This window comes from Hippopotamus amphibius, chromosome 6, assembly GCF_030028045.1.
Source record: "Hippopotamus amphibius kiboko isolate mHipAmp2 chromosome 6, mHipAmp2.hap2, whole genome shotgun sequence".
NCBI classification, from domain to species: domain Eukaryota; kingdom Metazoa; phylum Chordata; class Mammalia; order Artiodactyla; family Hippopotamidae; genus Hippopotamus; species Hippopotamus amphibius.
Window position 1 is genome coordinate 68,138,048 of NC_080191.1, and position 51,789 is coordinate 68,189,836.

At 39.2% G+C, this 51,789-nt stretch overlaps 1 protein-coding gene across 1 annotated transcript; it reads right to left on the reverse strand.

The window, feature by feature from the left end:
• Nucleotides 1–17,710: 17,710 nt before the first annotated feature.
• On the reverse strand, nucleotides 17,711–49,401 carry ELOVL4 (ELOVL fatty acid elongase 4). Its single transcript, XM_057738676.1, has 6 exons — nucleotides 48,975–49,401; nucleotides 28,564–28,751; nucleotides 27,411–27,491; nucleotides 24,379–24,550; nucleotides 22,836–22,963; nucleotides 17,711–19,873 (listed from the first exon to the last, which is right to left on the reverse strand). Exons 1-6 carry the CDS (start codon nucleotides 49,072–49,074, stop codon nucleotides 19,598–19,600), a joined length of 945 nt encoding a protein of 314 aa, XP_057594659.1. The 5' UTR covers nucleotides 49,075–49,401; the 3' UTR covers nucleotides 17,711–19,597.
• Nucleotides 49,402–51,789: the final 2,388 nt, after the last annotated feature.

Consider the following 51,789-nt stretch of genomic DNA (forward strand, 5'->3'; position numbering starts at 1 on the left):
ACTTGTGATGACATGTCACAATATATGCAAGTATCCAATCACTAGGCTGTACACATACTAACATAATATTGTATGTCAAATATAGTTCAATAAAAAAAGTTTCTAGTATAGTGTCACATCTAAGACCACGTTGGCCACCATAAATGTTAAATGCAAATCTATGCATGTCTAGGCATGAAAATATGAGTTCAAAAAGCTCTTTATAAATTAGAAGCAAGCTTTTATGAAGTGGTTCTAACTCTCTCTCCCTCGTCTGGACCTCGATTTTAGCACCTTTTATAATATAATTCTTTGTTTTCTTTGCCCATCTTCCCCACAAGTCTTTGGTTTCTTCAAAAGCTTAGGATGCATTTTGAAAAAAATAAAAACTTGGGACATTAAAAAAAAGAGCTTAGGATGTATATTATTATCTTCCTCAGGCTAACACAATAATTGGTACACAGAAAGAATTGACCAGGGACTTCCATGGTGGCACAGTGGTTAAAAATCCGCCTGCCAATGCAGGGGATGCGGGTTCAATCCCTGGGCCAGGAAGATCCTACATGCCACCAAGCAACTAAGCCCATGCGCCACAACTACTGAGCCTGTACTCCAGAGCCTGCCAGCTGCAACTATTGAGACCGTGTGCCACAACTACTGAAGCCTGCGCGCCTACGGCCCGTGCTTCACAACAAGAGAAGTCACGCAATGAGAAGCCTGCGCACCACAACGAAGAGTAGCCCCCACTCACTGCAACTAGAGAAAGCCCGCATGCAGCAACAAAGACCCAACACAGCCAATAAATAAATTTATTTAAAAAAAGAGGAAAGAATTGACCAAATATTTGTCAAATGTGTATATTCAACAGTAATCTGAGTATAAAGTATGATTACCATGAAATGATAAGCAAATCTTTCTTTATATTATCTAAATTTTGACATAAGCACACTACTGCTTGACAAGGAATTGTCTTTCTCCCTAAATTACATTACTGTTTCCCAAATGTTTATGTAAATTGTGGTTACAATTAGGAAACCTCTGACTTAAAATCTGAATACAAAAGGGTAAAGGTTGCATAAATTGTTGAAATTTTAACCTTTATCTCAACCTTTGCAACCTTTATAAATTATTGTAATTTAAATCATCAATGAAGATGTGCAAAATTAAGTCTTTGAAAGACAGTTAATTTCAGGTGGTACAATTCCATAGCCACATCCAGGTACCTTAAGAGAAACTTACACCACAATGATACATATATGTGTATATGTTTCATATCAAGATTTATTTATATTTAAATAAAATTTTCTGACCAAGATTAAAGCAATATATTAATTTATAGTAAATGTTTAGTAAGTCTATAAGAAAAATATTAAATAATCGTCATATCTTTTTTTTTAAAACTCTTCTCCATATTCTATACCATTAGGTCATGGTGACCTATTTCTCATTCCATGAATAGGAGAATCAGACCTTTTTTCTAGTTGCATATGATATGTTTATTAATTGTCCCTCACGCTACTGCCTGAAATAGGCTCCCAGCCTAATGTACAATGAAGGCAATCCCTTTATTAAACTCAGCTGGCCACGTGGTGCTGTGAGGACTTGCTTTGCAAGATTGTTAATAAGTATAAATCAAAATGAGACAAGTTATTAGTCAAGAAAGTTATTATGTAATATTACAACTATATGACAATAAGATGCTATCATTACTGGCAATAACATCACGGAAACTCTGTGACAATATTGACTGTTTATTGATCATTTAGTATGTGCCAGGCCCCAGGCTAAATGCTTTTCAAGCAGTATCTCATTGAAGTCTCACTAAAACCTGACTACTCAATTGTGATAGACAAGTGGGCAAACTGACATGAATTTTAAGCACAGAAATAAAATATAGGATGAACTAAGCCACCTCAAATTCTTATTGGAAAAAATAATTTCTTCTTCCCTTTTCCCTGCCCAGTCTACAGCACAAAGATGAAAAAAAATGATTCATTCAACAATATCTAGATGAAACTACTTGTATTCATGAGAAATATAAGTGATTAAATATCTGTTACTGATATTCCAAGAAGCAAGTGGTGTTGCCGTCGTAATAGTCTATGATTGTTATGACAATATATTTATAAAATCACAATTTATGTCTAACAAGCAAGAATGAAACAAACCTGGAATATGTTTGCTCAAATTTGTATGCCCTAAAGAATAAGTTAATTAAAAATATGATTTATCAAGATAGCAGAAGACAAGCCATGGACTAAGAGAAAATATTTGCAAAGGATATATCTGACAAAGGATTGCTATCTAAAATATACAAAGCACTCTTAAAATGCAACAGTAAGAAAAATGAACAATCCAAATTTAAAATGGGCAAAAGACTTGAATAGACACTTCAGAGAAGATAGGCAAGTAGCAAATAAGGATATGAAAAGATGCTCCACATCACATGTCATTAGGAAGTTGCAAATGAAAACAACAATGGAATAATACCACACACCTAGTAGAATGGCCAGACTCTGAAACACTAACACCACCAAATGCTGACAAGGATGTGGAGCAGCAGGAACTCTCATTCATTGCAGGTAGGAGTGCAAAATGGTACCACTACTTTGGAAGGCAGTTTGGTAGTTTCTTACAAAAGCAAATATACTCCTACCATATGAACCAGCAATTTGTTCATTGGTATTTCCCCAAAGGAGTTGTAACCTTATGTCTACACGAAAACCTGCACATGGATATTTAGACCAGCTTTATTCAAAATCATATTTGTGTTCAAACTGCAGGAGGTTTATAGATGTATACAGGGATTGGCACGGTATTAGTAATATTTCTTAATCCAGGAATCCATGGCAGGGCCCTTTGGATTTAAAGTCATTAATTTCTATTATTGTCACACTGCCTGACCAGGAGCCCTTAATCTGATTATCTCTCCTGCTATTCTAACTAGAGCTATTCCAGCACTGCCTAATAACAAGTGCAGATTAATTCCTAATATAAAACAATAAAAGCTAATATAGAAAGTTCTTTGAATTTATTGTGCTATTAAATAAATTTTGAAGTGCTTCAGTACTTGGTTAAAAAATCGCACTCTTTCCTTTCAGGATTTTCTTTGCTTGAATTCAAATCATAGTGTATTAGTGCACAATCAATAATATCAGGACAGCAGAGGTACAATTAACACCACAACAATGCTTTAATTTGAAGGTTTCCCTCTGCACTGGGGATTTTATTTCCATCTCCTTATAAACACTTTCTAAGGAGGTCCCAAATTCAGAACATCATTATAAGTGATTTGCATTAAATCATAATACACTACCTAAGTGTCAATGCACTGAATCCTTTACTAAGCAGTTAATATACACAGAGTATTATTTAAATTTAAAGATAGCATGATACAATCAATTCACAAGAAAAGTCCTACTATTTTCTAATGATAGCAAAACCATTTCAGAAGTGGGTTTTAAGCTATGAATAGAAAACAAGATGAAAATCATGAATTGTCAAATAAATAATGAATAGTTTGTTTCTTTGGGAGGGAAAAATAATCTTTTTTGGAGAGGAACATAAAAACAGATTGTGGATCACTTGAATTAGAAAAAAGGCCGAGGGCAGTGATTCTCTTTCTTTTTATGACTGTGGAAAGAATAACAACCCTGCAAAACACCTAAATCCTCCCCATTACTACCATAAGATACATTAAGAAATAAAAATAAAACAATTCTATCAGTTCTGAGGAAGAATGAACTTTTAAGGAGATGCCAAGAAAAGTGTAAGGAATTCACACTAAGCAATTTCTATGAGCTAGACACTATACTAAATATTTCGCATACATTTTTCTATTTAATTCTTATATATTAACTCTGACTTAGATATTATTATCTCCATCTTATAGATGAATAAACAGACTCAGAAAGATTAAGTTGTTGAAGGTCATATCAGTAACACAGCTCAGATTTGAAATCCTTATTTGTTTCAAGAATGTTTTCTTGGGACTTCCCTGGTTGCCCAGAGGTTGAGAATCCACCTGCCAATGCAGGGGACACAGGTTTGATCCCTGGTCTGGGAAGATCCCACATGCCGCAGAGCAATTAAGCCTGTGCACCACAACTATTGAACCTGTGCTCTAGAGCCCGCAGCCACAACTACTGAGTCCGTGTGCCACAACTACTGAAGCCCATGCTCCACAACAAGAGAAGCCACTGCGATGAGAGGCCAGTGCACTGCAACGAAGAGTAGCCCCTGTTCGCTGCAACTAGAGAAAGACTTTTTGTAGCAACAAAGACCCAATGCAGCCAATAAAAAAGAAGAATGTTTTCTTTTCTGGAAATATTAAAAAGCCTCTGATTCAAGATGGTAGAGCAAGGTCATCTGTTTACATTCATTCCCTCTCAAGGTTCTATTTCAAAGACAGTAAAAGATTGGTAACATGTCCCACAACAATGGGGAGAATAGGAAGGGGCCACAGCAGGTGAGAGATTGCAACAATTTTCTGGAAAATGGAAATCGGGTAGTTAAATTATGGAAGTATGGGGCAGAGTGAAGGAAGCAATCACCAGGTCATAGGCAGAGGTGGCCCTAGTGAAGGAGGGAGCTGGCTTTCCCTCCATAACTTTCAGAAAACGCCACACTGATGGAGGTTGGGTATGAAAAGTTGAGCTGAAAAAAGAGGTTTGGGAAGATTGTATATGAAACAGTCAAAACCCCTATTCCTTTCTAACCACTCTCATGCATAAAAGTCATAGTATTACAGCACCAATGTTCACCTCATACCCTCATTGAAAAAAGGATAAGTTTATCTCTTGAAAAAAAATATGGCGAGAAGTAATGCAAATAAGGTAGGTGTTGGCGCCTCAAAATACAGTCCTCCTCATTCTGTTGATGGGAGGTCCCCAACGTAAGAGCCAGCTCCTGTTCCAAGCATGGGTCCATGTCATGAGGTCAGCGCTGGCCTCTGCTGACAGCAGTTTGGGCACTCAGCAGTGGTCCAGCCAGACCAGCCTTGCTGAGAAGTCCGTACTGTTTAAGCCCCTGTATAACCTCCCTTTTTGTAGGTATTGGTTTCCTGTGGCTGCTGTAACAAATGACCACAATACTGTTGACTTAAAACAACAGAAATTTATTTTCTCACAGTTCTGGAGGACAGAAGTCTGAAATCAAGGCGTCAACAAGGCTATAATCCCTCTGGAGGTGCTAGAGGAGAATCTGTTCCTTGCCTCTTCCAACTTCTAGTGGCTGCCAGCATTCCTGACCAGCGTCACTCCAATCTCTGCCTGCATCTTCACATCACCTTCTCCTCTTTGTGTGTCACATCTCCCTGTTATCACAACACTTTGGCATTTAAGGCCCACCTAGATAATACAGGGTTATCTCCTCATCTTCAAATCCTCAACTGAACCTCATCTACATGGACACTTTTATTAAACAGGGTAATATTTATATGTTCCAGGGATTAGGCCCTGATATCTTTGGGGCCACAGTTTAGCCCATTATATTCCACCTTGCTCATTTTGTTTACAAACTCAGTGAGCAAATATGGGGTGGCCAGGAACAGAGGCTAAAATCCATAGAACATCCAGGTCACCCTGTCCCTCCATTTATTGAGAGGCTCTTCCACAGTGGGTGCCTTTGGTAAGCATGTATGTGGAACACAAATAATGTCACACTCAGAGGTTCTCAGAACTTCTTGTCATCCATCTTCAATTCTACTTCTTACAAGTTCTTGAACATCTGGCCAAACCCTCATCAACTACCCAAAAGCCAACGTAAAGTCATACCTCTGGTAATTTTTTCTTCTGGGAACAGGGGACAACCAGATGGACTGTGCAGAGTCCTTTTATTGGGAGGATTTTCCTTCCGCATATCTTTCAGGACTGCTCCTAAGTAAAGATATAACACTGCCACAGTCCATTTCTAGGTTGTGTTTGCATATTATGTGGAATAGTTTGTGACTAGGCTCAATTATTTTCTATTTCAGTTTCTCAATCAGGGTTCCAGCATAAATTAAACTTTATCCCAGATGGTTTAAATGAAGAGCTTTTAATAAAGAGATTGTTTATAGAGGTGTAGGCAAGGTTAAAGGAACAAAAAAAAGGATGGCAAGACACCCAGACACTAGCAAGAGTGTGGTTACTATCACTCCTAGAAGTGAAGAAACAAGAGAAGAAAACAGTGCTCCTAGAGCTCAATAAAAACTACCCAGTAGTTTTAATTCTCATTAGGTAAGAGACTTCCCAGCAGGCACTGTGGTTGTGGAAAGAGGTAGCTAGGGTCAGAGATGCAACACTGAAGTAGGGAGAGAGCATGCAACAGATGTTCTACCCACTCTATCCATCCACCTGTTGACCTCTTATTGTTTGAACCCAACTGGAAGCCAACTGACAAGGGAGCCAAAGTGATGCAATGTCCATATGGGTCACTATCCTAGGACATAAAACAAGGCAGAATGGTGTGCAAACACAATCAACCTACATTTTATTGGAAATTTCAAGAGGTCAAACATGTGGGTTGAGGGAAAAGTGCCAATGCAGCAGGAGTGATACATTGGTAGTCTGAGGCCCTGCCCACGCCACTTACCTGTGCCTTCATAACTTCCCACTTGATGAAAGGATGCTGCTGTGCATGCCTTAGTGTATAACACCCAGTCCATGACAGGCAGGTCAGCTTACATGATCATGTGAGTCTGTGGTCAGATACATAAATTTCAGATACATGGTCCAGAAGCAGTTCAGGATCTGTTTCTTAAAAGAAAGGTTATTTGGAAACTAGGTCATGGCTTTGCTCTAAAACCCTAGAGGACTGCATCATAATTCTAAATCAAGGCTGGCCAGAGGCCCCTATAGGACTGCTTCCTGTCAGATTCTTCAAGAACTATTCGATCGGTTGGATCTTTTGTTTGTTTATTTGTTTTTTAAGAGCTTTTATTGAGAACAGTTAACATACAATAAACTGCATATATTTAGAGTGTACAATTTGGTATTTTTTTCTTATTAGTAATGTATATATGGCAATCCCAACATCCCAATTCATTCCCCCCCAACCCTCCCCGCTTTCTCCATTTGGTGTCCGTATGTTTGTTCCCTACATCTGCGTCTCTATTTCTGCTCTGCAAACTGGTTGATTTGTACCATTTTTCTATATTCCTCATATATGTGTTAATGTATATTTGCTTTTCTCTTTTTTTTTTAAGAACTTTTATTGAGATACAGTTAACAGACAATAAACAGCATATATTTAGAGTGTACAATTTGGTATCCCAATCTCCCAATTCATTCCCCCCCCAACCCTCCCCGCATTCCCCACTTGGTGCCCATATGTTTGTTCTCTACATCTGTGTCTCTATTTCTGCCTTGCAAACTGGGTGATTTGTACCATTTTTCTAAAGTCCACATATATGTATTAATATACAATATTTGTTTTTCTCTTTCTGACTCATTTCACTCTGTATGACAGTCTCTAGGTCCACCCATGTCTCTACAAATGCCCCAGTTTGTCTACTAACTTTGGGTTTTGTTTGTTCTTCTTTCTCTAGTTTCTTTAGATGTAAGGTTAGATTGTTTACTTGGGATTTTTCTTGTTTCTTGAGGTAGGATTGTATTGCTATAAACTTCCCTCTTAGAACTGCCTTTGTTGCATCCCATAGGTTTTGGATCGCTGTGTTTTCATTGTCATTTGTCTCTAGGTATTTTTTGATTTCCTCTTTGATTTTTTCAGTGATCTCTTGGTTATTTAGTGGCATATTGTTTAGCCTCCATGTGTTTGTGTTTTTTACAGTTTTTTTCCTGTAATTGATTTCTAATCTCATAGTGTTGTGGTCAGAAAAGATGCTTGATACAATTTCAATTATCGTGAATTTACCAATGCTTGATTTATCACCCAAAATGTGATCTATCCTGGAGAATGTTCCATGTGCACTTGAGAACCTGTAATCTGCTGTTTTTGGATGTAACATCCTATAGATATCTACTAAATCAAGCTGATTTATTGTGTCATTTAAAGCTTGTGTTTGCTTATTGATTTTCTGTCTGGATGATCTGTCCATTGGTGTAAGTGGGGTGTTAAAGTCCCCCTCTATGATTGTGTTACTGTCGATTTCCTCTTTCATAGTTGTTAGCATTTGCCTTATGTATGGAGGTGCCTCCTATATTGGGTGCATATATATTTATAATTGTTATCTCCTCTTTTTGGATTGATCCCTTGATCATTTTGTAATGTCCTTTCTTGTCTCTTGTAACATTTTTTATTTTAAAGTCTATTTTATCTGATATGAGTATTGCTACTCCAGCTTTCTTTTGATTTCCATTTGCATGGAATATCTTTTTCCATCCCCTCACTTTCAGTCTGTATGTGTCCCTAGGTCTGAAGTGGGTCTCTTGTAGACAGCATATATATGGGTCTTGTTTTTGTATCCATTAAGCCAGTCTGTGTCTTTTGGTTGGTGCATTTAGTCTATTTACATTCAAGGTAATTATCGATATGTATGTTCCTATTACCATTTTCTTAATTGTTTTGTTTTTGTTTTTGTAGGTCATTTTCTTCTCTTATGTTTTCTGCTTAGAGAAGTTCCTTTAGCATTTGTTGTAAGGCTGGTTTGGTGGTGCTGAATTCTTTTAGCTGTTGCTTGCCTGTAAAGCTTTTGATTTCTCCATTGAATGTGAATGAGATCCTTGCTGGGTAGAGTATTCTTGGTTGTAGATTCTTCCCTTTCATCACTTGAAGTATATCATGCCACTCCCTTTGGGCTTGCAGAGTTTCTGCTGAGAAATCAGCTGTTAACCTTATGGGAGTTCTCCTGTATGTTATTTGTCGTTTTTTCCTTGTTGCTTTTAATAACTTTTCTCTGTTTTTAATTTTTGTCAGTTTGACTACTATATGTCTTGGCATGTTTCTCGTTGGGTTTCTCCTGCCTGGGACTCTCTGAGCTTCCTGGACTTGGGTAGCTATTTCCTTTCCCATGTTAGGGAAGTTTTCAACTATAATCTCTTCCAATATTTTCTCAAGTCCTTTCTCTCTCTCATCTCCTTCTGGGACCCCTATAATGCGAATGTTGGTGCATTTAACATTGTCCTAGAGGTCTCTTAGGCTGTCTTCCGTTCTTTTCATTCTTTTTTCCTTATTCTTTTCTGCATCAGTGATGATCACCATTCTGTCTTCCAGGTCACTCATTCGCCCTTCTGCCTCAGTTAATCAGCTATTGGTTCCTTCTAGTGTATTTTTCATTTCTGTTATTGTGTTGCATATCTCTGTTTGTTTGCTCTTTAATTCTTCTAGGTCTTTGGTAAACTTTTCGATCTTTGCATCCAGTCTTTTTTCAAAGTCCTGGATCATCTTCACTATCATTATTCTGAATTCTTTTTCTGTAAGGGTGCCTATTTCCTCTTCATTCAGTTGTTTTTCTGGGGTTTTATCCTGTCCCTTCATCTGGTACAAAGTCCTCTGCTTTTTCATTTTCTCTATCTTTCTGTGGCTGTGGTTTTCAGTTCCACAAGACAAAATACTGCTGATACTGCTTGATACTGCTGTCTGCACTCTTGTAGAGGAAGCTTTCTAGGAGGCTCGTGGGCGCTTCCTGATGGGAGGGACTGATGGTGGGTTTGGCTGGGTGGGTAGAGCTCAGTAAGACTTTAATCTGATTTGGTGGGCAGAGCTCAGTAAAACTTTAATCTGCTTGTCTGCCAATGTGTGGGGCTGTGTTCCCACCCTGTTGGTCGTTTGGCCTGAGGCTACCTAGCACTGGAGCCCACAGGCTCTTTGGTGGGGCTAATGGTGGACTCTGGAAGGGCTCACACCAATGAGCACTTCCCAGAACCCCTGCCGCCAGTGTCCCCATCTCCTTGGTGAGCCACAGCTGCCCCCCACCTCTGCAGGCAATCCCCTAACACCAGCAGGTAGGTCTGGTTCAGTCTCCTATGGGATCACTGCTCCTTCCCCCTGGGTCCTGGTGAGCACATTTTTTGTGTGCCCTCCAAGAGTGGAGTCTCCGTTTCCCCCAGTCCTGTGGAAGTCCTGCAATCAAATCCCGCTGGCTTTCAAAGTCTGATTCTCTGGGGATTCCTCCTCCTGTTGCTGGACTCCCAGGTTAAGAAGCCTGACGTGGAGCTCAGAACCCTCACTTTAGTGGGTGGACTTCTGGGGTATAACTGTTCTCCAGCTTGTGAGTCGCCCACCCAGCATTTATGGGATTTGATTTTAATGCGATTGAGCCCCTCTTACCGTCTCATTGTGGCTTCTCCTTTGTCTCTGGATGTGGGGTGGATTTTTGGTGAGTTTCAGTGTGTTTCTGTTGATGATTGTTCAGCAGTTAGGTGTAATTTCGATGCTCTTGCAAGAGGGAGTGATCTGTTGGATGTTAATCAAATAGCAGAGTAACTTGAACTTCAGTCCATAGTAGGAACAAAGCCCTCTCTTACTCTGGCTCCATTCAGAACTGGCAGTCTGATGAGCTACTTGATAAGTAGGTCAAAGCAACATCCTCAAATGTATATATGTTGTTTCAAAGGTCCAGTGAAATTTACCAGTCTAAGAAATTCACCTCTTTAATAGTGATAGGTGGCAAAGGATAGCAATTGTCTTTCATTGAGGAGGAAACATCTCAACCTGCTGTAGACCACTGGCCTGCCCAAAACTATTGATGTCATGGCCCTTGAATTTACATTCTTCCCCCCGACACCACCACCCCTTGGGCACACGTGTTCCTTACCAGAGAGTCATGGTACTTTCCACCTCCTAACAGTATGCTGGACCAAAGCAATATCTTATGGCGTGATGAGACAGAGTTCCTAGATTATCACAGAATACTGGATAACTGACATTATCCTGCGGTAAGACCACAAAGGAATAAAAGTGAAAGGAACTGCTTCTGTCATCTCTTTATTGGAAAGGAGAAGAAAAACATTTAATAGATTGATAGCAAAATATCACATGCCAAAATTATACTGATTTGCTTCAATTAATTGACTATTCTAAAACAGCCATTGAACTTGGAGTTACATGATTAAGTGGATTAACGATAGTCCACTGTCATTCTCCAAGACTCTCCAATTTCTGGTCAGGTCAAATAGGAGAGTTAAATGAATATATGATAAAAATCACCACTCCTGAATCTTTCATGCCTATGGTGCTGGCATAAACCTCTAACATTCACCCGGCAACATGGCATTGCTTTTGCTCCACTGTTTCAAGAAGGAGGGGATATTTTAGGGGCTTTGACTTGGGCTTTTAATCATATTAGCCCTCATTCCATGTGACAGGGAACCAATGTCGAGATTCAGCCAAAGGCTGAGTACGTCTATACATTCAGGAACCAGAGAGGGTAGGTTTGGGGATCCACTGGGCCCACTGTGAGATGGACTCAGGCTAAAACTACATTCATCCCCTGGCCTCCATAAGCCCCTGTTTTGACTAATGGTCACAGTAGCACTCTGGGCACCGGAGGATCAGCATCGGCTCAGTGTCCCAGTGATCCCCTCAACGTCTGCTTACTTCCCTTCCCTTTAGGTGAAAGTTAGTAGAATTTATAGTGCATCCTTGTGACAATGTCACAGGAAATTTTCTCAAGGGAACCCGGCATTCCCTTCAGTTAGGAAGCTCTGGGTCTATGAACTGGCTCAGGCATGGGAACTGGCGAGGGGGCTCTATTGTGGTGACTCGAGCCACGCCTGCGTTCACTAACTTTAGAGTGAGGAGTAGAAATCACGTAGGTTGCCTATCTGTGTCAGTCCTAGGGACATCATAACACATTAGCTGCCCCCATGGATACTCATGGATGAAGCCATTTTAATACCACACAGGGGACTTCCCTGGCAGTCCAGTGGTTAGGACACTACGCTTCCACTGCAGGGGTCATCTGTTCCATCCCTGGTGGGAGAACTAAGATCTTGCAAGCCTCACGGGGCAGCCAACAACAATAATAATAATAATAATGATAATAATAACTCAGACTCAGCTGCCCATTACTCTAACCACGCCCACTTAGTCTCTGACGTTTAAGTACTGGCATTTGGCCTCTGGCAGTCTGCAATACTGTCATTCCTACTGAAGTTGGGGAATGCATTTCAGAGACAGCACCTACCCTCCCTCATCATCCTGAAGGGGGTGAGAATATGTCACTCCAAAATATGCCACTTCGACATAAAGATTATTTTGAGCTGAAGGCAACTGAGAAAAAGCAGACCCAGGAAGAGCTCTCTGCCCTCCCTTTGACAGCCTAACAGCAGGGCATAAATTTCCCCTCCTCTTGTGTATCAGGAAAAGGAAAACAACACTTAATCCCTGAAAAGAGAAAAGGCATGGAGGTGAATCTGCACAAAAAAACCCTATGAAATAATCCTTATCTGCCACGAGTTTCCCCCATATGTTTCATAGTTACTTTCCCACAAAGTATCAGTCCTAGAAACCCAGACTCCCTTTCCTTTGTCTAGTCACTTCTCCACAATTTATTGTCTTTTGTTAAAATGGTATATAACCCCCAAGTATAATCACTTCTTCTGGTTTTTCACTTCCTCACCTATGCATGTAAAAATTAAAATATTAGCCTCAATGAAACTTATAAACCTTTTCTCCTGTTAATCTGTCTTTTGTCAGTTTAATTCGTAGGTCTCAGTCACCAACGTAAGAGGGTAGAGGAAGTTTTCCTCCTTACAATCCACAGCCCACAGAAAACAGCCGCTACAGAAATTTTCAAGGACAGATCACCAATGTACATTTACCAATGTATTTCTCAAATATAGTGAGAGGGTGGTCAAGTGGGCTGCATGTGATAAATAATCTCCAACATTACTAACGCCCTAAGCCTTTGTATTCTCTCCTCTGTTATTGCAACGGATTTCTAACATTTGTCTCACTTTGATGTAGGCCATCAATGATTCCAGGTTTTCCTGATTCCAGGTTAAACAGTTGACAAATCATAAAAGCTACTCCTCATGGCTGAGCTATGTCCTTAAATTAAGAATTTCTGGTAAGAGAAACTAAATTAATAATTTTAGCCACTAAATTTTTTTTTTAATAATTTCAGTCCAACCCAAAGATATGTTTCTTTCTGCTTATTCATAGAATCAATTCTTATACATTTCTGCAGAGGAAAATTAGCCAAATCCTATAATTCTGGGCTATCTCTTCCCAGGATAGAGTCTGTATTTGTCCCCCTTGGGGTATGCTGTGATCTAATTCTCCTTACAGATCTGATGACCCTGAAAGAATAGAAAGCAGACACATGGAAGATCAGCATTGCTCTGGAAGGTAACTACCTTGCTTGAAGGTAGTTCAGCCTTACAGGATCTCAAGCAACAAAGGACTAATGTCTGACAAGGAAGAGAGTGCTGCTTTTCTTGGCTAGAAATATTCCATGGGATTTAGAGATTCACATTCTCAGATTCATCCAAATCCATCCAAATGTCCCCATTCCACTTCTTTGGATCCCACTCTTTCCCAGTTAATACCACAGCTTTCACTTATTGAGGCTGTGAACTTCAGTGGTAATTCTGCAACCCACTTTGGATCAAATTTTGGATCTCGTTTTAAGATGTTTCAGATCTGTTGCTACAAGATATGAGGTCCTCTTAGGGCAGCCAAGAATGAGCTAATTTTCTTTCTGTGAGCTTTGCAGGGCAATCAGAAACAGCCATTTCACTCAAGTCTTTGTATTCCTCACTCCCATCACAGCGCTTCCATGCTGCAGCCACTCGGTCTGTCAAAGACTTTGCTTTCAATAGTTATTTCATTCGAGGTGACCATAGGTGAAAAAGTCAGCTGTTTGCTACATGGAAAACAGTATCTCATTTCCCACTAGTCATGAAATTGTCACTGCCTGTAAACTCAACTAGGTCAGATAACCAATTCCATATTCTTATCTTAGGCAGTCCATTTCCTGATTACATTTCAGTGCTGAATACTTAATTAGGTAAGATTTACGGCATGAAACAGATACCACTCAAGGTATTTCAAGCAGAAAGAGCTTTCATTCACAGGATTAGATGCTTATATGATTACTGGTAACTTGGAGAAATAAAAGTCAGGAGGCCACCCCCTAAGTCTTTGGCTTCAAGTGCATATGACCACATCTGCCATGGCTGCTATTACCATTACCGCTGTCGGCCTTCACAAAATTGGTGCCAAGACAGTAGAACATGTGGTTCAGCTGTTGCCAACATGTATGTCTGTAAGGAGTCTATTTATATGATTGCATTACTACAGAAGGAGGGCATCCACCTTCCTGCTGCTTTCCAAAAATTTCACAAGTGCCTCACACTGACAAAACCTAAATTTGTGAGTGAGTCTGAGAAATGTAATTTTTAGTCCTACAGACTGTAACACCAGGAGAGGGAAGGAGAGAGAACATTTCAAAGGGTTAGGAATGGATTCTTAGAGCCAGTAAACATCTGGCACACTAACCTAAAGATGAGGCTGGATTTCTGAAGTAGTAAATATGCAGGGAAGACTCTAGGATGTAAACTCCAAATCTCAACTCTAAGGGATAAATTAGAAAATTGTTCCCTAAATTCATCTGGCTGCTCTTTGGCCTCACAAGCTCCCATACGCCTTTCCTTTCTGGCAAAAAGAACAGCTACCACTTTTACAAGGACTGGCAATAATAGTTCAAGCCCAATGAAAACACGTAAATGTTGTTGGATAAATATAGCTTTGATGTGACCACGTAACATTTTTATTAAATATTTGCTGTGAGAACTGAACTCGGAAAATATTTGAAATCCAACTGTATGTGTACAGTTGATAAACCCTAAATGTGTATGTGTGTATATGTATATATATGTATATATAATCTGCTTAGAAAACATTTTAAGTTGTATTTGATTCCCAGATTTATTAATAAAATTAGAACACAAGTCACAGTCAAAGGTGAGGTGTGAATGTCACTAACATAATACAGTGCAAGACTCATAAGCTACCCACCCTCTCATTACCAGTCTGATAATCATTATTCTTGAAAGACTGGTTCTTAGGATAGCTTTCTCACAGGGAGGAGAAACTCAGTTTAAATGATACAACAGGAATGAGAAAGAAGGAATCTCAACTGGATGCTTTCCTTTCTCCTCATGGCAAATACAAGAAAAAAATTTAAACTGAGGAAGGGAACCACCTAAGCGGCTTTTCTAAACCTGCAGAAAAGGGATTCAGGGATACGTGGAGACTGACAAGAGATGTGGAACACACATGTGGGCTGACTCTTTACAACCCACAGTCGTGTATTTAAAGTGGGATATCCAGCAATCTTAAGACCCTATCTTTTTAGAAATGGCTGTATTTAAACCTTCCAAGAGTTTTTAGTCTTACAATGGCTTTTAATTTGGACATATTCTCTGTGCAGATGTTCAATTACACCAAGGCCTTCTGATAGCACATTAGATTTTTATAATTAGGAAGACAGCTATCAAGCGATGTGCTTCAGCATGCATTTATTCTTAAAGGAGATACTGCTTTAAGGTCACTTTCACTGGGAAAACCTCACCTATGAGAATGGGAAAAATAAAAAAATTCCAGGTGAATTTCAATTTAAGACCAGATGGATCTCCAAGGAATAAAGGTGTGAAGGAAAATTTGTTTACATGTGGACATGCAAACATGTCTTTATGTGATAAAATGAAAAAGACAAAGGAAAAAGGAGACAAGTTCTAGGCTTTTTTTTTTTAAACAGGTAGAAAAAATGTTTAATTTCTCAAAGGATACAGCAAAACTTAGACCTATAAGTCTAAAAGAACTCCAAGAGCTAATTTAGATCATCCCGTGCCCACCTAAAACTCCTGATAACTTATCACCATCGAAACACAGCTACTACTATCTCTTCGTATGTCACAATGCTCTTTTGGTGATATATTCTAGAATTTCAGTTTTCATCTGGTATTTGTTCTGTATGTCAATTATAATTTTTAATTTAGACCTCTGAATCTCCTTCAGAAATGTAGAGTTATGTTACATCCTCCTATTTTAAAAACTTAAAAAAAAAAAAAAAGCTCTGCCTTTCAATTCACATCTGTGCCTTCCCACAGTATTTTATATCAGGCAAATCAACTTGAAAGATACTTGTATGATTTGTAGTGTTTTGAAACAAGGGATCTGTTTCTACATCTCTCCTTTTTCACAACAGTTCTTCTGGTTCACATGTCCTCTGCCTGAAATACCTAAGATTGATTTAAGGATTGATTCTAAAATACACTATTAAGTACTTGCTCTCCAAGGTTACCCTTCAAAACTGCTTACATGCTGAGTGGCAGGTGACCAATGTCATTAAGCAGGTTTTGTGTTTACTGCTCAGATGCTCTGCGCCTGTGCAGGTAGCTCAGCATCTCGGTGCCTCTCAGATCTGCAACCCTATTTACCATCTAACCAGATCCTAAGTCTGAGTCTCCCAGGTCTGTGCTGAGCACGCCACTTACATTCTGTACACCTGTAGTCATCTTATTCTCAGTACAGACTGTGTTACGAATATGGCTGGTTGAGATTAAGGCTATAACAAGGAAAGAGCTGAGAGACTGTGAACAGCTCAGCATATTGTTACAGTCTAATGAAGGTGAGCTTCAAAGGCTCTGCCTCAATGGTCAATACATAATGCCTGAGTTATATTATCAAATAGATATGACAGCAAAAATCACCTCCATCTCTAAGTTCTCTTTCTTATTCACAGGGTATCCCTATATGGAACAACCCTGTAAATTAAAATATTCCTTATAAATAACAAAGCACTGCTAGATTCCACAATCTAAAATGTGAATATAATCATATGAAAATAATTTTGAATGCCTTAGAGAGTGTGTGCAAAAACAGAAAGAGAAAATGACTAAATTAATAATGCTAAAACTGAAACTAGTCACCAGTCAGCATCCATCTGCAAAACTGAAGAAAGAGTAATGCAGAAAAGAGGAAAAAGAAGAGCCACAGTCATCAAGTCTATTGGAAAATGCACTGCTAACATGTCTCAGCTATTTCTACTCAATGCAAATATTTCATAAATTCCCTGTTTTCTATATAAGAAAGTTACTGACAAAGTTTTACCAAAAAGAACAGGCAATCCTCCTTCACTGATTTTTACATATGAGGCATGTGTATTTACTGGGGTGATAGAGCAATTATGAAAGCTACCAGAAAAGGCTACATTTATCACATTTTAAAATCATCGTTGGTAAAGAAACAAAGTATAGTAAAGATTGAAAGATTTAAATATCAGAACAGGAGAGCTCCCCAACTTTATTTTTGGAACAAAAAAAAAGTACAGCATTAAAAATGTTAACATGTACACACCGCTATATTTAAAACGGATAACCAACAAGGACCTACTGTATAGCACAGGGAACTCTGCTCAACATTATGTAACAACCTAAATGGGAAAAGAATTTGAAATAGAATAGATACATGTATATGTATAACTGAATCACTTTGCTGTACACCTGAAACTAACATTGTTAATCAACTATATTGCAATATAAAATAAAAAATTTTTTAAAAGCTTATATTTGAAATGACAAATGTAAGAAATCAGAAGAAAATGATATGTTTTATGTCTGGATCCAAAAGTTCTTCCAAAGACAAGTAAGTTTTAAAGTAAAAATATGCTACCATAAAAAAATAAGCTTTTCACCAGAAATTGTTGACACCCAACTTCTAGTTTCATTCCTTTTCTACGTTAGAAATTGGCAGCAGGGAAGAATTTAGAATATTAACTGAATCAAATAAATATATATCTAGCAGATAATTTACATTATAATAAACTGATTAACCAAAAAAATTATTTTTTCCCACAGCAGTAGTATATTTATTGTGCTAAAATCAGGTAGCAGGGAATGAATAGCTCTGGGGAAGCAGTACAGAAAGTTCACAAAGATTTACAAATCTCTAGTCATTACACACTGAGCAGCAAAAACAAATGTGTTGAATCCTCTTAGACCAAACTATTAGACGTGTTGCAAATTTTCTGTAATTCTCATGTCTGCATGCCTTGGCGGGGTGGTGGGGGGGGTGTGATTTTAATGCTCAATAAATATTTTATAGTTTACAAAATATTCTGAAATAGTCTGCACAAACAGCATTACATTCTGCACATGCAGTTCTGACTTATTAAAGATACTTAGAAATATTCATGCCTTTTTTTTGTTGTTTTTTTTTGTCACATTTTCTCTAATGATCCCTGTGCAATACCCACTAACAATTTAACCTATGTAATAAGATAGGGTACAAGTTCTTTCCTAGTGAATTTCCAGTTTTTTTCACATTACATGAGATACTTCATTTGCAAAGAGCAAATTTAATTTTCTGGTTCTGGCTACTCTCACTTTTATTCATTTTATGTCTTAGCAATTAACACTTTGTAACAATCAAACACTGAATTTAATGATCTTTAGCACCAAGGAGTCAAGAATATTGCACCAAAATGGGTTTACACTTCACATCTAGTTACAAATAAGATCTTGCAACTTTGTCACAAGAAAAATATCACTCCAAAATTAAACACATTAAAAGAGAAGGACAGTATCACAGAAAAGCTTGCTGTTTGTTATTTGTACAAAAAACAGAAACAAAAAAGCAAACCAAAAAAACCCCCCAAAACCACAATGTTAGTGAATTTGAATGTTAATATTAAAATTTACATTAGAGGACTCCTTGATTTTTTTAATTAAAATTTATTTAATTTTAAATGTTCTTTCCAACAGAAGAGGTAGGTATATTTCCACATATGAAAAATCAGTAATAGCCACAAATCAAAACAAGGAAAGCCTGATAAAAATCAACATACTCTCTTCTAACAGCACATAAAAGTAACTACTTTATGATGTTACTAATAGAGACATGAATTGTTTCATTTTCCAATCAGACAATAATCTCAATTTTTATAATATATATATATATATGGTAGTAACAGGAGTATTGAAAGGCTGCCTTTTCATCACAAAAATTGTTTCCCACAGTGATTTGTAGCAAATTTGTAGCTGCAGGTCATGGTGACCTTTGAGTTGCTGGACAGGATTTTACTATAATTCTTATTTTCACCAACACCATCATCATCAAGCCTCTAAGAGTCTACAGAGATCATCAGACTTTTAAAATTAAATTCCAGCCAAAAGGGTATCTTCAGACTAGAGGTGGAGAGATTCGACAATTCCAGTCAGCAAATGAATTCAAATGTGCACATTTTAAAGTATCTGCATTTCCAGTTTGGGACCAGAAAATGTAAGGTAACTGATTTTCATCAGTAGATAAGTAGCAATTTAGCCAAAAAAAAAAAAAAAAAAGAAGAAGAAAAGAAAAGAAAAAGAAAAGAGAAAAATCTATAAAGACCATGTTTCTGTGATCATCGGACTGAAAAATTAAGAGACATGAAAAATCTCATGCATCAGACACACAAATGTGAACACGGGGAGGGGCCTCCAAAGTCACGTGATGATTGCTTTGGTCTGACATCAAGGCTAATAAAAAAAAAGTTTAAAATAAAAACTTCATAAATAAAACATCTGGGTGTTGTATTTAACACTTTACTCAATCTAAAGGTTACTAATACATAGAGCACATTTGTCTTTTTCTCCCCACCCTCAAACCCTCATTTGCTTCTGTTTTCCTTGAAATCTTATACGAAGTGGGAACTTTCTCACTGTCAACACCAGGTAAGGCCCAGTTCTCTTTACTCCCCTTTTGCTTTTCCATTTTTCTGCTTTTTTCCACTTTCTACCACTAGGTGGTTTTCTGACTTGTTCACACCGTTTGCTGAAATACCATTCGCAGCTGTTTTTCCAGTTTTTGCTTTCTTAGGCTCTTTGTACGTCCGAACATAGAAGTTAAGGAAGAGACATATGAAGCTGACTGCGTAGGCGATGAGAGCCCAGTGCATCCATTTGGGGAAGGGGCAGTCGGTGTAAAGGGACAGTGCTGTGTGCCCGATGGTCACATGGAACTGAACCTGAAAAACAAAACAGTGCAGGTACATTTACCATGGGCAGCAAACAGCTCATCACGACCTCAGCATCTTCTGTGCAGCTAAGACAGGCCCATGCTGTGCCCCGCCGTCCAAGCCTTAAGAGGTCTCTGGCTCCTTCTCACTCTGGCTTCTGCTCAAATGCTCCGTCCTCAGCTAGGGCTTCCTGCTAAGACTCAAGTACCTCCCCACAACGGGTCCCTCCAGCCCTTTAACCGAAGGGTTTTGTTCTACGTGGGTGTTTTGTTTCATAGGAATTATGTCTTTTGCACCTGCTGACTTTTGGACTGTCCACCTCTCCACTTGTGTACAATCTGAGGGCAGGGCTCTGCGTTGGTCCCCATGATTCCTGAGCTCTTGGCCTGGCGTCTGGGCTCAATGGGTTCTTTTTGGGATAATGTTGAATGTTAGCTAATGAGAGGGAGTATCAGTGGCCTAAGAGAGTAAAGTAACGGTGCTATAGGCTTCTCAATTTTTGTTTTCCTCCCATATTTTAGACTGATTTCTCTCCACAAAGTGGTCAGCAGGCTGGTACATATACTTTTAGGGGAGGCTGGGATGAAGTGAGAGAGTAGCACTGACATATACACTACCAAATGTAAAATAGCTAGTGGGAAGCCGCTGCATAGCACAAGGAGATCAGCTCCATGCTCTGTGATGATGGGGAGAGTGGGAGGGAGGCTCAGGAAGGAGGGGATGTGGGGATGTATGTACACATATAGCTGATTCACTGTTGTACAGCAGAAACTAACACAACATTGTAAAGCAATTATACTCCAATAAAGATGTAAAGAAAAAAATTTTTAAGCACAAAAAAAAATGAGTTTATCAAAATGGTTCATTATTTATTTCTTACAGAATAGCGGACAGGTAAATATGCATTTGAATTAACACAGTCCTTTAAAGACTAAGATTTTGGTAAAATTTAGTAGATATTTGAGAATAAGTATAAAAAGAGAGAATGGTTCTTATAAGAATTATGAATTCCATGGTATTCACAAGGGTTACCTTTTTACAAGATTAACATACATGATTAACTGTTGTGAGAACTGGCTTGGAAATACACTACCCTTCACAAAATTAACATCCTCTTTGGAATGGGCAAGTGTGGTCTCTCTTTTAAGGACAGCATTGTCAATATTAATTATTATATTAAATATTATTTTAAAAATCTATCCCATTGAAGCCCAAAATTTCAATCAGACTAAAAAACTTTAAAAGTTTTCCATGGTAAAATCCAGATTTTAAGAACTTTTGATTTCACAATGGTTCTTAGAACCTGCATCACTGAAAACCTGCATCACTGGGTATGCATGTGATTGAGCACAGCACCACTCAAGCAGAGTCAGGTGGAGGTTCCAGCAAAGCAGATACGAAGAGTTCACATGATTTCTGTCATCTCCTCATTTTCTTGGGACCATTTACTAATTACTGAGAGAAACGAGTTTCACAAACTCTATAAACAGCTTATACAAAAACTGGAGGAAGCTTCCTGTAGCATTCTACTCACAGATGAATCCTGCACACCCAGCATTCCCCAAAGGTTGTGCTTCCTGCTTGGTGAGTCTGTTGTTTAGCAACTTAAAGCAGGGATGAATAATATTTCCAAATGTGATTCCACTGATAAAACTGTGTACATGCTATGATTAAAGCAAATTATAATAATTTCCAAGGCTTGAAGAATAGCTACCAGGTTGATTTTGGATTTCCAGTTTGATTACTGGGCTAGTGCTTAGCTCTGAAGGTTGCCCTGATGCACCCAAATGCTACAAGAAGTCCTACGGGGGGGCAGGTGCTGAGAACGATCTGCTCTGAAGACTAGCAGCTGAGAATACCAAGCTCTGCTCTCTAAGGACTGTGTGTCAGGGAATTAAGAGTGCTCTGCTCCTTGGTCCCTTCCTTTTTTTTTTTTAATATAAGATTTTTTAATTTTTTTATTTTTTGGCTGTGCCATGAGCCATACAGGATCTTTTTTTTTTTTAATAAATTTATTTATTTATTTATTTATTTAATTGGCTGTGTTGGGTCTTCGTTGCTGCACACAGTCTTTTTCTAGTTGCAGCGAGCGGGGGCTACTCTTCGTTGTGGTGCATAGGCTTCTCATTGCGGTGGCCTTTCTTGTTGCAGAGCACGGGCTCTAGGCACGTGGGCTTCAGTAGTTGCGGCACATGGGCTCAATAGTTGTGGCTCACGGGCTCTAGAGCACAGGCTCAATAGTTGTGGTGCATGGGCTTAGTTGCTCCGTGGCATGTGCTATCTTCCTGGGGCGGGGCTCGAACCCGTGTCCCCTGCATTGGCAGGCAGATTCTTACCCACTGCACCACCGAGGAAGTCCAGCATGCAGGATCTTAATTCCCCAAGCAGGGTTTGAACTCACGCCCCCTGAAGTGGAAGCATGGAGTCTTAACCACTGGACCACCAGGGAAGTCCCCCTTGGTCCCTTCCTTTACCCAACCCCTTCCTTGGCTCTGTGCCTTCCCTACAACTTTCATACTCTGAACGTATGGGATCTGTTCACAAGGAAAGAAAAATGGAATAGAAAACAAAACATTTATGTAAGGACAGGATGAAAAGAGTTAATAGTAATGTTTTAAGTGGAAAAAGAAAAAGCCTAAGAAAGAAGTTAGATTATTTCCCTAATCATAAATGAGTCTGTGTACTTTGTGCTGTGCTTAGATCTTTTCACAGATGTGTTTAAAGGACATCTCTCAGAGAGATAAGAGTTGTGTCTGGTCTTTTAAGGATATTTAAAAAGCAAGTGGCCGTCACCACTAGGTCTATAAACAGGTAGCTCAGAGCCAAACAGCCTCAACTCCTACAGCTGGAGCACAGAGAAAGTCAATTTGGTAACAGAAAATTGTCAAAAATGACTCGGCACTTTAAAATTAATTAGATTCAAACATTTTCAGTGCTTCACCAGAAAAAACTTTAGAAGCATTTAACTCACCAGCTGCAGCATGGTCAGGTATCGTTTCCACCAAAGATACTTCTGAATCCATGGGCCAAAGGCAGCTAACCCGTAGTATGAGTACATAATCACATGGATGAAGGAATTCAGCTGGGCTCCGAAAAATGCTTTAGAAAAAGAGAGGGATTTACAAGATACAGAAACCTTTATTAGGTGATAAACCATCTGGACATAAAATAAATGAATCTACATTACTTTCCAACATTTAATCTTAAGTACAGGTGAGGAAGAAAAGTTCTAAAGTAGTTCTAATGCAAAAGCCTTCTCTTCAAATCATGCCAAGTATTTTTAAAGTTTAGACTCAGGCTTTTACCATATAAATAAAAATGGTTGCTCTTCAAATGCAAAGGACTTTCAAAGTGGCGAGTTTTCAAATGAGGGTCCTCCAGCGGCTTAAGTAGGCCCTAATATGGAACTATTGTCGATATCACTTTTCATTCCACTACTCTTGAGGTACATATAATTGAATTGCTTAAGGAGATCTGTAAATGTTTCATGATTGCCTTCATATGTGCCAATATACATCACTACAACAAATCAGTACTTTTTTTTTTCCCCTTTGGCTGTGTTGGGTCTTCGTTGCTGCACATGGGCTTTCTCTAGTTGCGGCGAGTGGGGGCTACTCTTCATTGCAGCGTGCAGGCTTTCAGTGCAGTGGCTTCTCCTGTTGCGGAGCACAGGCTCTAGGCATGCAGGCTTTCAGTAGTTGCAGCACACAGGCTCAGTAGTTGTGCCACATGAGCTCAGCAGTTGTGGCTTGCAGACTCTAGAGCGCAGGCTCAATAGTTGTGGCGCATGGGCTTCGTTGCTCCACAGCATGTGGGATCTTCCTGGACCAGGGATCGAACCTACATGCCCTGCACTGGCAGGCGATTCTTAACCACTGGGCCACCAGAGAAATCCCTAAAACAGTACTTATTCTTAGGTTTCTACATAGTTCTAAATAGAGAGTAGCAAGGTGAACTGCACTATAATGACTTATACCCTAGGTCCCCATCAGAGGAATGGTTTGTTTCCAGCTCAGGGATGTGAATCATCTCCAACCTACAGGCGTCTGAAAAGCTGGAGGCAAATCTTGGCCAAACTATGAATTCAGATTCTCTTCAGCATTGAGAACGTTACATACAATTTCCTTTGAGTAAGAACCAACAGGTGCATTTGGGCCTATTTGAGAGCAGAAGTGGGCTCCGAGCTTGGATGGGAGACGGGGTTTTTAGACTGAGAGGTTATATCTTAGTATCCTCTAGGTCAGAACCACTAGAACTGCTCCCTATCAAAATATTATTTGCTACATTTGGGATTTGTTTATGCCTATGTCTGGGGTAAATCTGTAGGTGTGAAATTAGTCACAGATAAAAAGCTAAAGCTTTACTTTCTTTGAATGTCTTTAAAGTGAAATTAGCACAGAAATAATTAACCATGAAAGTAAGTTAAATTACAGACCAAGTCAAATTCTCACTACTTTCCACCTTACACATTTATATAATTTACTACATGTGGATACGTTCCCAAAAATGCTCACCTTGTCCCCCTGCGACCCACTTAATTCCAATCCACCACAATGTAAACATAGTACAGTGATGGTATACATGAAGGAAAGAGACTTGGTTGTTTTTCTTCCTCAGGATAAAAAACACTGTGTCCAAATACTCGATTCCTTTAGATATGAAGTACCACCACAGAGCAGCAGCTATCTGTAGAAAGAAAGGGAAAGCATTTTATAAACACCAGAATGACACTGTCACATGGTTTTCTATGCCTTGTTTAAGTCCTAAACAATCTTCACTGCACAAAACGTATGAGGCATAGAATCATTTTTGTCTAAGTGGGTGTGAAACCTAGGCATCTATTCATGGAGAAAATAATGGGAAGGAAAGAGCTCAAATCTATATACACACAGTGCCCACAATTCAGAGAAAATTTTCAGTCTGTTCCATAGCTGGACGTCACCAGCACCAAACTTTTGAATGCACAGCCGTAAACACTTTCACATGATTATGATTTTCAATTTGGTAGGAGAAACTGAGATAATTACTTTGTAAAGGTATTTCAGCTGTTCATGCGTAACCTAGATCATACCTCAGAGATTCTTGCAAGTATGCTTGGACAGCAACTGGTCTCTGTGAGTGTCTGTCTCTCTCTTTCACTTTAACATATGCAACAAAATACTTAATCACAGTAGCTTTTATTAGGCAGTAAAATCTTTAAAATGATAAACTGCAACAAATAAACACACACACACCAAATATTTCCTAGGTCATAAATATAATCCTGCTTACATAAATAAGTCTTCTCTTTTCCTGGGCTCTAATTATGACACCAGATGGTGCAGAAAGATTACATTACATGCTGAGATTAAGGATTCAAGGATGCAGTGAGAGGTGACCTCTGTATATAGGTTTTAAAATATTTTACAAGAATTCTACTAAAATAGTAACCTAAATTCATCTTTTTTGTGTCAAGTATTTTCTGACATGTGCCCAATGTACAAATAGCAAAGGAAGCAGCATCAAACTAAAATCTGTTCATAAACCTTTGTGTGTCGGGGTTTGGAAGATTCACTCACAACCAGGCTTAGGTGTTTCAGAGCTGATACAGACCTTCCTCATTTTATATACCTGCACCTATTGGATGTCATTTGTTTGGGTTTGGTTTTTTGCTATTGAAAAACAAAATTACAATTTTAAAGTGTAGGCAAGGAAGAAAGAGAAAGGCCCAAGAAAAAATATTGTGTTCTATTTACTAATTGAGAGTTATTTACTGAATATGCTGGAGTAAAAATATTGTTGAAAATGATACAGTTGAAAACAGGCTTGAAATAGGTAACTTCTCACAGCAACACTATATTTAATATGCTATATCCCACTATTATGTTATAACATTTTGGTGCAGTAAACTTTATCTAGAAGGGAAGAGGTAATGTCTTATTTTTCCCCCAATCTAGGCCTCTAAATTAGCCACAACTCATAAGTAGTAATAAATAATCCTCTTTAGTTTGTAAACTGAATAGCTGCATCAGAGTGAAGAGATACTTCTTGGCTACATAACAATGAATACAAAAATGAGTCTCAGGGTAAAACACTTATTCTGCCACATCTCATATTAAAGAGGAAGAGAGAGGGAGGAAAGTTTCAAATGCAATCTGTTGACATTCTGGCTCTTTCTCCTCCTCCATTTCAGTTCTCACAATAGCTAAATGTTTAAAGAACTGACCGCTCATGCATGCCAGGAGGCTAGGCTCACAATGACCAGAGTGGCATTTTAAAAACTTTATCCCCCAAACAGCAGTATGTTGTTTCACCCAAGGGGTTTATCTAAGCATCCTCCTCAAAGAAAGCAAGTCCAACACTTTTCCTTTTCCCTCCCCTGACCCAAGCAAGATCAGAGTCAGCACTCCACTGCCCCACCCAGGGAGAAGGTTCTCTAGCAAGATGGGTATGGTAGCCAACAAATCTAAATAAAGGGGCTGCCCTCATTCTCTCTCAGTCACATCACGGGTCTTAGCTTCTCGTTAATCATTTGTTTACATGACTGCCTCTCCCACCTTCACTAGCATGTCAGCTCCACAAAGGCAGGGATCCTGTCTGCCTTTCCACCCGGGTCCCCAGGGCCCCTCATACTATCTGCATATAGCAGATGTTCCATTCACATCTGTTGAATGAATAAAACCAACATGACAACCAAAAGGGGTGATTTTTCATCCACGCATTAAGTCTTCCAATGGGTATGAATGAATCATTCATACAATGATAAGTACATTAAAACAGCTTGGTCTTGGGTCTTGATGAATACTGGTATTTATATTGTCCAACCCAAACGCTAAAGAGCTATTTTTTTTCCCATAGGCAGCTACTATGTATTATATTATGACTACATATATTACATGTAACATAAAACACACACACATATGTAACATGTTATATATGCTATGTAAATATGTTTTATGTATTATGTAATGTTTTAGATGAACCATAGTACACAGAGGACTTCAATAAATAGTTAAAATCAGATAATTTATTGCTCCTTCACTTGAGTAAAATGGTAATTTTACTGATGTAGGTGAAGGCAAAGTAAAATATGATAACATTATAATACTAGTCTGTTTTTCTGCAAATATAATAAAAACTGAGTTTATACCTATACAAGCTGTGCTATGCTTAATTTACAAAACATCCCATAGTTTATAAGACATTTAATTTCCTCAGACTTTCTTAACAAATGAATTTGACTTTCTTTAAGAGTTTCTATTCTTGACCAAAAAAACCAAAAATCTAAAATACCATTTTTATACTAAACATGGAACTTCTTTTTTTTGGGGGGGGGATACTGAATTTTAGTCATCCAACACATATTCACTCTCACATCACCAAATGAGAGGAGATACTGAGGGATGAAAACAGATTTTCAATTATATACTTTTAAAGGAAAGCATAGCTTTACTGACTCAAATGTTCAGTACATTTTTACTACTATATTAAAGCATGTTTTTCACAGACTAGGGTCCACAAAATTAAACCAATTTCTACTGATTAGCAGTATTTTTAATGTGCTTACCCTGACTTCATGAACGTTATCCGAATAATCCACACTCTGGCAAATATAGCTATACCCTGCATTATATGATCCCATGAATAACTGGAAAAAGAGAACAATATTTGGAGTAAGTTTTAGTAGATACAGCATTTAAAAGTACTACATACAATATGCAAACTTCCAAAGCATTTTTAAAAGAAATATGTATTAAAATTTCAAATGCATTAAACATGTAATACGTTGGAATTTCTAAAATTTACCATCTGTCAATTTATTTTAAAATTGAAATCTACATTTAAAATGGCATGCCACATTTGGACTGAGACAGAGACTCTATCTACCTCATAATATTAAGAGAAATTGTGAATAACCATGCCACAACAGTTGCACGGATTTCTGGTCTTAAACGAGAATGGTTTGCATCTAACAAATTAGGTAAAGTATCCAAATAAATTAAAGTTTTTTATGAAGTTGAGCTTCTGTAGGCTAAGTTGTCGATGAAAGAAAGGTTTTTTAAAAGGAGCATACTGTTCATTTTCCTAGCATCACCAGTTCAGTTCTGTGGGTTCATACAGAACTTTAATGAGTCTCTTGGAAAACAAATTCCTTTTACTCTTACAACTTAAAAAATGGCTGTGTCAACCTAGCTTTTAGGATTTCCTTTCAAAGTGCCATGGAGGATTTGTTGGTGCCCAGAAAAGTATACAATGATTAGTTGCAACAACTAAAATACACTGACATTAAACTTGCAATTGGTATTTCACATTTGCCTATTTTCATCAATTACCAAACCTGAAACTGCTGAATAAGAATTATAAATAAATAGCTACAACTATTCACTATTTCAAACACTATGAAAAGATTATCCCACTTATCTCTGATACCCTAGAAGGTAGGTATTATGCCCATTTTACAGATGGGGAAAATGAGTTTCAAAAAAGTTAAATAACTTCCAATGTCAGAGTCTGTCTGCTTCAAAATTCCATTTTAAACAACTGTCTTACACGTTATGTATGTTTCATATTTTTGTTATCCAAAAAGTAACATAAAGTTTACTCTTAAAGTAGCTATCAGTTATCTGAGGGCACAACATTACAATGCTAGTTTTATACATTCTTGTGTTTTAACTTTCACTAGACCTGGGGAACTGTAAAGTGAACTTAAATAAACCTACCTCTATGAAGATAAAAAAGTTAAGCAAAACCATTCCGAAATTATATATAATAAGCACTAAACGCATCTGGAAGGGTTCTCGGTCCTGCATCCATTTTGGACCCAGCCACACGAACAGGAGGTAAAGGGTACTTATACAAAGTGTAGGCAGTGGAGACTGCATCAGAGGCCAATTTTCGACACGCTTATCTACAGAGAGAACATAAAATTCCTTATACAATAAATCTTTTACAAAATGAGCTTAAGAAGTATAACTTTTCCAATTAGTCTTCCTAATTGGACCAAATACAGATCTTTAGAGGTGCAACAAAAATACACAACATAAAAACCAAAGAAACAAGACCAAATCCTGGAAGTAGGTTTTGAAAACAAAGTTTCATTACATAAAGCACACGTTATATGTTTTGCAGAGAACCTCGAGAATATGTTTTGCAGAGAACCTCAAGAACAAAGAGAAGAAACAAAGCTCACTGAAAATACAGAACAGGCTCGGGATGAAAAGTTAGTCAAAGGCTTCACAGAAAATAAATACTTTAAGGAGAAACTTGACTTTCACAGTAAACATCTGAAATTTATCAGCACAGTTTGGAAGCTGCTCCCTCCTATGCTGAGAGCAGGAAAAACTTAGTAAACTGAAGAGGTCTGGAGCATGGAAGCCATTCCCTGGAGTATTTCTGGAGACAGAAGACAAGAGTACAGTTATATCTGTACTAAACTGAGGATTGTTAGAGATATTACAGTTCTATAATTTATTTAAACAGCAACCACCACATTCAAGACATTTTTCTTTTTCCTTGAGAACATGAGTCTATCTTTTTTCCCATGAATATAACCAACTGAAGTGCTTTTCAAAATGTAACATATTATTTCATTTAAAATGAATCAACTGTCTTTAAATTCAAATAGGCAACCGTGCATCAAATTTACAAGAGAGTTTTGTCACCAATAAAACATTTCTAAGAGAAGCATGCTAATGAAATAGGAGGTTGACCAAAATTTACATTATACAAAGACACTGAAGTTAATTTTTATATTTCTAAAAGCTAAACAGCATTTTAAACGTTGTGAATCTAATGTTAAGTTTGCTCTTGGTAATGTAGAACATTTCCATGTTCTATTTTGAGGAAAATAATACATTTTTAATAGTAAAAAATTTCTTTCAGCCAGTTCCTAAAAACCTAGCCTAAATGAATTTAACTTAATTGCTCAACACGATGTCCACCTATTTAAACTGTCAGTGTTACTAAAACTCTGTATGCAAAATCGCTCTGGATACGTTAATTACCTTTCAAAATACTTTACCTAAAAATAAATGAGTCTGTTTCTATATGCTGTCAACAGAAAATAATATACAAGACATGAAACACAAGTACAAAATATTTAATCACATAGCTTCCAAAACTGAGAAGTGACATAATAACTATGGTTTCTATAAAATAAGAGTTGTTAGAAGGGTGGGATAGTGGCGTGAAAAAAAAAAACAAAAAAAACCACATACGAGAACAACAATAACAACAAAGCAGAAAAGCTGATTTTACTTTATAGTTTACAGAGGAGACCTACTATCTATCTACTCATGGAAATCATGGTTCTATCATGCAAATCAAAATATATTCCAGAATTTTAAATAAACTAAAATACTTAAAAGACAGGAGAGACAGTAATCCTCTTACAAGGAGGGAGTGAGTTAAAAGATGAGGGGCTGACTTTTATTGAAGGCACTGTGTTGCTATGGTCTTAACAGTGATTGTTCACTTTTCTTTAATGTCATCATATCATCCTTCTGCGAACATCTCTTTCTATGTCAAAAGGCCCCTTAAAACATGGGGTGTTTATCTACTTCGATCTTTATTTTCCTATGTTATAGAAAAAAATTCTAATACAAACCCCCTAAATCCTAAAGCTTGGCTCTACTTCAGGTCACTAGCAAAGGAGCTGCCGGGGTGTCCCACCTCCATCCACAAACTAGAGGGCAGATGATGATTTTCAAGTGAGACTGATACAAAGAGCAAAAGGACTCTGTTATGAGATAATCTATGTAACAAAGAAAGGAAGATAAATTCATCTGTAAGGAGGTTCTAATTTCTAACATCACAGATTATTTCTTACTCTTACAGAAAATTCCTATTGACTTTAAAGGCAGTTCTGAGCAGCGAGCAGGAAAAAATTAGGGAAATAGGTCCAAACTTTCCCCTAAATCAAGAATAAGTAAATATGCTCATTCTTGTAGATGCACAGTGTAACTCACTCAACAGAGATATCTAAAGAGACACGAGTAAGAAGCTGAAGGCCTCACAAGATGAAATACTGACAGAGACCAACGGAAGGGTACAGAGATGGAGGGGAGTAGATGAGGAGTAACAGACATATCTGAGAAGGCACAAGAGACTCCATCAGTAAATAGTCGGGCTGAGTTTCAATGCCTGCTCTGTGGCTGTCGGTAGGACCTTGAAGGCACAATCGGTCCTCATCCCCTGATGGAGAGAAGGGGAACTAGATTAGTGTTTCTTCAACTTTAAGGAGAAAAAGAATCACCTGGAGGCATAGATACAATGCAGGTTCTGACTCAGCAGCTCGGGGTACAGCCCATTTACAAGCAGATTCTGCATTTTCTAGAAAGTTCCAACTGATATAATGTCAATATTCCATAGACCGTCCTTGAGTATCAGAACACTAGGGGATCCCTTGGGATTTTTTTTTTTTTTTAACTTCTGAAAAGTGTTACTTTTTACAATAACAATTGGGAGGAAGAATGGAACTGAAGGTGAGGAAAACTGGATCAAGAAAACAGGCAGTTTTTGCTGCCCAGGGGACCCACTTCTCACAGCCAAAGTCCCTGCATGTGTGTTCCCTTACAGCACATCACATGGTCCTGTGACCTTCCTTAAGCTGCCATCTCCCACAGGGCAGGGGCTGAGCATCCCATTCTTGTACTAACAGGCCTGTCGAGGCGCCTGAACATTTATTTGATGAACAAATGAGGAGTAGATCATTTTTTTCTCATTAGTCCTTTACTGTCTATCCCTTCGGTGAAACCCAACAGTACATTATTGATAGTCGAGGTTTCTCGAGAGTCCAGCAACCCTTTTCCAGAGCTCTTCCCGATCTCCTCCACATCGGCCCACAGCTTTAACCTGAAGCCAGTCAACAACATGTCACGCCAGGACTGAGTGAGTGCATGTGTGCTCCACGGGGCTCAACGTCTTCACCGCATTGCTTTCTCCAGGGAGGAACACAACGCCCAACAATGCAAGGCACGCCTTCACGCGGCAACCACTTACCAGAGCCCTGTGTCCAGCCTATAAGAGACCCCATTCCACACCATATCCATCTCAGATTAGCCCTCCAGTTCGCAAGGTCAGAGAGCTCTCAAAAGTTCCACCTCCAACAGTTATCACAGACGTTGTAGTCATTGCCAACAACCTGAATCATGGCATAATAGCAATGTACAGTCTGCGGTAACGTCTGCATGAAATTTCTCCACGTCTTTGCAGTTATTTGTGTCTTTTTGAATTTGTGGGCATTAATATTTCTATCTGACAAGACAGCCCACACTTCCTTCATATGTTCCCTTTTCCACTAAAAAGAAGGACTCTGTAGGTCACAATTGTATCAAACGATGATACAAGAATTTACCATTACTAAACGGTCCCCCAAGCCTTGAACCAGAAACAAGTGATGGCGGATTAGAGCAGTAAAGAAAAAGCACGAGTACTGAAGCTTTACCAATTTTATATAAATAATGAACTACTTTATATAATAATGAATTATCCCGCTTTTCATTAACACAAATGTTTAAATAACATTTTTTATATGTTGCCTTTCTTCTAAAGAAGATGTGTGCACTTGCTTACTTTTTTTTTTTTTTTGCTTTTCTCCGGTTTTATTGAGAAATAATTGACATACATCACTATATAAGTTTAAGGCATCTAGCATGATGGTTTGATTTACATAGATTATGAAATGATCACCGCAATAGGTTCAGCTAACATCCATCTTCACACAGATAAAATAAAAAGAAAAGAAAAAAGGAAAACATTTTTCTCCTTGTGATGAGAACTCTTAGAATTACTCCCTCAACAACCTTCCTATGTATCACACAGTGGTGTTAGCTACAGTTCTCACGTTGCACACTGAATCGCTGGTGCTTACTTATCTCACAACCAGGAGTCTGTACCTTCTGACCTCCTTCCTCCAATGCCCCATCCCCCCACCCTCCGCCTCTGCTAACTGTCAGTCTGACCTCTTCTTCTGAGTTTGGTGTTTTTTTTTTTTTTAACAACCTTTGGAAGGTAAATTAAATCCTCTACTCGAGTTACACTGAATCCAAATGTAGGTTATGCATATTAGAGTAAAAGAAGATACATTTCTGGTACACCGTAATATCCTAATCCTACACAGTTATGGGTGGGATTCCATACCAGGAATTTATTATGAAAAAAAAAAGAGAAAAATTCTTTTGAAACCCTATCCCTCCTGCCACCACTGAAGTCAAATGCTGTCATCAAGGAATACCAAGACTCGAATGGGTTTTAGGTAACGCACCTGCGAATTCTCTCTGTGAAAAGCTTTTTTTTGGGGGGGATGGAGCGGGAGGTGAACATGGCAGAAATATAAATTGGACTCTAGTTGATTTGTTTGCCAAATTGTCTTCTTTCTATATTTTCTATTAATATGTTTATTAACATGTCTATGCCTTTATATCTTGATGATTTTGTTTTTATTTTTGAGCCTATTTATTAACAATTTTAAGGCTTTTATGTTGCATGTAAGCCTTGATCTAAATTAGACGTGTAGACTTTTACATTTAGAAATGATCCCTGTATCTTAAAAATGAGATTCAGAGAGGCCAAGAGACTTTCTGGGGAAGGTGGAGTAAGAGCCTCCTGTGACCCAGCAGCTCTTCCAGGACCACTCAGTCACCACACCCACTCATTTTAAGGGAGGACTGTTCCCATCAATTCCTTCCTAAATTATAGGTATAAAGAAAATTTTCAAACAGAATTGTGACTATCAAGGGAAAGAAAAAAAAGAGAAAAATTCAAGGGAAAGAAAACAAGAGAGACCTACGAAAGTCCCCTTAGCAGAAAGAAGGACAAGTGATAAACAAACCAAGGCTCACACTTTCTCAGGTGCTGCATCTGGCAGACCTTGTCTAGGATCGTGATGCTTTGGAAGACATGACACTAGATGCTGGGGAAGGACCAAGGATGTCTAGCCTGGAAAAAAGGAGGCCTCATCAAATACTGAAAGACCTAAAAAGACATCAGATTTATTCTTTATTTCCAGAGAACTAATAAGAAGAGCTTTAGGGAAATAAATTACACCTAAATTCAGAAAATTTCTAACCATGAGGTCTCTCTTTCTATAAATAGAAAAGCCATCTCCTCTGGTAAATGAGTTCCCTCTCTGAGTTTTAAATTAAATTTACGCAAACCTGAAGTTAAATATTAGAGCATATCAAGTTTAGGAGCAAGAAACTTTACTTCAATAATACAAATTACTAAGACATTACCTTAATCTTCCAGACCCTTAAGGGTTAAATTCTTTCTCAGGAAATAGTTCCCATTTAGAACATTTTGACTGTTTCATAAAGCTCATGCCCACCGAGCGAGACTGATTTATTTACAAACATTAGTTTGGTCAGCAATCGTACAATTTTATCTATATTAAAAGGCCATGGAATGGTTACGCAAGTGTATGTATTTGTCAGAACTCACTAACTGTTCACTGGAAAGAGTTCATTTTATTATGTGTAAATTATGCCTTTATTTTAAAAATGGGATGAAAAAATGGTCCATCTGAAATGGGGCTTCCCTTGCAAACCCTCCACCAACAGTTTTTTATTCTTAACCTGATTTACATCTTACAATCACCCAGCCTTTCAAGTCAGACCCTTCATCCCTTTTGAGCTAGGTGATTTGCAACAGATTATTTGGTCCCTGACCTCTCAGAACTCATCTTCTGTTAGAGGAGACAGACATGAAAAATCAATTGCTTTTCAGGATGATGAGAGCAACGTCAGAGGCCAGTCTGAGAACAGTGGCAGGACAGGAGAGAGGCAATGAGGGCAACTTCTGGAGCTGACATCTGAACTGTTCCTTAAAGAAAAGAGGAGGGACTTGCCAAGCAGACAGGGAGGGCGGAAGGCCTTCTTGCAGAGAGAACCATATGTATAAGGAGCCCAAAATCAAGAGATAAAACCCTTATTTTGTAAACCAAGCAGGTCTGAGGTAGAGGATATATTCAAGGAAAGATGACAGGAAATGAATAGAGATTCACAGGTCAGATCAGACCTGGGAGAGTCTCACGAGTGATGCTGAAGAGGCTGGAAGTTATCCTGTAGATAACAGGGAGATACTTCATTGGTTAGACAGAGGAGATCACGTTTGGCTTTTAGCAGATCATGATGGAGGCAGTGGGAGACGGACTGAAGTGGAAAGGCAGGGAAACCAGCTGGATCAATGGTTGTCAAGTATCTGTCTGTTGCTAGGCTGCCCACAGAAGAATCATCTGCTTGTTAAAAATATAGATTCCTAGGCCCCACCCCAGATCTACTGATTCAACATCTCTGTGGGTGGGGCCCAGCACTATGACCTCAGATTTCCCCTGGTGAAGCTGCTGGGCAGCAAGCCTCGGAGACCACTATAATGCAAGAAATGAGAGAAACCTGGATTCGGGGGCTGCACTGGTGATGGAGAGGATAGGCAGATATGAAAGTCACAAGAGAAAAATCTACAGACTTGGTGGCTGATGTGGATGTGAGAGGTGAGAGTGAAAGAAAAGTCCCAGATTACTCCCAGATTTCTGGCCTGGCTAGCAGCACAGATGGTAAAGTCACAGATCTGGGACAGAGCATAAAGGAAGAGGAGCAGAACTGGAAAGAGATGATCAGATGCATTTTTAAACAGCGTGTGTCTGAAGCACTTGTGGGACACCTAGGTGGAGGTATCCAGTAGGCTCTGGAGCTGCAGATGACTGCCGGGGCTGCAGATACAGAGGAGTCACTGACAGTGAGAATCCCACCAGGATTTCAGGTCACAAGGGAACCAGCACACAGAATGAGAGAATAAAATGAGGACCAAGAGAGTAAGATATTTCCAAAATGATGGGGTAGGCAACAGACTCTATGAATGGAAAATCAACTATTCTTTCCTATTCTTTTTCATGAGGAAATAATAACCATCTCACAGTGCTGGTGGGTGATGGTTAAATGGGGACGTTCCCAGCACAAGTGGATGCCACAAAGCCCTTCTTTCCACTGCACCTCGTTCCCTCTGCACCTGCACCTCCACACAGGTATGTCCTTTGTCAAGGATAATCTGGCAGATGTGTCCTATGTCAGGGATTATCTGAGCCCCTCCCACTAAGAGTCAAGCCCTTCATAGTCTTCCAGGCCTTTTCCTCCTGACCTAGAGGAGTTCCCTAGGTTCTGAATATGGACTCTAAAGTCAGACTAGCAGCCTTACAACCCCAGCTTCCTCATTTACCAGCTGAGTAAGCCCCAGTAAGTTACCTAGTCTCTCTGGCCTTAGGGGTGATGGGTTGCTGGGAAGAATAAGACACTGTATGTATAGTGTCTGACACAGAATAAGAACTCAATACACAACGGCATCATCTTTATTATTGACAATAATTAAACCACTAAATCCTTCCCTCTCCCAAGAGAAGAATTAAACCAAAGTAAAGAAAAATTACCATCAGTAATTAATCTTAGGAGAAGAGTTTAAAGTGAAAAGACAGACATTTTATAACTTATATACTAAGAATACAGCACATTTTGTAATTTATTCAGGAGAACAAATACACAGCAAGTCTAACTCTAAATTTTTAATTACTTGGAAAAAAGCTTTTTTTAAAGAAAAAAGCTCCTTTTTAAGAAAATGTAAACCATATTTTAATAAATAATAGGATATTTGTAGTCCAAGAGTTTTGAAGTAATCCAGGTCTTTAGAAACTTTGACTTATATGCAAACAACTTATAGTTTGTTGTAATTAATTCTTACAACAAACTATGACTATGCATATTAAAGCGCTTCTTTAAAAATCTCTATAGGTCTCCTCTTTCTTTGAAAGGCTTATTTCTCTTTTTTATACATCTTTATTGGAGTATAATTGCTTTATAGCGTTGTGTAAGTTTCTGCTGTACAACAAAGTGAATCAGCTGTATTTATACATATATCCCCATATCCTCTCCCTCTTGAGCCTCCCTCCTACCCTCCCTATCCCACCCCTCTAGGTCATCACAAAGCACCGAGCTGATCTCCCTGTTTTATGCAGCAGCTTCCCACTAGCCTTCTATTTTACATTTGGTAGTGTATATATGTCAATGCTACTCTCTCACTACGTCCCAGCCTCCCCTTCATCCCGTGTCCTCAAGTCCATTCTCTACATCTGCGTCTTTATTCTTGCCCTGCCACTAGGTTCATCAGTACCATTTTTCTAGACTCCATATATACGCGTTAGCATATGGTATTTGTTTTGCTCTTTCTGACTTACTTCACTCTGCATAACAGACTCTAGGTCCAGCCACCTCACTACAAATAACTCCATTTTGTTTCTTTTTATGGATGAGTAACATTCCATTGCATATATCTGCCACGTCTTCTTTATCCATTCATCTGTCGATAGACATTTAGGCTGTTTCCATGTCCTGGCTATTGTAAATAGTGCTGCAATGAACACTGTGGTACATGTTTCTTTTTGGATTATGGTTTTCTCAGGGTATATGCCCAGTAGTGGGATTGCTGGGTCACATGGTGGTTCTATTTTTAGTTTTTTAAGGAATCTCCACACTGTTCTCCATAGTGGCTGTACCAATTTACATTCCCACCAACAGTGCAGGAGGGTTCTCCTTTCTCCACACCCTCTCCAGCATTTATTGTTTCTAGATTTTTTGATGATGGCTATTCTGACCGGTGTGAGGTGGTCCTCATTGTGGCTCTGACTTGCATTTCTCTCATGATTAGTGATGCTGAGCATCTTTTCATGTGTTTGTTAAACGTCATCTGCATGTCTTCTTTGGAGAAATGTCTATTTAGGTCTTCCACTCATTTTTGGATTGGGTTGTTTGTTTTTTGATATTGAGCTGCATGAGATGCTTATATATTTTGGAGATTAACTGAAAGGCTTATTTCTTTTAAAGCTTTCTAGAACTCAGGATTTCTATCAGTCAGAATGAACTTTCTTCCTCAAGTAGTCTAAGCTGTCACTGTCTGCTTAACTGTGTCCCACACCAGACGGGGCAAGGGCTGCATGCATTAACTCCACAGAAACAAAGGCTCCATCTGCTGCACCCAGCAAATGCCTGAGGCCCAGAGCACTGAAGGCCACAAAGTATCTAGAAAATAGATACCGTTATTATGGCCACAGCTACTGTAAGAACAGGCATCAAGACATTTATTTTATATTGAAGTATAGTTGACTTACAATGTTGTGCCAATCTCTGCTGCCAAACAGCAGAGTGACTCAGTTTTACAAATACATTCTTGACATTCAAGGCATTTCTAAACCTCCCTTTTGATTCCAATAAAATGAGCAAGAGTTATGGATCAATATTGTTCTAAAAGAAATACAAAATCCCTGTTGGGATAAAAATAATAACTAATTGTTCTATAAAAATCCATGCCACTGTCTGGTTCTCTTAAATAAATTTTAAAATCAATAGCTTAAGGATATTTAAAAATTCATCCTTTTCCATCATAGTACATAGTAACAGATTATCAAAAACATTGAGAAAATTCCATTCTCCTGCTATTTAAAGTGTGGTCCCTGCACCAGGAGAAAAGTATCTCTTGGAAGCTTACTTGAAATGCAGAATCTCAGGCCTCACTCCAGACTTATTAAGCCAGAGCTGTATTTTAATTAGATTCCCAGGTGATTAACACATTAAAGTCTAAGAAGAACTGCTCTAGTCTACTCAGAAGTGTGGGCCTACTTTATATAATATATAATCAAGTCATATAAGCTTGATTTATTTGTTCCTAGAGCCTACCTGAATAAATCAGCCACTTCTTTTTCTTCTAACCACATCTACCTCTATTTAACCTCCCCAAAACAAAAGAAAAACACAAATCCAACAATCAACCAGAGATACTGAGTAGCTCTGGGAGTATAGTCAAGACATCAACAAGTATGTACTATACATTATTCTCTATAACTCCTCACCCCTCTTTAATAAGTTAGAACCAACAGTTGCAAATCATCTCCATGTTTTTTACACCTGGCAACTAATCACTAATATTCAGGTGATACTGTTATAAATCCATTTGCCTCTACAGACTACACAAGAATCACAGTGATTCCATGTCATGCTGTACACTAAAAGCACCCCAAAGAGAAACTGCAGTCTTTTTTCTGAAGGAGGTAGTCAATGTCTTCCTCCATTTATTATAAATATCATGAGGGCCAGGGCTACAGCCCTTGTTCCTTGATATGTTCTTACAACAATGCCTTCAAACATTTGCTGAAAGAAATTTTTAATGAAGAATGTAGATAACTATTGTCAAGAAGAGTTTGAGAAAGATCTTATCTCTGTGACAAGGATGAATTAAATAACACTGTAAGGCCTCTCCTAGGTCCTAGTCTACAATGTGATGCTTAATATATTCTCCAAGCCAAGGAAGAGCTTGGGTATCAGTGAGGTGAGAAAGGCAGAAACCGAGAAGAAAGGTCTCGTACAACTGGATACAAAAGGACAGGTCACGATCTAAGAAACGAAACATTCTGAAAGCGGTGGAGACTGAGGGATGAGTTTCCTACTGAGTCAGGGTGATGAGCAAGGGGAACGTGTGTCTGCTTTAACCCCCTGTGTACTCAGGGAAGAGGCTGCTGGTTTGAGTCTGCAAGAATACCTGGATAAATGGAAGGAAAGGGCAGCTCTCTGCAGAATTCAGATGTAAACCAGGCAGAGGCTGAGCTGAAAAAAGACCAAAGGTCAGAGTGTGATGGGCAGACAGGAGGGAGCAGGGTAAGCTGTAGGGTCTGAGGGTCTGCAGAAGCAAGCGGCCAGCGTAGAGCGTTAGGGACTCAGCTGAGCAACAGTCGCCCAAGAGTCGGAAAGGACGGAGGGAGGAGTTCAAAAGCAGAGAAGAAAAGAAGTTTGATTTCAAGGTTACCTGAACAGAGAACACAATGAAGGGAGAAAATGAGAGAAGTTATGAAATTTCCCACAGACTGCAGGTTAAGAGGGACAGATTCAGAAGCTTCAAAGGAGAAAAGACAGTAACACAGATGAGGTGAGTGCATCACTGTGCGATGTGAGCTGAAGACCGATTACTCTGAGGTTTGATTTGGGAGGGTTAGTCCTAGATGGATAAGATCTGGGAAGTCGGTTTACTTGCTTAGAACATGGAGACAGTAACAGCACTGAGCCCAAAGAAGTATGAGGGTGAAATGGGACAGCACATATAAAGCACTGGACACAGAGCCTGGCACACAGTAAGTATTCAATACGTGTTCACTGTGATGACTGGGTAGTAAGGCAGTATTTGTTGGATGTAATGATTCTGGCAGAGGATCATTATGGACTATAAAATGCTGTCATATGCATTTTGTACACCCTTATGTTATTTAATGTTCACAGCATTTCTATAAGATAGGTATTATTTAACACCTCTATAATGGAAAAAAAAAAAAATATATATATATATATATATATTTGACATGGAAGAATGATACCTTGTGTACTGGAAGCCAAGACAGAACGCAGATAGTTTCCTTCTCACCCCACTTTCACATTTTGCTGGGCTTCTCAGAAAAAAAGCAGTCATAAAACAATCCTCCCTGTGCGAATCTGGGAGTTCAAAGTCCAAACATCCCCCTCAGTGCTGCAAACGTTCCTAAGGCTTTAAGAAAACTGAAATGGTGTTACCCTTTAGCAAAAAAAAAAAAAAAAAAAAGATTGAGGTACTACTGGAGCATATATGTGTGTTTTAATGGGAACTTCGGCCAGAATCTTCTTTTGCTAACAGTTCTATTAGCTGAATATCCATGGTCAATCCTAAATTAATTCCTTTTTCACTAATTAACAATAGTTTCTGGTTCCTGTATGATGAAATGTGGCAAACACATTCATAATTCACTTTGAATATACTTTTTGATTTTTCTTTATGGTCCTGGCTAGTCCATAATACAGAAGTCAGCTTCACCTTCTCAGGCTAAATACCACTTTTTATATCTTAGATATATATTCATATATACAGTATAGATATAGATATAGATTTATATACATATCACATTTTAGTTTAATCTCATACAACAGCCCTTACAGTACCATCAAGTATTTCAGATGCTTTTCTTTAGATTACCTCTGGTTGTATTATGAGTTTGCTCAGATTTAGTATTCTAAATTGTGATACTATGTCCATAAGAAAGCAGTCTAAGAGAAGGTAAAATAAGAGGTCGGAGGACTTTGCTCTCCTGCTGGGTGAGCGTGATGGGAGATGAGAGCACAGGGCGAAGAGAGGAAACAACCTCTTTAGACCCACTTCCACTACACTGCCACCTGCAAGTCATTTAACTTCTAAACACATGGAAATATCACTGCCAGCCAGGCCTATTTCCTGAGTTGTGAAAATCTTGATAATATTGTAAAACAAAATACAAAGGCAAGCTTGCCTAGCCATTTGCCTATGCATACTCTATAAAGAAAGCCATTTTACATTAAACTGAAAAAAATAAAATAGAAGAATAACTTAACACTGAAAAAAGATCATTTCTAGAGGTGCTATGTTAATTTTACAATATATGAAATTCTTTTTCTAATTGTAGCAAAAAACACATGAACTTTACTATCTCAACCATTTTTAAGTGTACATTTTATTAGTATTACTTCATTGGTGTTAACATATACTCATACTGTTGTGTAACCAATCTCCACATCTTTCTCATCTTGCAAAACTGAAACGTTGTATCCATTAAACAATTCCCTATCTCCCCCTCCCCCAATGCCCTGGCAACCACCCCTCTACTTTGTTTCTATGAATCTGACTACTTCAGAGACCTCATATAAGTGGAATCACCAGTATTCATCTCTTTGTGATCAGCTTATTTTACTTATCATAATGTCCTCAAGTTTCATCCATGTTGTAGCTTGTGTCAGGAGTTCCTTCCTTTTTTAAGGCTGAATAATACCCCACTGTATGTATTTATCACATTTTGTTTATCCACTCATCTGTCAGTGGAAATCTGTGTTGCTTCCACCTCTTGGCTATTGTGAATAGTGCTGTTATGAACACAAGTGTGCAAACACATGAAATTCTTTAACAATAAATACCTGTGCCTAAGTTTTCATTTGATAACAAATAAAATGAAAACAGAGAAACTTACTGCTTCAAATACTCTAGTTCAGTAGCACAACTGCAATCACACTTAACAGTTGAGTAGCCATTTCCTTCAGTGGATTAATGCACTTGCCTTTCAAATTCCAAGACATATTCTAATTAAATGTGGCCACAAATAAAATATTATATTGAGGTATTTAAGAATGACAATATTCCATGGAGAAAAATAAATGACAAAAGTAAGATTTTTTAATTAGCATTTTGGTTAACATGCTTACACCAAAACCATTAAATTTCTTTTGTTTTCCCTGTATGCTAAAACCTATGTATTTGTAGCAATTTTACAAAAATTTTAAGCCATACTTCCAAATTTAAGTTAGAAATGCTCAAAGATAAAGTGCCTATAACTGAAAATCTTTTGTAATAATATATGATAAAGTTTGCATGTTCTATAGAAAACAATATAAAGATTAAGTTTAGATTATCTAAGCCATTGCTTTGGGAGATATTATGAGGATTCATTAATATGGCCTTAAGAGAACATGTAGTTTCAAACCTTCTCATTGAAAAAGGTAGAAATATGAACCCCAAAGAATCAGGAATAACTTGCCCAAGACCACGTAAAAAGCCATCTTCAGAATAATAAACTTATTCTTTCATGTTACTGCTATTATTTTTGACAAAATAGTTAACTCTGGGTTGTTCAAGGAATATCTAGATCATTAAATGGGTACAGTATTATAGCAACAAGCACAGTGCCATGTCAAAACAGGTGCTTAAATACCAGTATCCCTTTGTTTTTATATTCCTTTATCCATTTCCTATGGAGCAGATAAGAGAAAGTAAAAAGGACTAAATATGAATCTGTTATTTTCACTACTTGGGCAGCACTAATAACAGCTTTGTGGGAAAAGATTGGAACTGTTGCACAGAATGAGGTTTTTCAATTACTTATCAATATACATTTATTTGAAATTGCTTTACCTATTTAAAGAATTTTTTAAAGTTGCATCTATATCCAGAATTTAAGAGCCAGATGAGACCTTAGAGATTACCTAATTCAACCCAATTTACAGATGAAAACAAAATTGAGTTGGAAAAGCAAAGGGACGGCTCCAAACTCTCACAGCTGATTAGTGGCAGATCTGGGACTAAAGCCTAGGTCATCTAAATCCCAGTCCAGGGTCCTTTCCATTCCCTACGCCACGCCACCCTCCTCGGTTCAACACACAAAACAGTGCTTCTGCAGAGAAGATGAAGAGAGACAAAGAATTACATCTGATTTTATAGCTCTTGAAAGTATTTCATGCTACTAAGTGATTTAATGGTTTCATTCTTTCATTAAATGCAGTCAACATCAACTGAATTTATAACTAACTTATGATAAAGATCAGTTTTAAAACTCTGTAATTTAGTGTGGCCCAAAACCCGATTAGTATTTAGCAACCAGAATATAGCACTATTTGAAATTATACTAGATTAAGGGGGTCATATCAGATCAACGACTGTATGGGCACTTCCTAGTGCTGGGGAGAAAAATACAAAGTGAAAAGATAATAATAGTGAAGGTTAAAACAGGGCAAGACAACAGAATCCCAGAAGGAATGGCACAAGGATGCACACAAGCAGTTGTTCAGGGCGATGGCGTCAGATGGAGCAGTGAGCTGTTCCAGGTACCACTGCCAAGAAAGGCTCCGTGTGGAAAGAAGACTGAGCTGGGTCTGGTGAAGGGCATGTGTGGTGGGAGCTGGGGGAAAGGGCAGTAAAGGCAAGGGCAGTGTGATACGGAACGTCAAGGCGGACGTGCACACATTTTGCTCAAGGGTGAGTTATCCAGGTTGGCTAGAGCTGCAGGTCTATGGGCAAGGAAGTGCTGACTGACCAAGTTAGAAAGGAGAGCTGGAAACTGGGTTTTGAAAGGTCGTGTATTTTCTTCCTCCCTTCTTTTTTCTAAGAGTCAAAACGTATACGATTTTTAAAAATATATATATTCTAATACATTCTCATTCTAAGGGAAAATAAAACAACAGCACTTTAACAGGAAAAATGTTCTGATAATGCAAAAGGGAAAAAAACCTAATACGCGAAAAGACAGATTCTGTTTTCCACCTCTGATCTGTATGTGCTAATATATGTCTAATTTGAAATAGTGACTCAATAAGCCTAAAATAATACTTACATTAATAATAGTAACTCATTCACTTATATCATTATCATGCAACTTAAGAAAAAAAAAAAACACTGAATTTTAAAAGGATAACCAACTTCTTTGTGGCTCTTAAGACCACAAAAGCACTGTCTGATATGATTATCTTATGTAATTCTTAAAACCTTGTTTCCCTAAGCCAAAGAATCTAACTGTATAAAACTGTGTTTTGACATCAGTTTTAGACTTTGCATTGTTTTCTTCTCCTGGAATCCAACTGTGATTGGATGCTTTGCTACATGCTGCAGGGTAATGGACAAGAGCATCAGATATTAAAGTCCAAGAGTCTGCCACCAAAAACCACTGATGAAGGAAAAAGCAACAAGAACCAAACAAACCAAAAAAACCCCTAAAATGGTATGGACGTCATAGAGGCTTCAGGGAGGTTACGAGAGAAGAATAAGACCAGGACCTCAATGAAATGCTGCCTAAGGGAGATCCCACCTTAGAAGATGGACACATTCCACATATTTGTCTTTAATTAACTGCCTAGAACTTAGAATGTCTTTTCTCAATGAAACATTGAAAATGGTAAGTGATGGAACTTCCCTGGCGGTCCAGTGGTTAAGACGCCATGCTTCCCCTACAGGGGGTGTGGGTTGGATCCCTGGTTGGGGAACTAAGATCCCACATGCTGTGCGACATGGCCAAAAGATTAAAAAAGAAAAAAGAAAGAAAGAAAAGAAGGACGGAAGGAAGAAAAGAAAATGGTGAGTTTCCAGCCTAGGCCAAACAAAACACCTAATTTAGATAATAATGTAGATTAAAAAACTATACATTAACTGTTAAAAATAATAAAACCAATGTAACTATAATAGACGATGTTTAAGACTCATGCTTCTCTGGGGCCCAGCAACTCGTGGGACAGACCCTAGTCTGTTGGAGCTGAGTTAAACATCCCCTCCCACAAGCTCCCAGTGTTAGCAAACCAGGCTGACTCACTGGCCCTTAAACCCACTCCCAGTTTCTATGGGTTTCTAGCTTTGACACCCCTTTCCTTAGTTGACCTATCAAATACTCTCCAACAGTATCCACATCAACTTCACATGGTGAAACAGCTAAAATACTCTAAAGACAGAGCCTGAACATTCCTCTCATGACCCAAGACTGTGGTGCAAGTAGAACTGGAGACGAGGAGAGTAGAGGAGGAATTTCCTGACCTTCCTTAGGCCCCAGCTAGGCCTGACTCTGCCTCTGATCACACTGCCTTCAGACCATGACACCAAGGAAGGTGGAATGGCCGTGACCCCCCAGACATCGTAAACCTCATGGGGCAGTGACCGAGTGTCCTCATTCTCTCCCCAGAGCCCAGAACTGTGCCTGCATATGATGAGGTAAGAAGGAAAGATTATACGAGCCTAGCTTCCAAATTTCATCATCATCCCACAGGAATCCTCCCTCCTCCTGGACCACTCATTCTCTCCTCCCTTCTACCCCTCCAAAGTGAGGGTAAGGCCAGGTAGGCTGGCCTTTCACGCTCTAACTTTAACGTCCAAGTAGACACTCATTTTTCACCCAAGTATAGTGTGCTCTATTTGTGAACAGAGAGCCGAGACAATGTCCCCCCCTCTCCAAACACACATGCATGAGCAAACATACTCCACGAACAATGGCTGTTTAAAAACATGTGGTCAAAAAGAAACATGGTAGCTCAAGAGACATGTGGCCTTACTGTGGGCATGCTGGCTATTAACTTCTCAGGATAGTTCTATGTTAATGTCAGCTGCACAAAATGCTACTCATAAATATCTGTTAAAATAATGAAAGCAATGGATAATGTAGATAATTAGGGTATTTATAAGTTGGGGATATTAAGACCCATCAGTTTTCAAATTTTACATACAATTTTTCTTAATTAGATATACACTTTGAGCCTAGGATCCCAGTCCTAATAATTTTAATGTACTCAAAAAGTGAAAGAATAGAAGAAAAAACACGACATCAGGGTACCTATTCTCATGCCACCAACTCGCATTAAAAAGTCCTATATTAGTCCATACTTTCCTATATATTATAAACCAAGACTCACTTACTTGTTCAAAATATCTAAAAACATAATATATAGAAGGGAAATTTATTTTTGCTCTTTTTCTAAAAGTACAACTCTTTCAAAGTTTCAATTCCAATGTACAAAGTGTTAATGACCTAGTAAAAGTAACATTTCATGTATTCATACACTATGGGACATATTCTGTATTTGCTAGATACGTGTCTTTGAAAAGCCCAGTTTTTATACATTGCTTTAGACATGTTTTGTTAAATACCACCATTTGATATAACAGCACAAAATGATATTTTCCCAGAAACTGCCCTAGGGCAAAAATCTTTGGGATCATCAAATGTACCCTACAAATGTGTAACTACTCCATTATGACAGTCCAAAGTAGATAGAGTTAGGCAGAAACCCTTACACTAACTTTACATTTAGGCAGAAACTTCAGTGGAGAGAAATATTTAATGAACTGATAAGACAGAAACAAAGAAGCACACAACTAGTGAGGATGAAGGCACTCCAGGGCCTGAGCCTCGCTCATTTCTTGCTCTCCCTAAATGATCTGCATCCTTTCACCATACTCATCACTATTTCTCAAGACCACCTTTCTCTCTGCCCACTTTCATCTTCCCCACCTTCCAAACATCTGGGTCATCAACTTTTCTTCAGCCTCATCTCATAAGCTGCTTTTCTACTCTGAAACTCCTTCACCCAGATTTTCATGAAATTATACTGCAGTAAGGAGATCCTCTTGGAATTGGAGTCGTGCGAATGAATCCAAGAGAGGGGAGCACAGAAGAAGGGGGAGGGGTGGTGAGAGGGTGAAAGGAAATGGGGCAGCACAGGGTTCAAGCTCATCCTGCCTAAGTCTGAAATGTTCCTCCTTTCATGGCAGCAAGACAGAAGAGACTATATCCCACTAAGCCTCTAAGTTGGTTAAGAAATACCATGCACCTACACTAGGTAGCTCATTACAGAAAGCAAGAAAGCAGTCTCAGGTTTCGTAAATGGATAGCCGAAGCACTGGTGAATACCTTCCCTCCGACCTGCTACTGAGAGGTCACTTTGTTCTAGTGGCTACTCTCACTTCTCAGGCTTGGCCCACAATATTATATTCTTTTATTTGTCCTTCACAGGCTAGTGGAAAGCTTTCATATGAGACAAGTGCACAAAGTTTCCCATTTCATTTGTGATTTTCTTATACAAGCATCATTAGGAAGGAATTAACCATCACAGAAAGGCATATTATACCTTTGCTCTCAATTGCTCTGAGACTCTAGAGGTGGGAAAGATCTGAGGTAGGAAGGGAAAACAGACAGGAATGAGAACTCCTGGGTGTGGCTGGCTATATAGAGACTGGAGGACCTTGACAGCGTCTGAATTTTGAAGTGTGTAAAGTGCAATTAACTGCTAAGGAGCTTGCCTGATGTTCAGCTCTGCGTAATTGTGTAATGGGAAACCCTGATGCAATGTTTAAATAACCAAAATCACAGAGATGAAGGGAAGGATACATCTTTCCCAGTTTTTGTACGTACAGCATAGGAGAGAGTGTACACTACATAGGAGAGAGAGTTAAAGGAACGACTCCATTAAAAACTGCTTTTTAACCATTTTCAAGTGCAGCAGCTAATTAAATAGCTTATTTTCAGTGTCAACCCTGAGATCTTCTGAAAAAAAACACACTTTGCTAAAGAAGGTACAGCCTATCAATGCCAAAGAATCACTTTGTCTCACACAGAAACAATTTCAGCACACGTTTTTTTCCCACAACATATATCCCATGTATTGTACTGTATTCATGCTGTAATACTGTCCCATCGACTCTAACAACGAACACCAAAACTATAGGAATATATTTCCATTTCTAGGGAAGGGAGGCAGAGTCCTAACATGTAACGTTAACCCCTCCACTGCTGGGATACAGGGAAATACTGCAAAAAGACTGGAAAACGGTAAATCGTAAGATAATTTCTAAAATCCTGTTAGCGTAATTTTCTATTTCAAAAATTTGTAAATGCTTTAAACCCAAAAGCAACCGAAGCAAATGAAGCAAATAAACGGTAAAATATAAAAATAACACAACAGCACAACCGCTTTCCCTTAGAAAAGCTGCCTAGCTAAACCAACTAACGATCTTTGTCAAATTGCGACAGTTAAAGGGAAAAGTTTGCCAATTTAAGACAATTGTATACATGCAGGCTTCTGGGACAACCTCTAGGTGCTGCTATAGAGGCCCCCGCGCCTAAAGATTCCCTACTTCTTTCCCGGTGTTTTAACCTTCCCCCTCCCCCTGACTGCACTGCACTGCGCAAAGCCATCACAGACAATCACTTCAAATGTATTTGCTGTTTATAAAGCCTCGGAAACTAACCTCCTCCAAGGTTCAAGGGGCCGAACAATAGCTTTTGACTTTTCATTCCAAATCATATTCTAGATGGACGAGCTAGACAAGAAATTATTAGCAGGTGTGTCCAAGCAACCAGGAGGCCAAAAGAAGCAAAAGGACAGCCAGCGACCATTGGACCCTCTGCCCTCCCTGAGCATACGGAATATTACTAAATGTTAAAAACTATCCTGGTGCATACGAGAACTGTCAAAGCTCGAGAGATGTGCGACCACAGGGTGGGGCGGGCCTGCGCCGAGCTCTTAGCAGCACAGGCTCCATCTGAGATGTCAGCTCCTGCATCCGAGAACCCGGGGAGAGATGGTGCAAGCTCAGAGGAAAACCCGGCAAGCGTCGGGGGGAGGGGGAAGCCTTAACGTTCGGATCAGATTAACCAGTGCCCGATGGCGGTCCCCGCGCCCGGCACCTCCTCCTCGGATCCGCAGCATCCCAACAGCCGCAGGGGGCTGGGGGGCTGCCGGGCCGCGGGCTCCGAGACCGGGGGCTGGTGCCTCCCGCGGGGCCGGGCGAGGATGGGAAGCTTTACCTGTGATGGACAAGGTCCAGCGATAGAACTCCACGGTGTCGTTGAGCGCCGTGGACACCGCGTTCAGGACACTGCCCGGCTCGGAGTCCAGGAGCCCCATCGCGGCGGTGAGCGGGCGCTGGCGGCGTTGGGAGGAGGAAGCGGAGACCCCGCGGGAGGGCTGACCTGCGAGGCGACGGCCGAGCCAGCGGCAGCCGGGGACCCCTCTAACGGCGGCGGCCCAGCTGCGTCTTCTCCTCCTCCTCCTCCTCGGGGCACCGCGGCGGCGGGGATGCAGCGGCCGCGACGAGCCGGGCGGAGGAGAAGGTACAGTCAAGCCTCCCGGGAGGAGGAGGACGAGAAGGAGGAAGAGGAGGTGGACGAGGAGGAGGCGATCCCGCCGTGAGCGCCGCGCGCTGCACCAGTCTGCCGCCGCGCGCCGCCGCCGCTCCAATCTTCTCGGCAGCGTCACGTGGCCGCGCGCGGGGCGGAGGGGCCGGCGCGCCCCTCCTCCCGCCCGCGCGCGGGGATGTTGCGCAGGGATGCTGCTGCGGCGGGGCGGGCGGGGGAGCGCGAGCCCGGGCGGCGCAGGCGCGGGCCACCACTTGCCTCTGGTCCTCACCGCCTCCGCGTGATTTGGGGAGCTGGGCGCCCCGGTCTCCTCTTGCCACCTCCCCCCGCGGGTCCCCCCGCGCCCCTTCCCCGCCTCCCTTTCCCACGGGCCCTTGCGGAGAAGTACGCTGTCTTCCCACGGGTGACCTTGCATCCACCCGGGATGCGTCTTAGGAAACAGCACAGGAAAGGATGGGCTTTTTGTGAGCAAGGCTGAGGTAGGCGACGTGCTTTGGTCCTTACTTGTCATTCGCTTCGATTTCCCTTGGGTTCTGTTTCCCTCATCACCACCTGCACAGACTCGTCACCATGACAAGGGAGATACAGAAGTTATCTCCTAAATTAGTAAAGGGATATTTGTCTTCCGAGCTACAGTGATGGAGAGTGGACTTCGGGGTCTAATCATTAACAAGTTAACAAATAACTTGAATGAATGCTTACATGTGTTCGGTAGACCCTTTTACTGCAGAGAATAATCAAAGCAATATAATTGTTAAATGAGGTTATAATGATTAAATGAGGTCATTAGGAGAAGAGAGAGGGCCGAGAGAGGACTTGCAGTTAGAGAAGTCCGCTTAGACCTGAAAGAGTTGTGATGAATCTGAAAGAAGACAGGAGACAAAAGACAATCTAGGCGAAAGAGGGAAAAGTTTTGTTTTGTTTTTTTAATTGTTTAGAAAATAATAAGAAGGTGATGGGAGGCAACAAGGTAATCTTACCCCTGAAAAGTAGCAAAACTACACTACATACAGTTCATAATTTGATAGTTTCTGACATTGAACAAGACCTTTGAAAATAGTCCAATAACCTTTCACCTACTTGGTATTTAAGAATGTCACCTATCTTTTGTGCAACCTTTTCTCCAATTGCTGGTTTAGGATGCTCCATTTAAAGGCCATTGAGTGCAGTGTTGATTGCGTCTGCTCTTTGACACTGTTAAAATCATCTGAATACTATCTTTTATCATAGTTATTTGATTTATTTATTTTCCGATTGACCATGATATGTTCTTTGATTTTATTTTATATTGGAAGCATCCTAAAGGATAGGAATTATTTTGGGTTCCTTTTTGAGGACCCAACCCAGTGCTATAAATAATAATTTAGAAATATTTATGATGATGTCAAAATGATAACATTTTTTCAGAACATAAAAAGGACTATAAGTGGCAGACACTTTAGGGAAAGAAGAGATAACTAAAAGTAACTGATTTATGGTATCGCTCAAGCAACCACAGTCCTCATTAAATGTCTGCTTTTTGAAATTAACCAAATAAAATGTAATTTATCAAATATATTTATCAGATTAAGGTTTTTTGGATTGAAATTATGGTTTCTCAAGTCTCCACCTAAGTTTCTGTGTATCAGTCAGATTCCAGACGCTATTAGCTATATAAAAAAATCCGGACACGTCTTTATATTTGAAGAGTGGATAGTGATCAATGATCTACTCATGTATTTTTATGGTCTAACAAGGTTCAGATTAATTTGAACTTCATCTAGAAAATGATGACTACTTCTGTATTGTGAGATTCCTGGATGCTTTCTATGGAGAGCTGATTCCCCACCCTCACTCCCATTCACATGCACAAAATCTCAGCATCACTGCTTGTTTAATACAGTGTGAAATTCTTAAAACCATTTCAGATAGTATTTCCCTAGTCTCTCTTTCATAGTGAGGCCAACTTAAGTCCCTCCGTTCACTAGAGGGCGCCTGTCATGTATAAGAAAATCCTAGACGAGTGATGACAAATATGTCAGGAGTGGCACTTCCGCCTCCTCCATGCCCTACCTGGTAAAGTAGTATGTTTGTTTGCATTTATGAGCTGTCCAAATGTACACCAAGAACCAGTCCTAGAACTTACCGCTCTGGAGTCCTATCACCCAGCATGGAGACTGATAGGGCAGTCCTCAATTCATACAAACACCGCTGGCTGACTAAACCCAAAGCCTACCTACTGTGTTTGTGCAAAGGAAAGCAGACCTGCATGTCCACTCAGCTAGAGTGACAGCCATCTAACAAAGATCTTGGTGGCATTGTGACAGAACAAAATCAAATACAAGCATCCATGGTATCTGCAAAATTTTGAAAACAGAGAGTTCTTTGTTGAGGATTGAATGCAAATGCAATACAGTTACCTACAAAAGTAAAGGATATAATTATAATAAAATGATTTTACATAAAATAGCAAAATATTTTAAGTGTCTTATAGCCCATATAGAGT

Coding starts and splice junctions, on each gene's coding strand:
- ELOVL4 (XM_057738676.1), bottom strand. CDS start 49,074: ATGGGGCTCCTGGACTCCGAGCCGGGCAGTGTCCTGAACGCGGTGTCC. Junction 28,752..48,974: donor CTGGACCTTGTCCATCACAG/GTAAAGCTTCCC, acceptor TTCTCTCTGTAG/ATAAGCGTGTCGAAAATTGG. Junction 27,492..28,563: donor ACTTTTTTATCTTCATAGAG/GTAGGTTTATTT, acceptor CTCTTTTTCCAG/TTATTCATGGGATCATATAA.